This window comes from Nicotiana tabacum, chromosome 3 (assembly GCF_000715075.1).
Source record: "Nicotiana tabacum cultivar K326 chromosome 3, ASM71507v2, whole genome shotgun sequence".
Taxonomy (NCBI): Eukaryota; Viridiplantae; Streptophyta; class Magnoliopsida; order Solanales; family Solanaceae; genus Nicotiana; species Nicotiana tabacum.
In genome coordinates this window covers 194,850,032-194,922,120 of record NC_134082.1, presented here as the reverse complement: position 1 = coordinate 194,922,120, position 72,089 = coordinate 194,850,032, and the positions used below count along the sequence as shown (strand labels likewise).

The 72,089-nt window shown below is 39.1% G+C and overlaps 3 protein-coding genes and 1 long non-coding RNA gene across 4 annotated transcripts; 1 reads left to right on the top strand and 3 right to left on the bottom strand.

The window, feature by feature from the left end:
* The first annotated feature begins 22,423 nt into the window (after nt 1–22,423).
* On the top strand, nt 22,424–23,963 carry LOC142175420 (uncharacterized). The gene is made up of 2 exons (XR_012704448.1): nt 22,424–23,038; nt 23,671–23,963. It is a non-coding gene; the product is annotated as an uncharacterized LOC142175420 (long non-coding RNA).
* A 14,033-nt stretch (nt 23,964–37,996) lies between these two features.
* Nucleotides 37,997–38,419, bottom strand: LOC142178507 (uncharacterized). Its single transcript, XM_075248163.1, has one exon. The coding sequence runs from the start codon at nt 38,417–38,419 to the stop codon at nt 37,997–37,999; it is 423 nt and encodes a 140-aa protein (XP_075104264.1).
* Nucleotides 38,420–38,466: 47 nt separating this feature from the next.
* On the bottom strand, nt 38,467–41,051 carry LOC142178505 (uncharacterized). Its single transcript, XM_075248158.1, has 4 exons — nt 40,581–41,051; nt 40,161–40,275; nt 39,841–40,048; nt 38,467–39,313 (listed from the first exon to the last, which is right to left on the bottom strand). The coding sequence occupies exons 1-4, from the start codon at nt 41,049–41,051 to the stop codon at nt 38,467–38,469; spliced, it is 1,641 nt and encodes a 546-aa protein (XP_075104259.1).
* A 54-nt stretch (nt 41,052–41,105) lies between these two features.
* LOC107798435 (uncharacterized) lies at nt 41,106–42,254 on the bottom strand. Its single transcript, XM_016621429.1, has 2 exons — nt 41,742–42,254; nt 41,106–41,690 (listed from the first exon to the last, which is right to left on the bottom strand). The coding sequence occupies exons 1-2, from the start codon at nt 42,252–42,254 to the stop codon at nt 41,106–41,108; spliced, it is 1,098 nt and encodes a 365-aa protein (XP_016476915.1).
* Between the last annotated feature and the right edge of the window lie 29,835 nt (nt 42,255–72,089).

Genomic DNA, 72,089 nt, shown 5'->3' with positions numbered 1-72,089 from the left:
CTTGTACTTCAGTAGGGGCGACTCCTTATTCGTTGGTGTATGGCACTAAAGCAGTGATACCCGCAGAAGTGGAAATTTCATCCCTTCGAATTGTCGCGGAGGCTGAGATCGATGATGAGGAATAGGTCAAGACCCGCTTAGAACAATTGAGTTTGATCGATGAGAAGAGACTGGCAGCAGTGTGTTATGGCCAGTTGTATCAACAGAGAATGGCAAGAGCATACAATAAGAAGGTGCGTCCAAGAAAGTTTGAAGTGGGGCAGTTAGTATTGAAATGCATTCTTTCTCATCAGGTTGAAGCAAAAGGAAAATTCGCCCCAAATTGGTAGGGGTCGTTCGTTGTGACTAGAGTGTTGTCCAATGGTGCATTGTATTTGACATATATAGAAGGCAAATATAGAGATATTATGTATGATTTCTTTCTTTGATTATACTTGTTTGTATTTGGCATGTCTCGAATATTGAAATGACGAAGGCATTTTGTTCTGCTATCTAAATAGTTTATCCATCGTTACCCCTTTGAGCCTCATTTATTTTCATTCATACCCCTCCTTCGGAATCAATGGCAAATATCGGAAACATAAGCGTAAAGATAAGTAAAGGAAGGAGAGAAAAAGAGAAAGGAAAAAGAAAAGAGAAAGAAAAGAATGGAAGGAGAAAGAAAAGAATGAAAAGAAAAAGAAAAAAGGGAAAAAAAAGAAAACACAACAAAAGGAAAACAAAAGAGGAAAAGAAGAGAAAGAAAAAGAGAAGAAAAATCACAACAAACAAAGTAATTCCTATGTCATGAACTACGTTCGACCTGATTCCTTTTAAGGATACGTAGGCAGCCTCACGGTTTGGTCCCAGCAAAGTAAAAACCCAAAAGTCCCCAAACAAGAAATTGGGGCAGAAGTTGTGGTTGTTATCAGAAATCTGATTCCGAAGGTTGTAAATTTGAACCCAATCAAACAGTTTTGAGCTTTTTATACCCTTCCTTTCTAAACCCATCCAAAAGCCATATTACGGTCCAAAGAAAGACCTTCCGATCAGTCTTCGGGAAATGCCAAGTCAAGCAGGTAGAGGTGATTCATGTCAGGGGCAACGGTTTGGTCCAAACAGGGAAAAGAACTCAAAAATGAGAGAGACTTACTGGTGAAAACCCTCACGGGCACCGTAAGGCGACGAGAGCTGGGAGAAATTAAAATGAGAGAGTCTAATTGGTGAGAATCTTCACGGGCACCGTAAGGCGACGGGAGCTGAGAGAAATCAATATGAGAGTCTTATGGGTGAAAACCCTCACGGGCACCGTAAGGCAAAAGTAAGTTGAGAGACGAACGGATGAGAGGGGTCTGCTGGTAGAAACCTTCCAAGTCACCACATGATGCACAATGTCAGGATTTGGGTGAAGAAATCAGGTTATGAAAATTCCGGGGCAACAACGTATGGCAATCAAAAGTTGATTAGTTGGACAGATTGAGCCGATTAATCCAAAATGCATGTCATGATCATTGGCGCCCGCTGCTCTATCCAGATAAGTCCTTTTCATGTTCCACTTCAGATAGTCTTCCAGTTTTGGATTTCTTATCCTTAGCTCTGAAAGTCATTGCATTTCATTTCTTTTGGGTTTATTTCTCTAAGATGTTCCCAATGTCAGTTCTGTTTAAGCAAATAAGAAGGAATTTCAAAGCTCACTACCATCTTCAGGATTGCAAAGCACAGCGTGGCCAAAGCATACCAAAGATAGCATGATGTAAAATGGGGTAAAGTGCCAGTAAGAGTTCCATCAGCAAAATGATTTAGTAATTTCATGGGAGATACAGGGGTTCAGTTAAAGGGGTCAGAGGGGTGAAACAATGGTTCGGGTATAGAACACTCGGGTCATCCAAAGTCATGGGGTTTTGAAAGTCAGTCGGAAAGTCAAGAGGTTCAGAGCCAGTTCGGGGAAGCCAATCAAAACAAAACAATGCAGCGGAGAGACCATCAACAAAGAATGCCATCAACCAACCACCACATTTTAAATTGACAAAAAATTTCTTCGATTAAAACAGGGGCAGAAAATTTCGGTTGTTTCGGAGAAACCCTCTGTGGAGAAGGGCAATCACCAAACAGGTTTGATTTTTGATTTTCAGGACCCTCCTGAAAAATGAGACCTAGTTTAAAATTCAAAACAATCATGAGTCACATAATTTAGCACAAATGTATCCCTAGAGGAATATAAGTTGGTCTGCATGTTTAAAATAGGATTTAATTAGGAGCTTTCAGGATCCTCCTGAATAATGGGACCTAGTCTTAAAGATTTACATTGGATCACAAGATGTAGCATAAAATCCTGTCATAAGGTAGTACAATTCAGTCATTAAAGTGTCATTTTTAGGACAAGACTCGATTTTGATTTTCATGGCCTTCCTGGATAATAGGATGTAGTTTAAAACCCTCTTAGGTAACAGGACTTAGCGGAAGCAATACCTTTAGAAGATATAGCTTAGATCTATAATTGTCAGTTGGCAGGACCTCCCTGGATAATAGGACTTAGCTTTCAATTTCTTAGTAATACTTGGTTATATAATTCAGTTTAACACTCACATATGTGCCCAGCTACCAAACTAGGACAGAAAATTTCCACTGTTTTTGTCATTTTGTTGAAGTCAAGAGCTCGCCTGGAGAGAAGGGAATACATTCAAGTCATCAGTTAGGAGCCCGCCTGGAAAGCAGGGAATACATTTCAAGTTAGCAGTCAGGAGCCCGCCTGGAGAGCAGGGAACACATTTCAAGTCAGTAGTCAGGATCCCGCCTGGAAAGCAGGGAATACATGTCAAGTTAGAAGTCAGGAGCCCGCCTGGAGAGCAGGGAATACATTCAAGCGCAGTAGTCAGGAGCCCGCCTGGAAAAAAAGGGAGTACAATTTATGTTTCAGCTTTCAAATTCTTTGTTTTGTCTATTTTGAAGTCAGGAGCCCGCCTGGAGAGCAAGGAATACTTTCAAGTTGAAGTCAGGAGCCCGCCTAGAAAGCAGGGAATACATTTCAAGTTAGCAGTCAGGAGCCCGCCTGGAGAGCAGGGAACACATTTCAGGTCAGTAGTCAGGAGCCCGCCTGGAAAGCAGGGAATACATGTCAAGTTGAAGTCAGGAGCCCGCCTGGAAAGCAGGGAATACATTCAAACGCAGTATTCAGGAGCCCGCCTGGAAAACAAGGGAGTACAATTTAAGTTTTAGCTTTCAAATTCTTTGTTTTGTCTATTTTGAAGTCAGGAGCCCGCCTGGAGAGCAGGGAATACTTTCAAGTTGAAGTCAGGAGCCCTCCTGGAAAGCAGGGAATACTTTCAAGTTTAGCAGTCAGGAGCCCGCCTGGAGAACAAGGGAGTACAACTCAAGTTTTGGTTTTCAAAATTCTTTGATATTCGGCAATGTGTTTCGTTTTACACTTACACATGGGCCCACATACCCAAACTGGGGCAGAAAATTTTCTTTGTTTTTGTCTATTTTGCTGAAGTTAGGAGCCCGCCTAGATAACATAGGAATACATTCACGTTTCGAAGTCAGGAGCCCGCCTGGATAGTATGGGAATACATTCACGTTTCGAAGTCAGGAGCCCACCTGGAGATCATAGGAATACATATCAAGTTCAGTAGTCAGACACCCACTTAAAGAAGGGGAAAACATCTCAGCTTACAATTCAAGGTGGCACAAATGGATGCCATCGAGAGAATAGAGGACAACAAGGCAACAAGAAACACAAAAGCAAGTTTGAAGATCTAGATAGGATTTTGGAAAGCGTAGGTCATAGTCTAGTCTAGCTTCTTTTATTTTTGACATGGTGTAATAAGGGGGTTCAGTAAGCAGTAGCAGCAGCAGCAACAGTTAAATCACAGCTTCATGGTAGTCCCAGCTACCAGAACTTCCTGAACTACACTGACCTGATTTCTTTTTAGCCAAGGATATATAGGCAACCTCAGAAGCAAGGTGCGGTCAAATCTTTCAAAAATGCTTCCAACGGAGTATTCAAACGGGCAAAGATTACTCGTATCCGCTCACTTTATCTTTGCACGAAAATTCTTTGTGTTTCTGAGAAAAGAAGGGCAGCTGTGAGCACGTGATTTTTTCCCTATATGAATTACTCCCATAAGTTCAAAACAAAATAATTTTTTTTCCATTGGTTGCAATTTTGTGGATTTTTGTGCCATTTTCTGTCAATTGTTTGCATTTATTTGTGCATGTTTACTTTATTTAATTAATGCAAAATATAAAAAAAATATATGTTGCATTTGCATTAAGGATTTAATTCTACATTTTAGGATTAATCAACAAATTAGTTGTTTTATAAAAATGGGAAAATCACAAAATATTAGTTTAATTTGCGATTTTTAATTTTAATTTTTGAATCTTGGTAATTTTTCTTTCAAGTTGGTTTTAATTAGAGTTAATTAATTTAATGTGTTAGGATTGACTTGATTTAGGAATTATTTTTAGTTTTATTTTTGAGAATTAATCAAAAGAAAAAGTTTGAAAATAAAGGAACTAATTTGAAACAAAAAAGAAATTGAAAAGGAAAAAAAATGAAAAACAGATTCTGGGCTAAATTATTTCCAAATCTTTTAAGCTCATATTCGGTTCCCTTCTTACCCGTTCAAAATCCAGCCCAATTGTCCCAATACCCGGTCCAATTCTGTCATCCAACCAAACGGTGTCGTTTGAGCTCGACAAATCTGGGCCTTTCAATTCGTTTCATCCAAAGGTCTAAGGAATGTCTCACTATATACTTAAGAATGCCTGAAATGTTCAGAGACAACTTAGTTTCTCATATGTCATCTCTCTTGTATCTCTCATCTCTCATAACCCTAGCAGCCTTAAGGGTTCCGCCATTGTTACAGGTGGTTGACCTCCCAAACACCACCAAAATCTAACCATACAACCACTGTTCATCCTTGAGTCCCAATCCACCGCCTCCTCTCCCCAAATCCTCACCAAATCGGGTCAGTCGCAGATCTAAAACAAAGAAAAGGAGGCCTTTCAAGCTTTCACGTTTCCATGAACGATCGAGCCTGGAACTAGCATTGTTCGTTTGTTCTCAAAGAGAACATGCGACTAATACCAGTTTTGGGTCGAATTGGAGGTTGCCGGACATGTCTCTCAAGCCATTGGTCTCCGACCTTAGGTATTCCTTCACCATGTCTTTTTCATATTCTGTTTCTACTCCATCTTCATTCTTTCCTTTTCTTTTCTTGTCCTACTGTTTCTGTTTCTAACTAGTCTTGTTAAGCAGTAGCCATGAGTTAATATTGTTTAAATTTTGTTAGAAGGGTTAGAATTAATTCGGTTGGAATTCATAGTTAGTATTTAAAATCGTTTAAGTTCTTTTGGGGCCAGATGCTGTTAAGTAGCCCGTTTGGTTGTTTTGTTTGAATTCATTTGACTGGTTCATAATTGCTGATAGGTTAATTGAGTTTGTTTTTTGTTTTGTTGGAATCGTTTAAGTTCTTTGGAATCAGTTCTCTGTCTCCCTTGTTTCTTTTTCTTTTCTTTCTTTTGCCCAGACAGCCTTGTTCATCTAGCCTCAATGCTCGATGGCTAATGGCCTGAAGCTGATGGAATTGGGTTATAGTATTCAGGCCCATAGTCTGGATGTGGTCCTATTTAAATTGACCCACGAGCTGAAGGTTAGATAGTTGAGACTAAAGTACAAACGAGGGAATTGGAGGGTAATTTAGGAAATCTAGGTGAAGGGAATATGTAGTAACTGAATAGGAAGCTTCCAGGAAAGGGGGTTTGGGACTATTTTGAAATTCTGAATTTTACATTAGGGGTATATAAGCAAAAACCAAAATATAAAAAGGGTAGAAGTGCAAAACATAGTTCATTTTAAGCTGCCCTAGTGCATTGCCTATAAAGGCACCAAGACTTGCTATTCAAGAAAAGAGAAGAGAAACATTCTGAGAGAACAAAAAAGTTGAAAAATTCTGAAGCTACACTAATTTCCACCAATTTTCTTTGATAAAACGGATCAAATTTTGTATTAGCTAGAGGTCTCTAATCTTCTTCATTAGTTAAAAGCTCTGAAAATTTTCATATCTTGCACCTGGGTTGGTAAGTAGTTTGATTTTGGGTGTAAAGTCAGGGTTTCAAGCTGCTGCAAGGACACTGTTGCATTGATACTACTGTGCTTGTGTTCTACTGTTTACTATCGATCCTTCACTTCTTTTTCCTTTGTAATTTCCAGGTATGCATTTGAGACTGTCATGGAATTGAAGCCTGACTAAATTTGTGTAAAGATCTGGAAACTTGAGTTGCAATTTAAATGAAAACACCATCTCTTTTTGTAATTACTGCTAGATTTGGTTATCTTATGTTAGTAAATTCCCCAATTCTATAGTAACTTAATCTTTTTTGCATATGTTGGTTTGCTTGTTCAGCTATTGGTTTAAGGTTGTGTTGGCTATTTAGAATAGAGGTTTAAATTCAGAATGTCGGCATTATAATAAGGATTGAGATCTATCATATGAGTGGATTGTCAGACATGCTGTAATAGAAAGTTATTTGAGTGTGTTAAGTTAGTGTTCCTATAGTTTGAGGTCTTACTTTGAAATTTGGAAAGTTTTGCAGTATTTTACATAGATAAAATTGCCATTAATATGGTCCGAGTGGCTAAATTTCCTATGTTTTGTTGTGAGAATAATTTAAAAATTAATTACAAGTATGAACCACTGTTGTTTGTTATCAATGCATGAGATGTTAGAAATGTTTGGAGAGCTGATAGCTTGTTGAGGCCTTGGTGTTGGATAGGACTTGATTTCGAGTCTTAATTTCTAATTTTGGGTTTTTGCAAGTCTTTGGTCCATGAAACCTTAGATTTTTGGGCCATTTTCAAGAGAGGATGGCACGTTGGATGCATTGGACTTATCTGCTGAGTCCAATGGCTTGTATGGTTGTTGTTGGACATTTCACATAGCAGACTTGATTCAAACGCATGCTGGAAAAAATGAAATCAGAATTTTAGTTTAATTAATTTGTATCAGTTGTTTAAAATCATAATTCTAACTTGCTAATTCGATTTCACATTTCCTGCGGTATCAGTTGAGTGGCATTCTTGATTGGCATGATAATTTGGAGCTTAGAAGTTGGTCCTAATGCAGGTCCAGCTGAAGAATAATCACAATCAGACCCATGGACGCTTTTTTTCATCTGAAATTGGGCTTGGTTAAGCCCAAAGCTTGAAGACATTTTAAAAGGGTCCGTTCAGTGGTGTTTGAAATAGCTTCCCTTTGGGCCTTTAATTTTCTAATGCACTGCATTTTAGTAAACTTGTAGGGTAGAACCCTTAGTTTAAACAGGTAGAAGTTCCGCAAATTTTCCTTAGTTAATTAATTGGGCTTTTCAAGAATAGATTGGAAGTGTGCTATATTAGGTAATACAAATAGCTTATGACCCTCCAAAGTTTAGTTTGAGTTCTCTTTAAAAAATTGGAATTGGGGCGTGCCATGCCAAACAAAAATCTCAATTGTATGACCCTTGTTTAATTGATCTTGTTTGTCCTTAGAAACCGAGGAGTGCCATTTAGCGGATTTTCATGGCCCTCGCAAGTTGCAAATGCGTAGTTGCTTTAGGCTTGGACTCTCCAAGCGGGGTGAAAGTTTGTTTCCGCTGTTGCCTCTCTCTTCTATACTCTGGCCTTGATCGAAAATTTGAACCAGTGGCGTTTTGATAGGGTTGTGGGGGTGGATAGGTATTTTGTGGAGCTGGGTAGATATTCTGCGGAGTTGGAGCACGCCATTGCGGGTAAGGAGGGGGTTGAGCATATGACTGTGCATGGTGAACAATGTATTGGGATGGCCTGGCTGAGTATTAGGGGTTTTGCGGGGAAAAGTAATGTTGAGGTGGATTATTTGGATCTTGGGCGTAGGTTTGAGGTCGGGGTCGAGGATGGGTGTATTGATGAGGTGAACCCCTCTGGCCATGCCATGATTCGGAGACAACCATAGCGACATCTTCCTTCTTCTTCTTGCCTAGCAAGCCTCTGGAACCACTCTGGATTGCCTGAGTGGTAGCTTTTATAGCAGAATAGCTCATGATCTTACTCGACTTGAGCCCATTTTCCACCATTTCTCCCATCTTCACCACATCATTGAAAGACTTACTAATGGCTGAGATCAAGTGACCATAGTAAGTGGTCTCCAGGGCTTGAAGAAAGTATTTAACCATCTCGTCCTCTTCCATCGGAGGATTGACTCGTGCAGCTTACTCCCTCCATCGGAACCCATATTATCTAAAGCTTTCACTGGGTTTCTTTTCCACCTTGGTCAGAGATAGGCGGTTTGGAACAATGTCTATATTGTACTGAAAGTGCCGGGCGAAGGCCTGAGCCATATCGTCCCAGGTGTACCACCTGCTAGCGTCCTGGCGGGTGCCATTCTAAAGCTGCCCCACTCAGACTTTGGCTGAAGTATGCCATTAGTAATTCGTCTTTTCCCCCAGCGCCTCTCATTTTACTACAATAACCCCTCAGATGAGCTACAGGATCCCCATGGCCGTCATACAAGTCAAACATGGGCATCTTGAACCCGGCAGGCAGTTGGACATCGGGGAACAAACATAAATCCTTATAGGCCACACTCACCTGGTTTCTCAATCCTTGCATATTTCTCAATGATTGCTCCAGACTCTGTACCTTTCTAAACATCTCTTCTTGCTCTGCGTTCTTGGGTGGTTTGTTAGTTTCAACATGAGGCTCAAATTGGGGAGTGTAAGAGTAAGGATCTGGGACTTTGAAGGTGGGCTCTGGTGCATAGTAATGGGCATCTAGAGAGGGGAATGCGGGCTTACTAGAGGATTGGTGGAGGGTAGCTTGTGGAGGGGGTACAAAAATAGGAGCAGATGTCGGAGCAGGGTACGAGGTTGTTTTGGCTGGCGGAGCATGAACAGTTTGGGTTGAAGTGCCGTGGTAGTTGTGGTAAGGGGTAAAGCCAGATGCGTGTTGTGGGGAAAGATCAATGATATTGGGCATCTGGGATTGAGAGAGTGGTGGAATGGAAGCAGGGTTTTCTGTGTAGTTGGTAGGGAACGAGGGTGGAGGGTGTCCCTTAATCCAGGCTTGATACATTTCTGCCATCTGGTGCTTCAACCTCCGGACCTCCTCTTGCAATTCCGATTCCGACTCAACAATCTCCCTTGGTGGGTCTACAACTCCAATGTCTGTTTCCTTGCTAGCCATGACTATTTGACGCTTTGATCGGGTGTTGTATGGATGACTTGCCAGGATGCCAACAAACTAATCACCTTCCTGTTATTAAATAAAGATAACAGAGGACAACAACACAAAACCACCATGTTAGCATTAGGGCATTTATTAAATAATATATCACATTACGTGCAATGCACCTAGCAACAATTAACGGTTCTAAAATGGCTTTGAGCGTCGCAGGGTCATAGGGCATCATCCTGATTTGCCCATTTCGATCCTTCCTTCTCTTTCTTTTCCAACACCTCTTATCACTCTTTTCTTTTTCTTTCTCTTTTTATTTTGAACCAAAAATAATTTGATTGACCCGATGTAGGTTACCTACATATCATATCCCTTATGAATCAGACCGACCATAGTTCTGGAAGAGTGATGGAAAATAAACTAAAAATAAAATCTTTTTTTTGGGATTTTTCATTTAAAACGTTTCGATATTAAAATACAATGGGAATTACGATAATGAAAAACATGACAGACTCGACTACACTATGACAGACTCTGACACTACCTATAGGACTCAGTACTCCTAGACAAGACACTAAAGTAAAGGACATCATAAGACAATCTCAAAACGTCTAAATAGAATGACTTCTCAAACTGCTCCCGAATGCGACGGTCCTGGCTAGGACGGGTCCGATGAAGATTCGGATGGCCCCGTCAATCCTATCAAATCTAAGCTCTATATTATACCCTACAAGGACACCTCGAAGATTGGGAATGAGAATCCTGGAATGCGCGCCTACATCTGGAAGGCTAACTCTAGTAAGGTACTCACGGTGCTATCCCATGTTCTCTACCAACCCTGCCAACTGTGATCTCAGTGACTGAAGTGTGGCTCGAACCCCAACCCTTTCTGCTGCATGGGCCTCTTCTTCCTGGGTAAATCGATCCATCAACTGTCTAAGCAATATCCGTGAGGTGGCCTCCTCGTCAAATACTCCTCTAACACGTCGGGGCAATGGCCTGCTAACCCCCCGCTGAGTAGACGGTAGCCATATGAAGTACTCATGGGTATACCCAGGTTGAATGTGGGTCAGCAACTAAAGTATCCCTACCCATCTTCATTGCATGACGCCAATAGGTCTGGATGTCTACCTCCCTATACAGCATAGTGTCAAATTCCCTAATGAAGTCACGAGAATCAGGAATGTAGGGGACTTCTTGCCGCCTCCCTAACTGACGCATCACTCTAGCAGGGGTATATGGTCTAGTACACCAAAGTCCGATCAGTACCAAGAAGTCTTGCACGCGAGACCCTGATAAGATCACGTCCAAATCAATCCATAGGTTTGACCACAAAGTCTTCTCTTCAGTTAAAGATCCTAAATAATCAACCCAATCCTAAACTCCGAGTGGTAAGGCAAACTTATCGAACGTCATCCTATGCTCGATGCACTTCACTCGATCTCTCAGACAACGGTCAATCACATATTTCTCAAACACGGTGGCGGGATGTAATTGTTCCATCATCCATAGCTGTAGCAACAAGTTGCTTCCCTCAAAGAACCTCCCACCTTCTTGAATCCTGGTCAAAGCATTATAGATCTCTGCCAAAATTGTTGGAACCACGGTGACCTTACTACTATGTTTATCATGAAAGAGTGCAAAGGCTATTGACCCCAGATGCGTGCTAATATGTCTACCCTCCAAAGGAAATACCAGGAGACCCAACAATGCAATAGCGAAGACCATAGGATGCCTCTTCTTCCAAGAATCATATGATATGGAAAATTCATCTACGAAGGTCTCATACCCCGTAGGACGAGCAAACCTCTCGAATAAAAAGTCCAAAGGTACCCAAGATTGATCTAGACATCCCATGTGAGTTGCCAAATTCATACCTATGATCCTAAGGAACTTGGTGCTTGAATGAGCCCTTGTGTAAATTAAATCCTTGTCTAGGTATGGCAAGCAGGTTAACCTGGCTATCTCAGCTAAGGTGGGTGTCATCTCAAGATCCCCAAACTTGAATACCATTCCCTATGGGTCCCAAAATGTCAACATTGCTTCTACAAAGTTGGGACGGGGAGTGATGTCCATCAAAGAAATAAGAGTCCCTAATTTACCCATCAAATTATGTTGCTCAAGTAATGTGAACATGTTCCACCATTTTACTAGCCTTCTAGGGACTTTGACCACCATTGATACTCTAGCATTGGTGAGTGGATCCATACCTGTATGGGAAAAATATGGTTAATGACTCAAGATATTATGTGACACCACGACATTTCCTAGCGGGCGGTTGGGCTATTTCTGCAAAATGGCCTGAGGGGCCAAAAGTGGCTAAAAATGCAAACTCAAGAAAGGTGACCTCAAAGACATGAGAATACCTCACTAAAGCTTATATGAATTCTAACTCTTAATAATCATGGCCCAAAATTAATTTACAGAAATGACCCATTTTGCAAAAACGGCTGATATGGCCAGAAATGGCTAAAGATGCAAACTTGAAAAGGACGGACCTTAAAATAATATGACACCTAGTTGTGGACTCAAGATCCTAAGACATGGGTTATTGAACCACCTTTGCGAAAATGACCCCAATTTGCAAGAATGACCGATGTGGCCGAAAATGGCTAGAAATGCAAGATATGTCTAAGACCCCGCAAAGCCAAGAACCTAAGACACTAGGAGGACCGGACCCTATGTGGGTTGCCTACGTATCACGTCTCGAAAGACGAGAATCAGGTTCACGTAGTTCGGGAAGATTGGACATGGGATAAAGCCTTCAAAAAAAATGCAACTAATTTGGAAAACCATTTTTTTTTGTCTTTTGAGAAATGATGGAAAATGTAAAATATTTTTGGATTTTTTTTTGAATTTTTGGAAAAGGATAAAAGATGTAAAATCTATTTGGGATTTTCTTTTCCTCCCTTTGTTTGAATTTTTTTTGGAAAATAATGGAAAAGTGTAAAATCTTTTGGATTTTCTATTTTCAATTTATATTTTTTGGAAAATAATGGAAAAGTGTAAAATCTTTTGGATTTTCTATTTTCAACTTTTTTTTGTCTTTTTTGGAAAATAATGGAAAAGTGTAAAATCTTTTTTGGATTATCTTTTTCATTTTTTGGAAAATAATGGGAAAGTGTAAAATCACCTACTTCATTTTATATTTCACCCTCAAATATCCTTGGTCCGCCAAATGACCCTTTTACCCTTAAAGAGATGCAACATGTAGCACACAGGGATGATTAAATATCTTTTTGGGCCATGAGTCCATTTTGACATAATTTGGGTAGGCCTCCTACAACGAGACACGGTGCTTGGGACCGAACCCGGCTAGGTTTGAATGATATGATGCACATAAGTATGACCTAAAGGCTGACCTACGGTTGGGGTTCACTAGACAAGGCAATTCGGGGCGGCACGTGGTAGATGGCGGCTGCTCTAGTTGTCCGCCCACTCCACACTCCCACGCCACCCCCCTAAAGACACGAGTGACTTACAAAAAGGCCGTGTACGCTCAAACGTACTCCGGAAGACTTGTTGCAGAAAGAAGACTCACGGTTATGCAAATGATGATAATCTATAAAGCAGTAACACATAAAGGAAAAACTGTAAGCAAATAAGCAACTAGCAAATAAAAACGGCATAAACAAAATAAAAAGCAAACGAAACACATAAAAACTTAACTGAATATCCTAAAAACCAACAAGATCAAGTACTAGCTCAAACCTGCAAGTCCCCAGCAGAGTCGCCAGAGATGTCTCACCCCTTCTTTTTTACAAACTCACCAACCCTCTTAAATAAATAAAAAAATATTTAGTAAAGCTTGAAAAGGGGTTTCCAATTAGAAAGTGACAAAATTGTGTTCAAAATGAAATAACTCAGAGTCGCCACCTGACATTAATTTCGGTGTGTCAGGTCATCGTTTTTATAAAAATGAATTTTCCTTTTTAAACACTTTGGACTCCAAAACTAAGTCTGCACCACAGATTTGGGTAAGGGGGTTAATTTGACTCGAGGAGAAGTTGTTAGGCACTCCCCAAGTCCCGTAACTAGTACGATTCCATGCTCGATCAAGTTGGCTTTCAGAATATTTGAATTGAGGTAAAACGAACACAGAAAAATAAACACACAAAAGAGCTTGAGGTCGTCCCTGCCTAATAAAAGAAAAATAAAAATAAAATACTGCAAGCTCTACTTTTAGCCTCCAAATACAAGTACTACGGGACATTCCCCGGAATAAAATATACACAAGTCCCTCGGGGAATTCCCCGGATAAATTTAACTAAGGGAACAACCTCTCGCCTCAAAATTAACAAAACTCTTAAGGCTTGCCTACCCAAATGATGACGGCCTAACATGCTCCTAGCGGATGCAATATAGCAAATAAAAGAGAACTAAGTAAAAAGGAGATTTCATTCATGCTCAAATTCTTTTAGTCTCTTAAATCCCAACCCTCATAACCCGCATTCATCAATAAAGATATATGCACAATGTGATGTATGGCATTCAAAACAGAAAAAACACAAAAGAAAGAAAGGTGAAAATAAAAGGCATACTTAAACGTAAATCACATCATCTAAATGCAAACAAGGAATTGGCAATGCCAACTGAACAATTTCTCATAGTGACTTGCCAACACAAAGCAAGGAAAATAACTACAACCTTGGCATGGTTAACTACGGAATTTGCATCTTTAAAACTACTCTACAAGAAAGACTCATGACTGAAAATGAATATCAACGTCACTGACATTGTGATTTTATGCTCCAACCCATATGATGTCGAAACCTTAAGATACTACTCTTATGAAAAACACATTTTCCTTTAACAGAGTGTTTCACCATGTTTAAATCCATTTACAAAGGACAGAACACTAAAGTACTTCAAATTTTATACCAAGCCAGAAAAAGCAAACGCCAGAGATGTCACACCCCTTCTTTTTTACAAACTCACCAACCCTCTTAAATAAATAAAAAAAGATTTAGTAAAGCTTGAAAAGGGTTTTCCAATTAGAACGTGACAAAATTGTGTTCAAAAGGAAATAACTCAGAGTCGCCACCTGACATTGGTTTCGGTGTATCCGGTCACCGTTTTTATAAAAATGATTTTCCTTTTTAAACATTTTGGACTCCAAAACTAAGTCTGCACCAGAGATTCGGGTAAGGGGGTTCATTTGACTCGGGGATAAGGTGTTAGGCACTCCCCAAGTCTCGTAACTAGTACGGTTGCGTACTTGATCAAGTTGACTTTCAGAATATTCGAATTGAGGTAAAACGAACACAGAAAAAAAAAACACACAAAAGGGCTCGAGGTCGTCCCCGCCTAATAAAAGAAAAATAAAAATAAAAATAAAATACTACAAGCTCTACTTTTGGCCTCCAAATACAAGTACTATGGGGCACCCGGAATAAAATATACACAAGTCCTTCGGGGCATTCCCAGGATAAATTTAACTAAGGGAACGACCTCTCGCCTCAAAATTAACAGAACTCCTAAGGCTTGCCTACCCAAATGATGACGGCCTAACATGCTCCTAGCGGATGAAATATAGCAAATAAAAGAGAACTAAGTAAAAAGGAGATTCCATTCATGCTCAAATTCTTTTAGTCTCTTAAATCCCAACCCTCATAACCCGTATTCATCAATAAAGATATATGCACAATGTGATGTATGACATTCAAAAAAGAAAAAACACAAAAGAAAGAAAGGTGCAAATAAAAGGCATACTTAAACGTAAATCACATCATCTAAATGCAAACAAGGAATTGGCAATGCCAACTGAACAATTTCTCATAGTGACTTGCCAAAACAAAGCAAGTAAAATAACTACAACCTTGGCAAAGTTAACTACGGAATTTCCATCTTTAAAACTACTCTACAAGAAAGACTCATGACTGAAAATGAATATCAACGTCACTGACATTGTGATTTTAAGCTCCAACCCATATGATGTCGAAACCTTAAGATACTACTCTTATGAAAAACACATTTTCCTTTAACAGAATATTTCACCATGTTTAAATCCATTTACAAAGGACAGAACACTAAAGTACTTCAAATTTTATACCAAGCCAAAAAAAGCAAACGCCAGAGATGTCACACCCTTTTTTTTACAAACTCACCAACCCTCTTAAATAAATAAAAAAAAGATTTAGTAAAGCTTGAAAAGGGTTTTCCAATTAGAACGTGACAAAATTGTGTTCAAAAGGAAATAACTCAGAGTCGCCACCTCACATTGGTTTCGGTGTATCCGGTCACCGTTTTTATCAACATGATAATCCTTTTTAAACACTTTGGACTCCAAAACTAAGTCTGCACCACAGATTTGGGTAAGGAGGTTCATTTGACTCGGGGATAAGGTGTTAGGCACTCCCCAAATCCCGTAACTAGTACGGTTGCGTACTCGATCAAGTTGACTTTCAGAATATTCGAATTGAGGTAAAACGAACACAGAAAAACAAACACACAAAAGGGCTCGAGGTCGTTCCCGCCTAATAAAAGAAAAATAAAAATAAAAATAAAATACTGCAAGCTCTACTTTTGGCCTCCAAATACAAGTACTATGGGGCACCCGAAATAAAATATACACAAGTCCTTTGGGCCATTCCCCGGATAAATTTAACTAAGGGAATGACCTCTCGCCTCAAAATTAACAGAAGTCCTAAGGCTTGCCTACCCAAATGATGACGACCTAATATGCTCCTAGCGGATGAAATATAGCAAATAAAAGAGAACTAAGTAAAAAGGATATTCCATTCATGCTCAAATTCTTTTAGTCTCTTAAATCCCAACCCTCATAACCTGTATTCATCAATAAAGATATATGCACAATGTGATGTATGGCATTCAAAACAAACAAAACACAAAAGAAAGAAAGGTCCAAATAAACGGCATACTTAAATGTAAATCACATCATCTAAATGTAAACAAGAAATTGACAATGCCAACTGAACAATTTCTCATAGTGACCTGCCAACACAAAGCAAGGAAAATAACCACAACCTTGACAAAGTTAACTATAGAATTTCCATCTTTAAAACTACTCTACAAGAAAGGCTCATGATTGAAAATGAATATCAACGTCACTGACATTGCGATTTTAAGCTCCAACCCATATGATGTCGAAACCTTAAGATACTACTCTTATGAAAAACACATTTTCCTTTAACAGAGTGTTTCACCATGTTTAAATCCATTTACAAAGGACAGAACACTAAAGTACTTCAAATTTTATACCAAGCTAGTAAAAGCAAACGCCAGAGATGTCACAACCCTTCTTTTTTATAAACTCACCAACCCTCTTAAATAAATAAAAAAAGATTTAGTAAAGCTTGAAAAGGGTTTTCCAATTAGAACGTGACAAAATTGTATTCAAAAGGAAATAACTCAGAGTCGCCACTTGACATTTGTTTCGGTGTGTCAGGTCACCGTTTTTATAAAAATAATTTTCCTTTTTAAACACTTTGGACTCCAAAACTAAGTCTGCACCAGAGATTTGGGTAAGGGGGTTCATTTGACTCGGGGAGAAGGTGTTAGGCACTTCCCATGTCCCGTAACTAGTATGGTTGCGTACTTGATCAAGTTGACTTTCAGAATATTCGAATTGAGGTAAAACGAACACAGAAAAATAAACACACAAAAGGGCTCAAGGTCGTCCCTGCCTAATAAAAGAAAAATAAAAATAAAAATAAAATACTACAAGCTCTACTTTTGGCCTCCAAATACAAGTACTATGGGGCATTCCCCGGAATAAAATATACACAAGTCCTTCGGGGCATTCCCCGGATAAATTTAACTAAGGGAACAACCTCTCGCCTCAAAATTAACAGAAGTCCTAAGGTTTGTCTACCCAAATGATGACGACCTAACATGCTCCTAGCGAATGAAATATAGCAAATAAAAGAGAACTAAGTATAAAGGAGATTTCATTCATGCTCAAATTCTTTTAGTCTCTTAAATCCCAACCCTTTTAACCCGTATTCATCAATAAAGATATATGCACAATGTGATGTATGGCATTCAAAACAGACAAAACACAAAAGAAAGAAAGGTGAAAATAAAAGGCATACTTAAACGTAAATCACATCATCTAAATGTAAACAAGGAATTGGCAATGCCAACTGAACAATTTCTCATAGTGACCTGCCAACACAAAGCAAGGAAAATAACCACAACCTTGGCAAAGTTAACTACAGAATTTCCATCTTTAAAACTACTCTACAAGAAAGACTCATGATTGAAATGAATATCAACGTCACTGACATTGCGATTTTAAGCTCCAACCCATATGATGTCGAAACCTTAAGATACTACTCTTATGCACATTTTCCTTTAACAGAGTGTTTCACCATGTTTAAATCCATTTACAAAGGACAGAACACTAAAGTACTTCAAATTTTATACCAAGCCAGAAAAAGCAAACGCTAGAGATATCACACCCCTTCTTTTTTTACAAACTCACCAACCCTCTTAAATAAATAAAAAAAAAATATAGTAAAGTTGAAAAGGGTTTTCCAATTAGAACGTGATAAAATTGTGTTCAAAAGGAAATAACTCAGAGTCACCACCTGACATTGGTTTCGGTGTGTCAGGTCACTGTTTTTATAAAAATGATTTTCCTTTTTAAACACTTTGGACTCCAAAACTAAGTTTGCACCAGAGATTCGGGTAAGGGGGTTCATATGACTCGGGGAGAAGGTGTTAGGCACTCCCCAAGTCCCGTAACTAGTACAGTTGCGTACTCGATCAAATTGACTTTCAGAATATTCGAATTTAGGTAAAACGAACAAAGAAAAATAAACACACAAAAGGGCTCGAGGTCGTCCCCGCCTAATAAAAGAAAAATAAAAGTAAAAATAAAATACTACAAGCTCTACTTTTGGCCTCCAAATACAAGTACTATGGGGCATTCCCCGGAATAAAATATACACAAGTCCTTCGAGGCATTCAACGGATAAATTTAACTAAGGGAACGACCTCACGCCTCAAAATTAACAGAAGTCCTATGGCTTGCCTACCCAAATGATGACGACCTAACATGCTCCTAGCGGATGAAATATAGCAAATAAAAGAGAACTAAGTAAAAATGAGATTCCATTCATGCTCAAATTCTTTTAGTCTCTTAAATCCCAACCCTCATAACCTGTATTCATCAATAAAGATATATGCACAATCTGATGTATGGCATTCAAAACAGACAAAACACAAAAGAAAGAAAGGTGCAAATAAAAGGCATACTTAAACGTAAATCACATCATCTAAATGTAAACAAGGAATTGGCAATGCCAACTCAACAATTTCTCATAGTGACCTGCCAACACAAAGCAAGGAAAATAACCACAACCTTGGCAAAGTTAACTACAAAATTTCCATCTTTAAAACTACTCTACAAGAAAGACTCATGACTAAAAATGAATATTAACGTCCCTTGACATTGCGATTTTAAGCTCCAACCCATATGATGTCGAAATCTTAAGATACTACTCTTATGAAAAACATATTTTCCTTTAACAGAGTGTTTCATCATGTTTAAATCCATTTACAAAGGACAGAACACTAAAGTACTTCAAATTTTATACCAAGCCAGAAGAAGCAAACTCCAAGAACGAACCAGATGATATTCCCTCTTCATCAATTTTTTTTCATTTTTTTAATGATAGCTGTAAATCAAATTATTGATGAAGCATATAGCTACAGTATATATGAGAAATAAGAAGGCACCAAAATAACCTAAGCAGGGACCTAATCATCGATGCAGTAAATTTCATACATCACTGATGTTAAACAAGTTCACTTTGACATTGCAGAAAACTAGAGCAACAGTTGATGCGCAGACTACCCCAACAGGTGCGGAGAATCTATGCATGTGATGCAAATATGGTGCGAAAATGTATAAAGAGTGGAGGAAAGACTAACATCAACCTTAACCCTTCAATTCCTAGCTACATGCTCGCCTAAATGGAAGTCCAACAACTATGAGAATGACATTAAAAGGCTCACACATTGTTACTTCAACTGATGCAAGATGAGAGGAATCAAGGAACTATTACCAACTGAATGTATATATATTTTACACTAAATCTCCTAACCAGCAACTACCAACGGGACTCAGCTAACAAGAAAGTTTAGAAAGAAAATTCATGGTGAACTCTCAAAATTTTCAAGCAGCAAAGCCTAAGGACACAACTCAGTTCATACAATCTCCAACAAATAACTCAATTCAATCTACGATTCAATCAAGAAGTTCGACTGAGTCTCTAACAAACAGTTCTGATTTTATGCTCCTAATTCGACTTTCGACAAACAAATATCAAGAGAATTTAGAGCAGAGTTTCAGTTTAAACTCATGGAACTAATCTCATTAAACACGAAACTAGCCAAATTTGCAACAGAGAATGATGAGCTAACGGAACAATCTTAGTTCATTTGTTAATCTCAAAGTAACAGTGGATCAAACAATCTATAAACTGATCAAACCCGGCTCTCATCCTATTTTCAATCAAACACCAAAGATAGATTAAGAAAAGAGAAGGAAATTGAACCTGTTTGATCGAGGCTTTGATTAATTTCGTTTTGAATTGAATATATCGGCAATGAAAATCCGAATGAGACTGCAGCTAGAAGGCGACAGGATGCAAAACCAACGAACTCGAACTCGAACGGCGAACTCGATCTCGGCTCAATCAATCTCCATGTTTAAACATCAATTAAAAGAAGAAACTAAAATATTTTGGGATATTTTCTGATTTTTCAAAATGGAAACCAGTTCGAACAAAAATCTAAACTCACTATTTTTTTTGTATTTCTGTTTTTCTGGAAAAGCAAACCAAACAAAAATCTCAATAAAACTGAAGAGAACCCTAACTTTCTTCCAGTGTTTTTTTCTAAGTCTGTCTCCTAGTCCGAAATTTTTCCAAATTTTCCTCTATTTTCTCTCTCTTATCTTTTTTCTGCCTGAAAATCCTATCCAAGACCCAAATATAGGCAGCCTAGAAGCTTCTACTTCCTTCCTCTCCAAGAAAACCGAAAAATCTCAACGAAATTCCCAGAAAATCAAAACAAAAATCGAAAAATCTCTTCTTTTGGTGAGATAAGGGAAATGGAGGGAGTAGATCGAGTGCAACTCAATCCGACGCACCCCATTTTCCTATTTTCGCCTAAAAGAGTAAATCTGAAGATGAAAAATAGGAAGAAAAGGTGTAGAATCAATTACTAATGATGGGGGGACCATGAGGGGACCAGTGCTTACGTGGAAGGAATTTCCGGTGGGTTTGGGAGGTGTCATAGCGGCAGAGGCGTGTGAAGGGGTGGGGCGCCGATTTGGTGTTCTTTGGTTAAGGATAGGGTTAGTGAAGATTAAGTTTTTATATGGGGGTATGGGGATTAATCGTGGCCATTGGATGAAATTAAATTGATGGCTGAGATTTGAGTGGGGAGATGGGGAGGTTGGACGGGTTTCGCGGGTCGAGCGCACTGGGTAAGGGGTCAGCTGGGTCTTGGCACTGTTGGGCTCAGGTTTGGCTCAATTTGGTCTTTTTTTTAAGACAAGACTAGCCCTAAAATTCATTCTTCTTTTTTCTTTTCTTTCATTTCTCATTTTTTCCTTTTTTTTAAACAAAAGAATAACAAAATACTAATTAATTTTAACTAAACTAAATCTATATTAAATGTGGAATTATATATATATTTTTTGTATTTTTCCAAAGATTATGTTAAAGTAAAAATAGAAAAGATAGAAAAATTAGACTAACGTCACTATAAGAAAGACTAGTGATATTCAATTATATTAAATTATAAAAATATTTGTATAACATGAGAAATATTATAAAAGTGAAACTATTTTTGTGTTTTCAAATTTATGTGCTTTAAAAACTAGAATTAAAATTAACAATAAAGTAAAATCCTATAGAAATAAACCAAATAAATATCCTAAAAATACTAGGACTATTAGAGGTGATTTTAATGCGTGGGTCAAAAATTACATGTCTACAGCTGATATGTGCTTTAATTTCTTGATGCATATGCTTAATGTACACCAGTAGACTTTAATTAAACTCCAAATATAGTAGTAAAAGTTGGTTAGACAGTATTAAGAAAAACAAAGTGTATAGCAGAAATACAACATTGATCTGATATTACATCTCATTAGGGGTGTACAAAAGGAAACTGACAAACCGTACCAATTCGATAATCCGAGTCAAACCGAGAAAAACAAAATCGACTGTGATTTGGTTTGATTTGGTTTGGTGTTGGAAAAAAAACCCGACCATAATTGGTTTGGTTTGGTTTTAACTAAAGAAAGTCAAACTGAAACCAAACCAACCCGACATTACATATATAGAAATTTTAGATATATTTAATATATAAATATACTTATTGTGATGTAATTTATAAATATTTCTTAAATTTTTTCATAATTTTATCTTTTAAAGTATTATTTCAAGGTTGGAGTTAGAACTTTTGAATGTTCCAATAAATTTTATAAACATTAATATTAGTAACTTAAATAATGCTAACAAAAGCCCAAACTAAAATCAAATCAATATTAATGCTAACAAAAAATATTCAATTCAACATGAACTAGCCCAATGTTACACCCCGTAAGTTTAACAACCTTGATACCGTTATATATATATTTGATATGGTATTTTAAGTGAAACATTTTTGTAAAGAAAAAAAATGGTTTGAAGAATCTGATTTTATATAGTTATTAATATTACTACTTTCGAATATGTTTTAAATTGTACACACGATATGGGAAAGTTTATGAGGTTATCTTTATTGTAAAGATAAAAATTATTTTTTCACATGAAAAGAAGGTTATCTTTTTACCATTTCAAAAATTAAACGTACGAAAATTTATACTCTATATATGAGATTAGCAGAATTATAAGTTGAGAAAATATATGCATTTTTACATGGATATTTTACTGAAAAAATAGTGTATGTATTTATTTTATATGGTACCACATGATCATGATAGTAAGTTATATAAAGTGTACTAAAAATAAGTAGAATTTTAAGTAATTTGAGATAATTCTTAATTATACGGGTAATTGGTTAATTTTTTATTAATGAGAGATTAACTAATTAATTAAGAATTAGTGAGTTATTAATTAAGATGTTGGGATAAGGCCTAGGAGGCCCACGACGTGGCAGCCATACAATACCTATAAGATGACTCTTAAATTAATTTGCAAGATGACAATTTTTAAAGAGATAAGTACTTTATCTCATTTGGCTAAAAATTTGTTATCAAGAAAGCCTAAGGTACGCCAAACATTTTTTTTTCCTTTCTTTTAGTAAGTAAATATTCCTTTTCTAAGTAATTACACAAATACTACAACAAGTGTACTTTTTCATTCTTTAATTTTTCACTAAATTCACCTTTTGAAACGGAAACAGTGAAGTTAATAGGCTTCACTTCCAATCTATATGACATCTTTTCTGATTTGTGAAGCCAAAATATTTGACATTGTTACCTGATAATACTATTTATTCTATACAACTTTGAGAGTTTTTAAGAATTCGAAGTTCACTTTACTATGCACATATTAAACTTTAAAGTGATGTTTTACCAATCAACCTAACAACCATCCTTTCCGGTTTTTTTTCACACACAAGTAATTTGGGCACTAAAGCTAAAAGGAATAACTTATGAATACATGGAAGAAGACATGTCCCACAAAAGTCCTTTGCTTTTGAAATACAATCCAATTCACAAGAAAGTTGTTGTGCTAATCCATGGTGAAAAATCAGTCTGTGAATCCCTGGTCATCGTGAATATATCGACAAGACATGGCCACTGAATCCATTGCTTTCGACTGATCCCCATGACAGAGCCGTGGCTCGGTTTTGGGCTAAATATTCGACGATAAGGTATGTTAAGACTATCCCTTCTTTCTTTTGGCATGATCCAAGTAACGATACGGAAACATAATGCTATTCCATAAGTGTTTCTACTCTTAGCAGTTAAGGATATCTATATTATTCATTCCCATAAAGTGATATTCAAGCATGTCTAAGTACGTATCTAGTTCTCTATTGAGGTATTTGATAAATACGTTAATGTTCATAATACTGTAATACGTGTATCTTCATGCATATGCATTTATCACCAAGCTACGGCCGGTTGGGCAGTTACATATTTACCATCGTGCTACGGCCGGTTGGGCAGTTACCATCGCGCTACGGCTGGTCGGGCAGTTACCACTGATTAGTTGGAGAGTTATGTATCATTATTTACCACCGATTGGGCAGTTATACATTTATCACTGTGCTACAGCCGGTTGGGCAGTTACACATTTACCACCGAGTTACGGCCGGTCGGGCAGTCATGCATTTACCACCGTGCTACGGCCGGTCGGGCAGTTACTTCAGAGATTCAGGTTTATTTTTTTATGTCTTTAATTAATGTTGAATCATTGTTATGTTTCAGTTCTGCCTTACGTACTCAGTACATTTTTCATACTGACGTTCTTCTGTTGGAGACGCGGCATTCATGCCTGCAGGTATAGTTAATCAGTTTGATGAGCCCTCGTAGTAGACGAGATTGGCATTTAGCGAAGGATTAATAAGACTCCACCTCATTCGAAGTGCAGCCGAGTCTATGAGTCATCATGTCAGAATTTTGCTACAAGCTTATGGGTAGGCCGGTACCCTATCCGATTTAATGTCAAATAATCTTAGAGGCTTTGCAGACAGAGGTTCATTTTGTACAGTATGTCAGAGGTCTTGACGACCCATGTGTATTCATGTTTTAAGAACGATAGTTTATTGATATAGTATTGCCCACTTATAGTTATACATTACGAGTTGTGGTCATGTTGGCCCATGATAGTTACAAAGAAAAAAATGTTGCAAAGTGGTTCGTTCGGGCTAGTGCGGCACTAGGTGCCAGCCACGCCTCCCCGGGTTTGGGCGTGACAAATGTATTGAATATCTATTTTTTGTTTGGCAATAATTTAGATAAAAATGCATAACCTATTTTTATTTTTTCTTTAGCATTTAGTCATGTAATTAATACTCCCTTATTAGTCTACTTATTTTAGCATGACTTAATACTTTAGATTATGTTTATTTTTATTATGGCTTTTTAGTTAGCAGTATTTATATTACATAATTTTATTGTCTTTATTGTTGAATATTTTAGGATAATGCCATGACACATTTCATATTTTATATTATTTTCTTGAAAAATACCTTATATAGTTGGATCTTACTAGGATTAAAGAAATATTTTGAGCACAAGTTATATGTTTTGTGTTACGAAGATTTTACCAGAAAAAAACCCGAAAATCCCAAATAACCCGAAAATCCGAAAAAACCGAAAACCCCAAATAACCCGAAAATCCGAAAAAAGTCGAGATTGAAAAACCCGAATTTTATTGGTTTGATTTGGTCTTTAAATTTAATAACTCAAAACAATTGGTTTGGTTTGGTAATTACAAAATCTGAATCAACCCGACCTATGTACACCCTATGTCTCATTTCTAACTACACTTATTATCCTTTTTTTAATAATTAAAGTACAAACAACCGTCTAGCTACAATCAGTAACACTCAGTATTTGTCATTTTGTTTGACTAGTGATCTCTTTCCATCGTTTGGATCCGTTCTCACTGTACTGCACCTACTTACCTAATTCCAACATGTTAATCCTAAGAGTTAAATTAATTGGAAAATTGAATAATACTTTTATTTAATTTAACTATAAAAAAATTCCATATGCACAAAAGAGGATAAAGAGAATATCTATAATTGAATCTGAATTTTCAAATCATGCACGTCCAAGCTTACCGTTCAAGTTAGAACTCACTAGTACTTTCAACTTCTTCTATATACTCGTGCAGTCATGTAGTTATGTGTTGAGTAAAATTAAGTCAACTATAGCTTTTGATCAGTCATTATACGACTAAGGAAAATATAATTCATTAGCACTATGGCAACGACTAATTTAGCGGTCTTTCGAAACGGTCCAGAATAGGATTAACATGTATGAAATTTAATTTCTTTCATTAATTCCATTCATTTGATTCATAACTCATGCATAGGGGCGGCAAACGGGCGAGTCGGGTCGGATATGAGCGGGTAGAAAATGGGCAATTCAAGCGGGTCTGTGTTCTCACAACTCTCTCTTCTTCTCAAATATTCTAATTATGCTTCAAGAGGCTGTGTATTTTCTGCTTCTCCTCTTGTGTCACCTGGTTGCAATGTAAAAAAATTGAAGAGTAGAAGTTCACCATTGAAGACCATTCAAAACTTTGTTTTCGAGAATGAATTTTTTTGACTTTGTTAGTTGTTTGGATTAGGTGTTGTTCCAATTGATTGAAAATATCAAAAGGGGTTCAAAATTTAAATTTGAAGTGATTTGGAGTAGATTTGAGCAAGATTTCAGAAAAGACGCAAGGAAGAAGACGAAGTCAGTTTTTTGTATAATTATGTATAATCTTGGATAATAGTGTATATGAGTGTAAAAAACACACCTTATACACCTTTATACAAGCATCTGTAGACGAACTTCTTCCACGATTTTCAGTTGCAATTCTTGTTCAAACCAGTTAAAATCTCGATTAAATAACTTCAAATTTTATATACAACCTCCTTATACTATTTCTAACAAGTCTAACTAACACCCACTCCAAATTTCTCACAAAATCAAATTCGGAATTTAAACCCACATAATTAAGCTTGTTAAAAATCTAATTTTCACCACCCAAATGAATTTGGTTAGTTGAACTAATATTTGAGTTACAGTTACTGATTCGAAAATTAAGTTGAAAGCTTGAGGAATCTTTTTTAAAAATTAAATAGTAATTTTGAGAACTAATTAGAGTTGGATGTTGAATCTTAACCTATTATTTTTGGGCTTGTTGGTTGTAAATTGAAATATGAGCTATAAAATTGAAAAGTAGGGAGCCCAGTTATTCTAATGTGAAAATTTTCCATTTTGCTCGAGCCTCGATCTTATGCCAATGAGTACTCCAATAGATATGAAATTGACAATCACATGCGAGGGAAACCCTTGTTACACAAAATTAAACTTTCATATTCTGGTTAAGTTTAGTAATTAACCTAAAACTACACAGTCCCAAACATCATGCTTGCAAGTTGCAGCAATCTTAGCTAGTAGCTAGGGTAGTTGGCGAGGTGACCTCTTTTTAAATTTGAATTGCCCAAGTGATTTTCAGGTTTTAATTATTGTAGGATTGACTTTCATGTTTAATTAGTGCTTAAGTGGAATTATAAAGTAAAGGAGGGAAGTTCAGTCTTTAACCCTAAAGTTTCAGTTATTATATTTTGGCCCCGAACTATATAATTCTAATATTACCAGATTTTTTAATTAAAAAAATCCCATCCCTTCGCGCCTCATCCGCCGCCCCAATCCCCATTTTCCAGCCGTTCGTTTTGAGAATTAGCGTTCCGATCGGCGGATTAAGATCTCGAGCAGCCTGCATTGTCTGTTATGACTTGCATGTGTGGCAGAGTTCAGTTTTCGGATGATTCGGGGTCAATTTGGGAGAAGGATTCTTGTTTTAGAAGCATAATCGGTAAGAGTTGAACGAAATTTGACATTTGTGTAGATGAATCCGAGTTCAATAGCTTCATATGGTCATTTTGGACTTAGGCGTGCGTCCGGATTTGGATTTTGAAGTCCGTAGAGTAATTTGAAGCATTTCGGTGAAAGTTAAAAATGTTAAAGTTTTAGAAGGTTGGGAGATTTGACCGAGAGTTGACTTTGATGATATCAGTGCCAGAATAGGATTCCAAGAGTTGGATTAGCTCCTTTATATCATTTGGGACTTGTATACAAAATTTATCGTCATTCTGGGCCGATTTGATATGTCTCGACACGAGTTTTAGAAGTTGGAGGATTTGAAAATTCATGAGTTCGATTTGTGGTATGATTCATAGTTTCAACATTGTTTGATGTGGTTTGAGTCCTTGAGCAGGTCCACGTTATATTTTAGGACTTGTTGATATGTTTGATATTTGGACGGAGTCCCAAGTGGTTCGGGTGTGTTTTGAACGAGTTTGGGCATTTCGGCACTTTGATGATATCGTGGAGCAGTTGAAGTGTGGAGGGCACATTTTTGGAGTGCGGATGTGCGGGCCACAAACTCCTGAAGTGCCAAGGCAGTGGAATATGTGCGGACCACAATTGAAAATGTGTGGACCGCAGTTGAAAATATGCGGACAGTTGTTGAAAATGTGCGGACCGCAGAAATTCTATAAAGAATTTGGAGATGATCCATTTATCATTTGGACATTTGTACAGAAAGTTATGGTCAATTTATTAAAGTCTGGTAGTGCAGTCACTATTGAAGTGTGACCGCACAATTTGGAATTGCGGTTGTAGAACCTGGGATGTGCGACCGCACAAAATGTGCGGTTAGCAAAATGGGAGGTCAGATTGTGTACTATATAAACGAGGGTTAGGGCATTATTTCACATTTGGACTTAGGGAGATCGGTTTGTGGCTTTTTTTGTAGGTTTCTCAAGAAAATTATCGGGGTAGGTGATTCTAACTCGGATTTGGAATACATGAATATATCATTGTTTTTATCATTTAATTAGTACTTTGAGATGGGAATTTGAGGAAAATTGTAAAAACTTCTTCGACTAAATTTTGGAGATTTGAAAGGCGATTTAAGGTCGGATTTGAGTAATTCTTGTATGGTTGGACTCGTTCTTGAATGGATGTTCGAATTTTGTGATTTTGGTTAGGTTGGCAGGTGCGGGCCCGAGGGTTGACTTTTTAGTTTTAATTAATAATCGGAGCTTTATTATTCGGAATAGTTTCTTATGAGTTTTATTTGTGCTTTGAAGTTATTTTGACTAGATTTGAACCGTCCAGAGGTTTATTTTACTCGAGAAGTTTATCTTAGAGTAACGGTCTATCTTTTTTGAGGTAAGTATCTTGCCTAACTTCGTGTGGGGGAACTATCCCTTAGGATTTGAGTCTTTATGCTAATTGTGTCATGTGATGTCCATGTACGCGAGGTGACGAGTACGTGCTCGGGCTTATTTGTGGAAGGTTGATCTTTTAGGGCTCTTATGTTCTTAAGTTCATTAGATATAGAGTTGTTTTGCTATGATTAAGTTTTCCATTTAATGTTTTCATCTTTACGTGATTTAATTGGAGTTAATTGCTTCATGATCTACTCTTATTGCCTATTTGACTCTTATGTGCCTTAACTGAAGTTGTTACCTCTTCTATTTGCCATGCTATTCTTCCTTAATTGCTTATCCTTAATTGAAATTATTATTATCTCTTCTATAATTTTATATCCTTAATTGAGGTTATGATTATCTTTTCCGTTGCCTCATCCTTATTTGGAATTATCGACACTTGGTATCTCCCTTTTTGTCGAATTGTACTTTTGTGGAATTATTTGTTACGTACCGTTTCACCCTTGTTGAGCTATTCTTATTGAGACTAGTATTCTCTATTTTGTTTATTCTTTGTGAGCTCGTTCTACTGCTTCTTGTGTTCTAAAGTTCTTGGGTTGATTTACTTGTCGCATTCTTGTGCATTGTTGTGGTTGCTGTTGTTGTACTCAGTTTGTTGAGCGAAGGACTATGCGCGGTTGTGGTATTTAAACTGCTTAGAGGAAATATTGTGTAATATGGGCACATGTTGTGAAGGCCATTCTATTGTGTTGTTGTATTTTTGGCACATGATATTGTTGGGATGATTGTTCGGGTGTTTGCACGAGGTTTCTGTCGTGCCATTGTTACTATTGATATTTGCACATGCGACATGACGAGACTGGCTATATATGTAGGTTGTGCATATGGCAAGACAACGTGGGAATATTATTATGCACGTGTGGCGAGACAAGGTGGGTAAATATTTTATTATTACGCACATGGCGAGACACGGTGGGCTATGTCGGGGAATGATTTGAGGTGACTTGTGATGGCCTTAGGGCATTGTTATTGTTGTTATTTGTGTAGTTGTGTGCCTACCCTGTGTGATCTATACCGTGTACATTTCGTGGTGATCGTTCCTTATGTGTCATTCGTTATCTCTATTCTTATTAGTTGACTTGAATTGTGATAGAACACTTCCACAAGCATACACGTAAACAAATCACCCATATCGGTCTAAGAAGATGAATCCTGATGTTGTTGAACATTTACATGTACTCCCGTGTACTTGTCTTTTGTGTGAGAGTTATCCTGTGGGCACGTGAGTCATCCATACGTTCACAAATCGAAATGTGGGCACCAGATGGCAAGTGATTAGGGTTCAAGAATTGGGATCCATGAGCTGTAATTAGGAGGTTCGTTACCTCGTGGACATGCTCAGACATGCCTGGTATGAAAGCGGTTGTTTTTACTGAGTTGCTGTTGGCTTTCCTTTTACTTGGGTTTTTTCCCGGACTTGGACTGAGATCAGACTCTATATCATTATTACCTGACAACTTCTTGTTGCCTATTGTTGTACTAGTGTATCATTGCCATTACTATTTTGTATTCCTTATCCTGCTTAGCTTTATATTAATATTGTTTCTCTATTAGTTCATCTACACACTTGTTCAGGTTGTTTAGTCTGGTAGGTGTCTTTATTGTCCCTCGTCACTACTCCACCAAGGTTAGTCTTGATACTTATCGGGTACCACTTTGGTGTACTCATACTAGATTTTTGCACATTTTTGTGCAGACGTAGGTGCCACGGTTGTTGTTGATTATTAGCTGGATGGTCGAGCTGTAGAGACTCAAGGTAAACCTGTTGTCGCGTTCGCATGCCTCACCTTTTGATATTGTACTTGTATTATTTTATCTCTACTTCGAAACATTTGTATTTTATAGGTTTTCTAGCAAACTCAGTAGAGCTCATGACTTGTACTATTGGTTTTGGGATTTGTAAGTCTTGTATAGAGATTTCTACTTCGCATTTGTCAGTTGTTATTTAATATTGTTATTATTTCAGTAAATGTTAGGCTTACCTAGTCCCTAAGTGTAGGTGTCATCACGACATCCTACGGAGGGCATTTTGGGTCGTGACTAGCTGATTCCTCTATTGCAGCTAGTTTTTCTTGCATTCATAGTCTCCCTTCTTCCTCATTCCTCTCAAAACATCATTCTTTTGATTTATCATTTATTTTGAAGAAATCAAAAAATTGGGTTTTTTTGGATCTGTCGAATTTGGAAAAGAAATTGGTGGTACATTGGATTGATAATTCATTTCAAGTGGTATATTCTGTACCTCCATCATCTGGAAAGTATTTTCATCTCATCTTCTTCGTCATTGTTAATTTGGGTTTCTGTGAAATAATTCTGCACAGTGCTCGACTTCTAGTGTACAATAGATCACTATTAGAATAGACCACTAGTTCACAATAGACTGGTGGGAGATTATATATTAGTATGCAGTCTATATTATGGTGAGTGGGTTTAGGGGCCAACTGGTTGGAATTGAAATTCATATACAAAGGTTACATTACCTATCCATATACCTAGCAATTATACATTTGACAAATTTGTTGATGTCATCATTAAATGTGGAAAACTAACATGTTTCCTGAGGAATTTGAATATTACATATATGCTTAGCTCTGTATCGACGAGGGACAAGATTCCTCCTTCCTTCATTAAGAATGACAATGATTTGCAATCGTACCTCCTTGATGTTACAATTGATGGTATGAGGCCTTGTTTGAAGATACTTGTGGCTGAAAATGAGTTTGAAGAAGGGGATGAAGTTCATGTTGAAAGGTCTCATCAAGGTTCAAATGTCGCAGCTGCACCACCACCACCACCAACACAACCACCAATTTTAGAAGTAGAGGAGGAAAGAATGGTAAAAGATAGCTTTAAGTTGATTTAGTGATGACTTGAATGACTTTGGTGACAATGAAATGAACTCGTATAGTCTGGAAGATGCAGATGGATCGGAAGATCTCCCAGATATAGTTAGTCGGGCAGCTGGAGATGAAGGCTTGGTGGACTCGTTAGCTACACAACACAGTCACCCTGATGGTACATGTTTTTTCCTTGGGAAATGTTTTAATAACAAATTAGATCTAATGAAACAGTTGAAAATTGCTTATGTGAAAATGCATTTTACGTTTTGTATGAGGAAAAGTAGCAGTAAATTACCTTCAGTGGCATGCCGAAATGTGAGTTGCCCGTGAAAATATTGTTGCAGCAATCTAGCAGCAGGAAAAAAGGCAAAAATAAATGTTCCATTTGCAAATAACTTGGCCACAAGAAAACGACTTGTACAATATTATTGTAGCATTTTTGATCTTTTAGCTACTGGTGTTAAAATAAAGATAATTAACTTTTTAACATTCTAGACTTGTTGTTTCTACCATCAACTGCTGCATTGTACATCATAGACTATTATTTTATGGTCAATCACCAACATTGTCTATTGCAAACCTATGACCTAGAGTCAATCCTCCCTTATTTTAAGAAGCAATCATGTTGATACGCTCAAATTACACTTTAATAAATAATGTAAGGCGGTCGATATCAAATATAATAACCCAACAATGTTGGGGTCGAATCCCACATGGAATAGGTGTGAAAAAGTTACTCAAATAGTGTGTTACTTGACTCAAGTCGTAGTTCTATTCAGTTAATGTTAACAAGAGTATGAAATGATTTTGGTTTGAAGTAATGACTAATTATAATGTTGAGAATGTAAATAATTTTATTAGAGAAACCAAGGTTGTGTCCCCTTTAATGAAGTGTAATGCTATCGGTGTTAATATGATATATTTCTAATGGAAGGTCCCTTTTTGATATGCAAATGATGTCTAAATGACTACCCAATATTTTTTACTAGTTGGATAGTATTTCCTCTTTATGATTTTTTCAAATATATAAGAGTTGCAATTAAGAACAATCAATATATGCCAAATAAAACCCACTTATTCCTAAGCGATTCTATTAAATAAGGTTTAAAGCCTTGAGTCTTTGATATTTACTTCTACCAAATTCTAACCCACTTTCCAAGCAAAGCAAGAATTTACTGGCACTTGTTGATGTTTGCAACCACCAACAATAAATGAAGAATGAGAAGTAAATAAATATCAACCAACCATTATATATATATTCAATGTTAAACACCCATTAACATAACACCCATTTAGGGTCCACAACCTTAGTATTTAAAGTTAACTACTCATACTAAAATACAAAAATAAGAGAATATTAAATGCCATAAAGCTTACAAAGTGAAAGATTCTTGACCCAAAGCTTCCAAAAGAGAGGAATATTAAAGCCTTGTATTGTAATCTCAAAGTAAGACCAGATGAGCCTACAAAACCTCAATAAATCTATTTATAGAGGGCCAAAATTTGGGACAAAAAGCATACAAAAATGCTTTTTCAGGTTAAATATGCGACCGCATATATGTCGCATAACAGACATGCGATCTGCATTCTCTTCATGCCCATCGCATTTCAGAACCCTAGTTTTCAGGCCGTCATCGCATTGTTGATTTGCGGTCCGCATTCTAGATATGTGATCGCAATTTGCGTCGCATTTTCTACCATCATCATTTCTCTCCATGAGTTTGCGGTCCATTATGCGGTCCGCAAACCTGTTATGCGATCGCATTCTGGACATCATTTCTTGCACTGGACTTTGGCCAATATTCTGTTGTGGTTTGCGATCCTTTGCACATTATGCGGTTTGCATGTAGGATTTGCGATCGCATCTTGGACCGCATTTCCACATTTGTGATGCATTTTGCTCTTTTCTAGTCTTTTTGCTTTTATTTCCATGCTCTTAGGTCCTTACACCTCATGTACTGCAAAAACACTAAAATTACATAAGTATAGGAGATAATTGCATTCAAAACAAGCTAAAACAATTTGCCTTGAAATGTGCCGAAATTCTCTGGCACATCAACACCCCCAACTTAGACTCTTGCTTATCCTCAAGCAACTAAAACGACACTATCCTATTCTAGACTCCATCTAACAGATATGAAACAATAGTGACCGTGGACGATGTCCGTTGTACTACAAGCATACATTTCTCAATTGTTTACCCTTCCTGAATCATCAATATATACAAAGAACTAATCAAGTTGTGAAACTTTGAGCCTCGACCAATTTGACAAAATATTACCCTCAGCTGAGTGCACTTGTATTTGATTCCAAAAGCTCAACTTATGTCCAACCTCACAGTTCATGTGCCTTACTAGAAAGAAAGTCTCAAAATCACAATATTTATAATGACAACAAAAAAGGAAGAATTCACAAATACACTCACTCTCAGAAAGAGTTTCAAGTGTTACGACATACCATACCATAGGCTTGCCCTTATTTTAATTCGTCGCTTAATTCTAAGAATGCTCGGTTGGAGATTCCATAAGGACTTTTTAAACTCGTAATGTAGGTTTAGGAAAGGGTCGGATAAGCATTTAGGTACAAGGGACTACACCCTCCTTGAACACTCATCACATTTTTCTTTCTTGTTTCTATTTGCTTCTTTTCAAACCACCTAACCTTTATTAGCATCAACCTTTCCACTATTTAGCCACCTTAACTACCCCTTCAATTCTTTTCATGACTCCATATATATATAGACAAGCAATTCTTTTTTTTTCTTTTTCTTTTCTCTTGCCAATTTATGTCAATTGTTTTTATATTTTGCCTTTAGATCTTGAGTAGTTTCACGCTTTGATGTATACTTTTCTACATTCAATGTACAACCTAGCCCATTTTCGGCTTGACACCACACCCCCAACTTAGGCTTGCTCAAGGAGGGACGGGTTCAAAAGAGAGAATTATTTCACATAAAGGGAAAGGTTTGTAATGAGGCAGTCAAAGAAAAGGTTAAAGGCTCAAATGGGGTAACTAGTGATACTATCTGTACAATGGGTGGCTTGAAAGGCTAACTGGTTTTTCAAAAATCTCAAAGACTACCTAAGGTCATTTCTCCAACCAAATGTAATTATTATAAGCATCGAAAAACTAACCGGACAAGTTCTAGATGGTAGAAGCAAACACAAGAATTATTTACACAAAGAACTCACACACACGACACACGAACTGTTTGGCTTACATAGTTTGAAGCCCTCGAGTCAACACTTGGCAACTCAAAGCTTTCATCATATATACATGTATAACTCTAGGTAGACATAGAGTCACAGAGCGAGCCTCAAGTTCGCATAGTTGATATATCTTTTTTTTATAAATGGAAGGGTATAGGCTATATAAACACACACATGCTTGAAACTAGACACTTACACCAAACCGATCAACATGTTTCATTCTACTGTCCTGGTTCTACTGTTACACCCTTGGAAAAGAACCTGGCGAAGAAAAACCAAGGGCAATTCATTGCTAAGTACTAAAGATGGACAACTATCTACTTGATTTTGTTGTTGTTTTTTAATATACACAAGGATAACATAACTTATGTACCGAAAGCAATATATACAAACTCACGAATTACACAACATAACTTATGTGCGAAAATCACAAAACACTAATATATACAAAATCACAGAATACACATGAGTACATACAAAAGCATAAACATGTACCACAGTTGCCAATGTCACAAAATTATATACAAGGCTACCACCCCCAACCAAAAGGCTTGCATTGTCCCCAATGTATAAGAACATAGAATAGAGTTAAAGGGGATACTTGAGGTGCACTAAGTGCTATGGGAGTCGTCAGCCGGCTAAGTGATGGTGGGGTCGCCCTCTGATGCTGAAGCTGGGACCAATGAGATTTCGGCCTGATGAGGGACCTCGACTGATGGAGGATGGATCTCTGGCTGGCCCAATACTGGAGCTGGGGCCTGTGAGCTACTAGCCTCGCCTGCTGATGGCTGAATGGCCGATGTATCTGTAGGGGCGGCCATATCTACTAGCGAATGTTGTATCGCCATCAGAATTGATGCTTGCTCCTCGTCCTCAGCTGTAGGAGCAGCAATCTGCTTGCCCTTCTCCTGAGGGCCATCATCATCCGTGGACCATGAATCCTCCTCATCCTCGCCCTCATCAGCCTCCTCACCCTCGGACTCAGTAGAGCATCTGGAAACCTCTCAACATGAATATCAATGCGTACAGAAGGAGTTGGAGGATGGGAAACCTCGAAAGTCGGAGGTGCGATATCTGTCATCAAAGTGGTTAAGTTAAGACCCAAATCTGGTACTGCTGTGTCTGCTCCCTACTCACCTTCCTTGGGCAGGAGGGATGATAGATCGAAATCCAAAGTCTGTATCTTGTGGAGCTCAGTATTCATAGTGGCAACCTCCTCCCGGAGCTTAGGCAAGTCACAAACCTCACCTCGCTCTATCTTCTCAACCCTCAACTCAAGTTGTTGCAGGCGATCCCCATAAGTTGTTTGTTGTTGTTGGAGGGCTATCACTGAGGATTGAATCGGAGTCAAGGCCTATTTGATGAGGTTTGGTAAGGTTTTCAGAAGCTGGTCTACCTTAGCATTGGCATGCTGAGCAATGAGACCAAGCCTCGAGACGGCTGGCAGTGCAGCAGAAGGCTGAGCAGTGGTGGACTGAGAGGTGGGCTGTGATAGTGGAAGTGGATGCAACCGGAGCCTGAGGGGACATAGGAGTCTGGGACTCTAAGGGCTCTACATCAACTGGAATCAAAGTCTGAACCTCTGGGGGAGTAACAACATCACTAATGCACGTGATGTCAATATACTTTAGCACCTTCCCTGTCTTGTCAGAGTGTGACATGAGTGGGACATTCACAGCCTTGCAAAGGGTTGTGATCAAACAGGGGAATGGCAGTGAAGTGGCTGTCTGTGTTGCTCGGATCCCTAACTCTTGGAAGATAAGGGCACCCATATCGATCTTAATTCCCGTAATAATGCATACAATGAGAAGAGCCTTCTCAATTCTTATGTCAGTCTCATTTGTGGACGGTATGAGTCGAGAAGTGACAAAACTAAGCCAAAATCGACCCTCTCATGTGAGATCCTCCTTGAATATTTTGTGCACAGGATTGATCCAAGCAGGGGCCCCTTTGCTATCACAGATGCTATCCAACTCCGCTCATTCTACCGGTTTACCCATTTGGCTTGGTACTCAGCTGTGCACGGGCTCTAGTCAAGGATGTAAAATTTATTAATAGTCTTAGCGCTTCAGCTCACATCTTTCCCCCGAACTAATACAGTATGACAGAATATCCTGGTGAGCTTATGGCGAGCAGTCCTGGAAGCTCCGTATGAGGCATAAAACTCACGGACAAGGGTCTCATTGCAGTCATCCGGTAGCTTAGTGAAACACTCCCATTTTCTAGCTTTTATGTTATCCCAAATGTGGGGGTGCTGCTCTTTAAGTCCGTTCATGCTCACTTGTTTCTCGGCAAGGATTTTTCTCTTTGTTAGCCCTTCTCTATAGAGTTCCCTAGAACCATCAATTGCAAAGTGGAGTTGGTAGTCATCGCCCCTTTTTCTTCTCGCCTCTGCCTGTAGGTCTATTGTAGGCAAGGTCTCCTCCTCATCAGACTGGGAGGGACGTGCCGCAGTAGGATCCGGTCGTGGACATTTTGATGGTGTTGCTTGATGAATGGTGAAGGCCCTTTTCTTGGAAGAGGATGTGTGTTTCTTGGGAGCCATACTTGCACAGAAATACCATGTGATCAACTGAGTAGGCAACAATGAAAAACAAAGAAGAAGTTCAGAATGCGACAGGTATGCGGTCGCATAACTACTATGCAGACCGCATAACCATCGCAAACCTGATTGCTCAGAAAACCAAATCATGAAATGCGATCGCAAATTCCACCGCAAATTAGGAAATACAATCGCAAAATGGCCGCAAAAATCATGTTGTGAAACTGGGTATACTGTGTCAGTATGCGATGAGTTTTCGGTCCGCATATCAATTATGCGATCGCATACTCGCCGCATTTCATCATCTTCCTCAGCCAATCTAGGGTTCAGTTATGCGGAAAAATGTGGACCGCATTTTGATTTTGTGAGCCGCAAATATCGTCATTCCCAACGATTGAACTGACCCTCAATAATGGCAGACCTAATTTTCACTACCCAGCACCCCCAAAACACATTATTTACTAAGAGAACACTACAAATAGGTATCTAATTACAAAGCACGAAAGAAAAACACAAAAGAAAAGAAAACATGAAGCAACAATAGGGGGAACAAGAATAGGAACAAATGTGCAACCAAAGCTTGAAATAATGGAATTGGAAAAAGGAAAATATACCAGTGACGTTGTTTATGAGCACACACTTGGGGTATTAGATCACGCACTAGTTGATTTTGCCTTCTCTATTCCTTTTCTCTTCGTTCGTTTTTTTTGTTTCGTTTTTTTTCTTTGTTTTGCTTCTGATAAAATAAAAAAAACTTTCTTTTTGTTTGTTTTGAATGAAGAGATGCAAGGGTGATACCTGCACGATTTGAGGTGGATAAGTCACCGCATAATACACTATGCGACTGCAAAAGTGTTATGCGGTGGGTTCAAGTGAGATGATGAAGGGCTAGAAATGCGGTGCACAATGAGATCGCATAGTTGAAATGTGGTCCGCAAAGTGCACCACCTTGTCGCATTCTTACCACCAATATTAGCCAAACTCATTGTTTTGATTTGCGACCAAAATGCGGTCCGCATAGTGAAAATGCGATCGCATTTTTGTAGCAAACTTCACACAGTGATTTTTCTTCCCTTTCTTATGCAATCTTACCCAGAGTTATGATCTTTTGAATCCCCTGCACTCTAATACACCCTTTAAATTGCTCAATTAAATCTGTCTACCACAAAATTAAAAATTTAAAGAACAAAAAGGGTGTTACCACACATGGGTTACCTCCCATGAAACACTTGATTTAACGTCATGGCATGACGAAGTTGGTGTTTCTTTTGCTTCACTCATTTGTTGGGCATGGACCATCTTGGAGAGCCAACTGTTCCACCAAATATTTTTCTCCATCTGTGCCCAAGTAGTGCTTGATTCGGTGGCCATTGACTTTGAATGTCCGGAGCCCATCTTCCGATGCTAGTTCCACAACTCCAAAAGGAGAGACATTGACCACTTTGAATGGACCGGACCATTTTGATTTGAGCTTGCCCGGAAACAATTTGAGCCTTGAGTTAAAGAGCAAAACCAAGTCACCCGACTTGAACTCTCTTTTCAAGATCTTCTTGTCATGGACGAACTTCATACTTTCTTTGTACACAGCTGCACTTTTATAAGCATGGAAATGGAATTCCTCCATTTCATTGAGTTGTGTTAACCTCAAATTTGCAGCTTCAGCCCAGTCCAAGTTCAACCTCTTTAGAGCCCACATGGCTTTGTGCTCCAATTCCACTAGTAGATGACAAGCTTTGCCAAAGACTAACCGATAAAGAGAAGTACCAATAGGATTTTTGTATGCCATGCGGTATGCCACAATGCGTCATCTAGCTTCCTTGACCAGTCGGTCCTATTTGCATTAACAGTTTTTGCTAGAATGCTCTTGATCTCCCAGTTGGAAACCTCAACTTGACCACTAGATTGGGGATGATAAGGTGTGGCCACCTTGTGCTTGACACCATACTTCTCTAGTAGTCCCGTGAAAGCCTTGTTACAGAAATGAGATCCACCATCACTAAGAATGGCCCTAGGAGTGGCAAACTGAGTGAATATGTTTTTCTTTAAGAATGTGGTCACACTTCTTGCCTCGTTTTTTGGTAAGGCAATTGCTTCAACCCATTTGGACACATAGTCCACATCTACCAAGATATATTTCATCCCACAAGAGCTTACAAAGGAACCAATAAAATCAATTCCCCACACATCGAAGATTTCTATCTCCATCACAAAGTGCATTGGTATTTCATGCCTCTTGGAGATTGATCCTTGCCTTTGGCATTGGTCACAAGCCTTGACCATTTTATTGGCATCATGATAGATTGAAGGCCAATAGTAACCACATTCAAGCACTTTGGCTGCCATTCGATTTCCTCCATGATGACCCCCAACCAGTGAATCATGGCATGCCTTAAGAATTGGCATAATCTCTTCTTCTGGAATGCACCTTCTGATAATATTGTCAGCACAAACACGGAACAAGAATGGTTCCTCCCAATAGTATTGTTGGCAGTCTCTCAAGAACTTCTTCTTTTGATAGGATTCCAATCCGTCCGGAATAAGGTCACTAACCAAATAATTAGCAATATCGGCAAACCAAGGAGCAAAAGTGCTAGATAGTTCCAATATGAGTTCATCTGAGAATGCATATTGATTTCAAGATCTCCCTTTGGTCTCCCTACCTCTTCAAGCCTTGATAAATGATCCGCTACTTGATTTTAAGTTCCCTTGCGATCCTTAACCTCGAAGTCAAATTCTTGAAACAACAAGACCCATCGAATCAACCGAGGCTTTGCATCCTTCTTTGCCATGAGATAGCGAATAGCAGCATGATTTGGGTACACTATCACCTTTGATCCCAACAAATAAGCCTGGAACTTCTAAAAGGCATAGACAATGGCAAGAAGTTCTTGCTCAGTTACCGTGTTATTCATTTGCGCCCCATTGAGTGTCTTGCTTGCATAATAGACTGAGTGGAGAACCTTGTTGTGACATTGTCCAAGCATTGCTTCAATAGCTACACCACTGGCGTCACACATGAGCTCGAAACGAAGAGACCAATCGGGTGTGACAATAATAGGTGTCGTGGTGAGCCTTTGCTTCAATTCCTCAAAAGCTTTGAGGCATTTCTCGTCAAACACAAATTTGGCATCCTTCTCAAGGAGTTTGCACATAGGATTTGCAATCTTGGAGAAATCCTTGATGAAGCGCCTATAAAACCTAGCATGTCCCAAGAATCTTCGAACACCTTTAACGGAAGTAGGTGGAGGAAGCTTAGAAATAATCTCGATTTTTGCCCGGTCAATCTCTATGCCACGTTTTGAAATTTTATGCCCCAACACAATACCTTCATCCACCATGAAGTGACATTTCTCCCAATTGAGCACAAGGTTGGTCTCTTCACATCTCTTAAGCACTTGTCTAAGATTGTTAAGACAATGCTCAAGAGAATTACCTACCACCGAGAAGTCTTCCATAAAGACTTCTAGGAAATCCTTCACCATGTCGGAGAAAATGGACATCATGCATCTTTGAAAAGTAGCCGGAGCATTGCACAAACCAAATGGCATCCGGCTAAAGGCGAAAGTTCCATAAGGGCAAGTGAATGTCATTTTCTCTTGATCCTTCAAGGCTATGTTGATTTGGTTGTAGCCGGAATATCCATCAAGGAAACAATAGAATGGCCTTCCCGCTAGCCGATCAAATATTTGATCAATAAAAGGCATAGGGAAATGGTCTTTGCATGTGGCACTATTGAGCTTCCGATAATCCATACACACCCTCCAATCGGTCACCGTTCTTGTTGGGATGAGCTCATTTTTTTCATTTTCAATTACGGTTATGCCTCCCTTTTTTGGCACACATTGCACCGGGCTCACCCAAGAACTATCGGCAATAGGGTAGACTACCCCAACACCCAACCATTTGATAATTTCTTTCTTTACCACCTCTTGCATTGACGGGTTCAACCGTCGTTGATGTTCCACACTTGGTTTCGTCTCACTCTCCAATTCGATTTTGTGCTTGCAAATTCCTGCGGGAATCCCTCGGATGTCTGCAATTGTCCATCCAATCGCTTGCCTATGCTCCTTGAAGACTTCCAACAATTTTTCTACCCGCACATCATTCAACAAAGAAGAAACAATTATCGTTAAAGTATCATTTGATCCAAGAAATTTATACCTCAAGTGTGGTGGAAGTGGTTTGAGCTCTAGTTGCGGTGGTTCGATAATAGAAGGCTTTGTGGGTGGAGTGGCCCTATTCTCCAAGTCGATAGAGATCTTTACCGAAGCATAAGTGTAGGACCCAAGCCCCTCCAATGCATTTACTGATTCCATATACCCCTCCATATCTTCACCATCAAAGTTCACCAAAATAGTCGCCAATGCCTCACCGAGGCATTTTTATTCCATTTTCATTTCAACCGTATCCTCTACTTTATCAACAACATCGATCACCGAGATGATTTCATACTCATGCGGTAGTTTCATACCCTTGCTTGCTTGGAATGTAACCTCTTCATCATTCACACGGAATCTGATCTCATTCCGTTCCGAATCCATTAGTGCTCTTCCCGTGGCAAGGAATGGTCTCCCCAAGATGATAGGAATCTCTTTGTCAACTGCACAATCAAGGATTACGAAGTCGGCGGGTAAATGAAATTTTCCCACCTTCACAAGTACATTATCAACAATTCTCACCGATCGTTTGATGGAACGATCGACCATTTGCAATCTCATACTTGTGGGCCTTCGCATACCTAATCCTGCTTTCTTGTAAATGGAAAGAGGCATCAAGTTGATGCTAGCTCCATTATCGCAAAGCGCTCTTGCAAAATCATGTACCCCAATGGTACAAGGAATGGTGAAAGCTCCCGGGTCTTCTTTCTTTTGAACGGTGGATGTTGCAATGATAGAGCTAATCCGGTGAGTCACATTCACCACATCATTTTTGGTGGTTTTCTTCTTGGTGATCAAATCTTTCAAATACTTAGCAAAACCCGACATCTCTTGAAATGCTTCCACAAATGGAATATTCACTGATAATTGCTTGAGAATGTCGTAGAACTTTTCGAGTTTGCTATCATCAGCCTTCTTAGTGAGTCTTTGAGGGAATGGAGGAAGAGGTCTAGGAATAGGTGGAAGAGTTTTTGGTGTCTCTTTTACCTTTTCCTTTACCCCTTCCCGATTCTCTTTTTGCACTTGCACATCTTCCGGAATCTTCTCAATTTCAACAACACTTGGCTCTTCAACCTCAACCCCTTGTTCGGACTCTTTTACTTCAACCACTTGTTCACCCCCTCCTTGTAGTACCTTCCCACTTCGAGTAGTAATCGCCATGACATGAGAAGTTAGACCACTCCCTCTACCCTTGGGGTTCGCAATTGTGTCACTTGGAAGTGTCCCTTTTTGCTTTGGATTTTGCTCCCTAGAAATATCTCTCATTTGCATCTCTAATTTTTGTATGGATGCGGTATGAGAATCAACAATCTCGGTTATATTCCTCATAGAAGTGTCAGACTTCTCTTGATTTTGCAACACACGTTCAAGCATGCTTTCCAACTTAGACTCACTTGAGGAACCTTGATGTGAATATTGACCCTTTGGGGGAAGATAAGGGTTTGAACTCTGATTTGGGAAGTTGTTGTTGTTGTTCCAAATACCTTGATTTGATCCGACTTGGTCATTTATCCACTATTGGTTGCCTTGCCCTTGCAGGTGAGGCCTCCATTGATTCTGTTGTCCTTGACCTCGGTAATATTGCCTTTGATATCCATCTTGGGAGTTGTTGACATAGTTTGCTTCCTCAAAATCCTCATTTGATATGGGTTGCACATCCTCAACCACATTTACCTTCTTTGTTTGGCTTTCGGTGAACATCTTTGTCAACACATTGACATTTGTAGTAAGTATGCAATCACTTGATCTCTCTCTTGATTTTCCTTGATCATGTTGCTCAAGGAAGGAGAACCATATGTAATTCCACTTGTGGTGTCCTCAGAATGCCATGCCTGATTATGCTTTGCCATTTCGTCGTGTATTTGTGTCACCCTTGGGAATGATTTGTCCATGAAAGATCCGTCAGCTGTATCCTTAGCTATAGATTGGTTCATCGGATCCAAGCCCATGTAGAATTTTTCCAACAAGATAGAATCCGAAAAATCATGATTGGGAGACCTCACCAAATATAATTTGAATCGATCTCATGCCTCGTGTAGTTGTTCCCCCGGTACTTGCTTGAAAAAGAAGATTTTATCCCGGAGCTCAGATTTCTTACTTTGCGGGAACTATTTAGCTAAGAATGCTCGGACAAGTTCGGGCCAAGAATGAATAGAGTTTGATGGCAAATTCTGAAGTCATTTCCTTGCGTCCCCAGCTAGTGAGTACTTGAAGCACCTCAACCTTAGAGCATCATCCGAGACATTGTTCAGCTTATACATCGCACACACACCCAAGAAGTTTCTAAGATGTTGTGTCAGATCATCATCGGTGGAATTTCTGAAAAACCCCTCCGCTTTGAGAATATGGATTAGACCATGTTCCACCTTGAAAGTTGCAGCGCCAACGGCCGGAGGTACAATAGCATTTGTATCCTCAATATACTTCTCTATGTCCGCAAAAGGATTTTCTTCCATTTCCACCTCCATTTGTTCTTCATATTCGGCCCTGTTTTCCTATTAACACCAAGCAAAACAAGCAAAGTGTGATGGAATAGACTAAGACGTAAAGTAAAGCACACACTAATTAGTAATTTCAAAACCGTATTCCCCGGCAGCGGCGCCAAAATTTGATACGCTCAAATTACACTTTAATAAATAGTATAAGGAGGTCGATGTCAAATATAATAACGAACAAGTTTGGGGTCGAATTCCACAGGGAATAGGTGTGAAAAGGTTACTCAAATAGCGTGTTACTTGACTCAAGTCGTAGTTCTATTCAGTTAATGGTAACAAGAGTATGAAATGATTTTGATTTGAAGTAATGACTAATTGTAATGTTAAGAATGTAAATAATTTGATTAGAGAAACCAAGGTTGTCTCCCCATTAATGAAGTGTAATGCTATCGGTGTTAATATGATATATTTCAAATGGAAGGTCCCTTTTTGATATGCAAATGATGTCTAAATGACTACCCAATATTTTCCAATAGTTGGATAGTATTTCCTCTTTATGATTTTTCCAAATATAAAAGAGTTGCAATTAAAAACAATCAATATATGCCAAATAAAATTCATTTATTCCTAAGCGATTCTATTAAATAAGGTTTAAAGCCTTGAGTCTTTGATATTTACTTCTACGAAATTTTAACCCACTTTCCAAGCAAAGCAAGAATTTAATGGCACTTGTTGATGTTTGCAACCACCAACAATAAATGAAGAATGAGAAGTAAATAAATATCAACCAACCATTATATATATATATATATATTCAATGTTAAACACCCATTAACATAACACCCATTTAGGGTCCACAGCCTTAGTATTTAAAGTTAGCTACTCATACTAAAATACAAAAAATAAGAGAATATTAAATGCCATAAAGCTTACAAAGTGAAAGATTCTTGACCCAAAAGCTTCCAAAAGAGAGGAATATTAAAGCCTTGTATTGTAGTCTCAAAGTCAGACCAGATGAGCCCACAAAACCTCAATAAATCTATTTATAGAGGGCCAAAAAGAGGACAAAAATGCCCTTTCAGGTTAAATATGCGACCGCATACCTGTCGCATAACAGACATGCGGTCCGCATTCTCTTCATGCCCAACGCATTTCAGAACCCTAGTTTTCAGGCCGTCATCGCATTGTTGATTTACTGTCCGCATTCCAGATATGCGATCGCAATTTGCGTTGGATTTTCTACCATCAGCATTTCTCTCCATGAGTTTGCAGTCCATTATGCGGTTAGCAAACCTGTTATGCGATCGCATTTTGGACCGCATTTCTTGCACTGGACTTTGGCCAACATTCTGCTGTGGTTTGCGGTCCTTTGCACATTATGTGGTTCGCATGTAGGATTTGCGATCGCATTTTGGACCGCATTTCCACATTTGTGCTGCATTTTGCTCTTTTTCTTGTCTTTTTGTGGCCTTTTGCTTTCATTTCCATGCTCTTAGGTCCTTAAACCTCATGTACTGCAAAAACACTAAAATTACATAAGTATTGGAGATAATTGCATTCAAAACAAGCTAAAATCTAAGAAATTTGCATTGAAATGTGCCGAAATTCTCCGACACATCAACACCCCCAACTTAGACTCTTGCTTGTCCTCAAGCAACTAAAATGACACTATCCTATTCTAGACTCCATCTAACAAATATGAAACAATAGTGACCGTGGACGGTGTCCTTGTCAGTACTACAAGCATGCATTTCTCAATTGTTTACCCTTCCTGAATCATCAATATTTATAAAGAACTAATCAACTTGTGAAACTTTGAGCCTCGACCAATTTGACAAAATGTTACCCTCAGCTGAGTGCACTTGTATTTGATTCCAAAAGCTTAACTTCTGTCCAACCTCATAGTTCATGTGTCCTCACTAGAAAGAAAGTCCCAAAATCACAATATTTATAATGACAACAAAAAGGGACGAATTCACAAATACACTCACTCTCAGAAAGAGTTTCAAGTGTTACGACATACCATACCACAGGCTTGCCCTTATTTTAATCAGTCGCTTAATTCTAAGAACACTCGGTTGGATATCCCATAAGGACTTTTTAATATCGTAATGTAGGTTTAGGGAAGTAGGTTTTCTTATCGGGCGGATTGGGCGGTTATTTACTCTTAACAGTTTGGCTTATCGGTTATCGACTTTTAAATGTATTAATCCACTAGCCATCCGATAAGATATCAGGCAGATTGGTATCGATTTAGCTTTTATCGGGCGGTTATTGGGCGGTTTATCAGCCTAATTCAATCAAAATAAAATAAAATTTTCTATAGTGGGAAAGTAAACGTCAAAAGTTCCAAACCAAACACCGAAACGCATGTTTTGAGTTCTTGTGACAACCCGACCAGTCATCTCATGAGTTACCGCTCCGTTTTCCCCATTTTCTGCTGCTTTATGCTTCATTTTCTGTATTTGGTGTGATCGAGTTGATTTGGATTATTTTGGGTAGGAAATGAGACTCTTAGTCTCTTTAAGGAAAGCCTAGTTTGGAAAAGTCAACCGGATGTTGACTTATGCGTTAGAGGGCTCGGATGTGATTTCTGGTGGTTCAGTTAGCTTCAGGGGATGATTTGTGACTTAGGAGTGTTATCGGAAGTGGTTTTGGAGGTCCGGAGTAGAAATAGGCTTGAATTGGCGAAGTTAGTATTTTGGCGATTTCCGGTTGGTAGGAGAGATTTTGATCCGAGGGTTGGAATGGAATTTCAATAGTTGCAGTAGCTTCGTTAGGTGATTTGGGATGTGTGTGCAAAATTTTAGGTCATTCGGAGGTGATTTGGTTGGGTTTTTTGATCAAATGTGTGTTTCGGAAGTTTTAGAAGAACTTAGGCTTGAACTCGATGTAATTCGATGGTTTTGGTGTTGTTTGAGGTGTTGTGGTGATTGGAACGAGTTTGGATGATGTTTTAGGAGGTGTTGGTGCTTTTGGTTGAGGTCCCGGGGGCCTCAGAGTGATTTCGGATGGCTAAGCGGGAATAATCTGGACTTGTGATGTTGCAGATTGTTGCTGTTCTGGTATTTTCACACCTGCGGTTTGGAAGCCACAGGTGCGGTGTCACATATGCGGGCTGGAGGTCACAGAAGCGGAAAGGCAAGGCAAAGGCTGGGATCGCAGATGCGGATAGGGGAGTGCACCTGCGGAACCGCAGATGCGGTCAGGCTAGACTTAAAGAATTCTGCAGAAGCAGGGGTAGGACCACAGAAACGGTACCGTAGAAGCGGTTTTTGACCGCAGAAGCAGTTATGACTGGGCAGAAGGCATTTAAGTTCTCCTTCGCGAATTTTGTAGAGTTTGCCATTTTTTACTTCGGGCTTGGAGAATTGTGGGCGATTTTGAAGAGGGGTTTCAAGGAGCTTCGATAAGGTAAGGATTCTTGGACCTAAAACACACTTCTATAGTGGTATTTCATGAATTATGACTGAAATTTAAGGAATTGATGGACTAAAATGGAGGTTTAGGGCTTGAGTTTAAGAGAGCTTAAATTAAGGATTTTAGGGGTCAATTGAACTCCGATTCTGGTGTTTTTGATATGTATGAACTTGTGGGGAGATAAGGAATCTACTGATGTGAAAATTTTTGAGTTTCGAGAAGTGGGCCCGGGGCTTGGGTTTTGCTAATTTAGAGAGTTTTGATATTTTTCGATTGTTTTCACTTGGGTTATGTTCCCTTAGCATATTGTGATGTATTCGTTCTAGTTTTGGTCAGATTCGATGCGCGAGGAGGCTGATTTGAGAGGCAAAGGCGTTGCGAGCTAGAGCTTTTGCCGGTTCGAGGTGAGTAATGAATGTAAATGATGTCCTAAGGGTTTGAAATCCCGGATTTTCACACCGTAGTGCTATATTGAGGTGAGACACGTGCTTAATGATGAGCGTGGGGTTGTTTACTATTGGGGATTGTGACTTGGTCCGTCCCGATTGATGCTTTTATCGCGTATTTGATTGAAGCTTATTTGTTATCATCATTATTTGGACTGATTGCCGTATTTGGGCTTCGTGCCAACTATTTGAACCCTTCGGGGAGTTTTATCATTACTTCCTCACTGTTTTGACTTACTACTTGAACTCAGTCATATCATTTTTCCACTATTCTATAACTCAGCCACGTTTTACTCGTTTTTGAAACTAAAATGATATATTACATGATGTTTTGGGCTGAGAACTACTGTTTTACTAATGCTCGAGGGGCTTATATGATTTCTGGACTGAGTACGGCCAAGGGCCAGATGTGAGGATACCATTGGATCGGGCTGCGCGCCGCAGCAGTGTTATACTGATATTGATATGAGGCCGAGGGCCTAGATTTGATGCCACAAGATGGCTTGATATTGCGCTTGGTCCGTAAGGGACCCCTCCCGAAGTCTGCACACCCCTAGTGAGCACCGTCGACGATAAATAAATGGATCGGGCTGCGCGCCGCAGCGGGTACTGTAGGGTACCGTATTATGTGTTGCATTTCTTTATTTGATTGTCACTTATCTGCTTATTTGTTGTAGTATCTTCCATATTTCGATTACATTGGTCTATCGCTTCCATATTACTTGTTTTAAACTGCCGGATTATACTCTGTGTTCTTCCATGATTTCTTATTCTCAGCCATTTTTTATATTTATTACTCACTGGGTCGGAGTACTCACATTACTTCCTGCATCTTGCATGCAGATCCAGGTGTTCCAGAGGCTGAGTGAGGATATTCAGTCGATCAGTTCATATCCGGGAGCATCGAGGTAGCTGCACAACATCCGCAGCCCTTCTCTCCCTTCTATCCTTTCGTTTTATCCGCATTTCCTAAACTGATTATGTATTAGGCTGTTAAACTTGTGCTAGAGGCTCGAGACTTGTGACACTAGATCTGTATGGGTTATGTAGTGGTATTATCATTTGAATTTCTGCATATTTGACTCGTTGTCCTAAACTTTTATTATGATAAATTGGCAATTTAACCGTGTTAGCTAATAATGAATTTTATAAGAAATGGGTCGAGGTTGTTAGTTGGTCAGGCTTGCCTAGCAGTGTGTTGGGCGCTATCACGACCGGGGTTGGGGTCGTGACAGTTCTGGAAATGAAAAAACTCATAATCAAACCAACCAGAGAAAGATGCAAATACTATTTTGGTCTCTCGTGAATATCTCAAAGGCTTTTGTCTGAATGCATAGGTACAAATGAAGAAAAAGACAAACCCATTAGTATTTTCTTTTACTTCAAATGGGGATTTTTTACCTTTTATAATTAACACTAATAGTAAATGGACATTGGACTTAGTCCATGTGAAAGATTTCCAATTGGCCGTTGTTAAAACAAATGTTTGTCATGCTTAGAATTCTAGGATGCCTCAAAACCCAAGCAAAGTTGATGAAGCAGTAGTGTAACTGGTGTTGTTATCTGTTTCAGATAGCAAATTCTGTCTTTTGTCACAGTTAGATGACTCCTTTTATTTGGCTTTCTTTTATTCTAATTCACTTTGATAGATTACTGGAGGAAGAAGGGTTTTTGATTATTTAATATATATATGGATAAAAATAAATTTTATATGTGTGTATGTATATATATATATATATTCTTAATGGGTTAACAGATTATCCGTTAAGAAAATTGAATAATCCGCCCCAAACCGATAAGCCGTTAATAAAAAAATTTCAATCTGTTCCTCGTCCGTTAAACTGTTAACCCGATACCAATAAGCCATTAAGCTTCGGTTTGGGTACGGTTTTCGGTTTCGGTTTGGTTTTGAACACCCCTATAGGGAAGGGTCGGATAAGCATTTAGGCACAGTGGCTACACCCTCCTTGAACACTCATCACCTTTTTCTTTCTTGTTGCTATTTGCTTCTTTTCAAACCACCTAACCTTTATTAGCATCAACGTTTCCACCATTTAGCCACCTTAGCTACTCCTTCAATTTTTTTCACGACTCCATATATATATATACAAGCAATTCAAAATTTGATACACTCAAATTACACTTTAATAAATAGTGTAAGATGGTCGATGTCAAATATAATAACCCAACAAGGTTGGGGTCGAATCCCACAGGGAATAAGTGTGAAAAGGTTACTCAAATAGTGTGTTACTTGACTCAAGTCGTAGTTCTATTCAGTTAATGGTAACAAGAGTATGAAATGATTTTGGTTTGAAGTAATGACTAATTGTAATGTTGAGAATGTAAATAATTTTCTTAGAGAAACCAAGGTTGTGTCCCCTTTAATGAAGTGTAATGCTATCGGTGTTAATATGATATATTTCTAATGGAAGGTCCCTTTTTGATATGCAAATGATATCTAAATGATTACCCAATATTTTTCAATAGTTGGATAGTATTTCCTCTTTATGATTTTTCCAAATATAAAAGAGTTGCAATTAAGAACAATCAATATATGCCAATAAAACTCACTTATTCCTAAGCGATTCTATTAAACAAGGTTTAAAGCCTTGAGTCTTTGATATTTACTTCTACCAAATTCTAACCCACTTTCCAAGCAAAGCAAGAATTTAATGACACTTGTTGATGTTTGCAACCACCAACAATAAATGAAGAATGAGAAGTAAATAAATATCAACCAACCATTATATATATATTCAATGTTAAACACCCATTTAGGGTCCACAACCTTAGTATTTAAAATTAGCTACTCATACTAAAATACAAAAAGAAGAGAATATTAAATGTCATAAAGCTTACAAAGTGAAAGATTCTTGACCCAAAAGCTTCCAAAAGAGAGGAATATTAAAGCCTTGTATTGTAGTATCAAAGTCAGACCAGATGAGCCCATAAAACCTCAATAAATCTATATATAGAGGGCCAAAATTTGGGATAAAAAGCGGATAAAAATGCCCTTTCAGGTTAAATATGCGACCGTATATCTGTCGCATAACAGACATGCGGTCTGCATTCTCTTCATGCCCATCGCTTTTCAGAACCCTAGTTTCCAGGCCGTCATTGCATTGTTGATTTGCGGTCCGCATTCCAGATATGCGATTGCAATTTGCATCGCATTTTCTACCATCATCATTTCTCTCCATGAGTTTGCGGTCCATTATGCAGTCCACAAACCTGTTATGCGATCGCATTCTGCACCGCATTTCTTGCACTAGACTTTGGCCAACATTCTGTTGTGGTTTGCGATCCTTTGCACATTATGCAGTTTGCATGTAGGATTTGCGATCGCATCTTGGACCGCATTTCCACATTTGTGCTGCATTTTGCTCTTTTCTAATCTTTTCACTTTTATTTCCCTGCTCTTAGGTCCTTAAACCTCATGTACTGCAAAAATACTAAAATTACATAAGTATAGGAGATAAAATCATTCAAAACAAGCTAAAATCTAAGCAATTTGCATTGAAATGTGCTGAAATTCTCTGACACATCACATGTGACCTAGTTATCTCATAAAATACTCTTTTATGGTCAACCTCTCACATTGTCTATTGCAGACCTATGATCTATAATCAACCCCCATATTTTAAGAAGGAGTCATGTGACCTTCTGTCGTAGACTACTATTTTAGAGTACTATTTAGAATCAACCACCTGTAATCAACCAATGTTCTATTATCAACCCCTATCGATATTTTTAATTTTAACCAAGACTTATTACGCTGATTTAAATAGTCTATTGACATCCACTGGTTAAGGTAGTTAAGTTAATGTCTAATGTTAATAAGCACTAGTAGCCAATATGAAAAGGACTTGTTTAATTAATTGAAATACATCGAACATGTCGATTCAAAACATCATTTCGTTTCTCAAAACTCTCAACAGTCACGTCATTTATGAGAAGTCATATTTAAATGCACCACTTAGTGTCAAATTCTGCCTATAAATACGCTAGATCTGATGGAAATACTTATTCTATCATTCTTCCAAATAGCCCAATCACTTAACAGAGAAATGCCTCTGAGGCTAAGGCCAAACGTGGACACCATTTTCATTAGGGAATCACTGGATAGGCTCATCTGAGAGATCCAAGAAGACAGGGTGAGGTTAGAGAGGAACATTTGTCGTATCACATGCATGTTGCAGACTCTCTTTCATTGGGCTGGTGCAAATATTCACCATTATGTTAGCTTAGCAAATTCCTCTCCCCATAATCCTTCTCCCCCGTAGTTTAATTTTTTTCTTTAGTTAATGGGAAAAAAATATATGCTGTTGTGAGGGGAGTTATTTAATAAAAATATTTAACTTGAGGTTTTGTCTATTTAATTTTCTTCCTTATTTTTTGAATGATGTTACCCTATTTTTTTATTTTTATGCTTTGGTTATTTTTTTCCATTTGACAACACTTAAGTGCAAAAAGTCTCCAAAACGAAATAACAAGGTTCCAATAAAAACGTACAACTCATGGGATGTAAATTTCAATCTTCCAAATATTTGAATTTCCCGCCAATGAATTAAAAATTTTACAAGAGTTGTTGAATAAACCTACGGTATATAGCCTACCACACTGCTGGTTTATAGATCCATTGTAAGTGTAAATCAATAGAATTTCGTAGTAAAAAAATTAAGAACGGTATATCAATCATAAATTGGATAGAGGTAGGTCCTCGATTATTAGTTGTTCATTAGTGTAAAGTATTAATTTAGTTACTTTAAATCAAAAAATGATAATTATTTGTGAATAACTTAAAGTTGTAAACATCTAATATTCTATTCAACAAATTGCAAACTTTGAATTGGATAAAATGGATTACTATGACATATCAGTTATATTGGTATCAACCGAAGCCTATAATTGGTGAAAATAACTTTCATTATATAGTCAACAAATATTATTACAACATAATGTCAAGGCAATGTATGCGATTTGAAGAGTAATTATCTATTATAATCGATCACAACATTACTTAATATCAACACTGTTGATATTACATCCTAATATTCAATATACAACATTCATACTTAGAGACATTACTTGTTGACAACACTTCACTAGAAAACACTCTTATACTTAGAGGTCTTGCTTCTTGAGTTGTTACATATTCTAGAATGACCAACTCTTAATGATAAGAAATATACCGCCATGTATAATAACATTAGATGTTCCATAAAGTTTAATACGATGTTTAAACGTTATAAAATAAAAAAACAAGGTCGAACATAGTGTAATCCTTATTTTAGTGAATTCTCGACCTTTAGTTTACTCTCGACCGCAATAAGAGTTGAAGACGAAACCTCAAGTTGACACTCGCCCATTAAGGAAGTCTATTGATTTATGCTGAATGTTCAGTGTTGGGTTCAGGTTTTATAGCTTAAAGTAGTTTATCATCGACTAGTGGTTGATGGAAGTCAGCTCGTGTTGTTAAATAAATTAAAATATGTCCATGTGGACTACCCCTAACCATATTTTTTTGACCCGTTGAAATTACCCATTTGACCTATTTAAGATTACCCATTTGACCGGCCACATAATCGAAATAAAATTAATCACATTTCAACCATATTTTTTTGACCCATTCAAATTAACCCATTTGACCTATTTCAAATTACCCATTTCATCTACTGTCTCAAAATAAAATTGATCACATTTCAATCCCAATTATTACTTCCAAAAAATATTACTCAAACAATTGAAGAAAAATGAGTCAAGGGTCGAGTGCATCATTTGGGTCGAGAAAGAATTATCACTGCGGCATCGCTGCCAGTCAATTACAGTTACAACTCCGGTGAATGCTGGTCGGCATTTCTCAAAATATTCCAAAACTAAAGTAAGATAAATTCGACAAATTTGCCTCTTCTTAATTTTAGGGATTTAATTTTATAAATAAATTATTTTTTCTATTTGATTTGATAGGGTAAAAGATGTCAATCTTGGGAATGAGATAATGATCTGTTAGATCTAAGGATTGTTGACCTTATCAGTAGTTTGAAGTGTCAAGATGATGCTCTTAAGCATGAAAAGATCGTTCTGCAAATGAAATTGGATGAACCTGAAAATATATTAGCAATGGATGTTCATGAGGAAGACTATAATGATGATGGAGGGAGGGCATATTCCTGTAAATTGTACAGTTGGAGCGATAGTTAAGATGATTAAAATGAGGTTTAATAAGTGAGTTATGCTCTTGTGCGCTGTTGTCGGATTTGTGTTAGCTTGGATGATAAAGTGAGAAGGAACATTGGTTTGTTATTGGTAGGTATAGTTTAATTAATGTAAGTTTATTTTGTTGGAAGTATTTTGGATAATGTAATGTTGTACTAATTTAATTTTAAATTTGTTGAAGTTATTAGATGCGACTTTGAGTCTATTACTCAACCAATTAGCTAGTTTATTGATGGACCAGTGTCTATTACGCAACATCTGGGTTATGCCTGATGCAATGTTATATTTGATAAAATTATTAGTACTAGACACATTGTCTACTTTGCAACATGTCACACCCCTTTTTACCCCAAAAGATATATGTATTATGGATTGTGGGTTAAAGAGTTTTTCCAATTAAACTGACAAACTTGAGTATGGATTATTTTATGTATAGAGTCGCCACTTGGAATTGATTTTTTGGGTGTTCAAAGTCACCTTTTATTTGAATCCCTAGTCAAAGAAAAGTTTGACTCTATTATTTTTTATCCGCAAAAACAAAGTCCCGATAAGAAATTATAACGACCCGACCTGTCATTTCATGAGTTACCGCTCCATTTTTCCCGTTGTTGCTTCCTTATGTGTTGTTCAGCTGTATTTCATCATATCGTATTGGTTGTTCTGTGTTCGGAGTGTTCATGGAGTGAAATGAGATAATGAGTCTCTTATTTGTTTAAGTTGAAAAAGACAACCGGATGTTGACTTATGTGTAAAAGTTCTCGGATGTGAATTCTGATGATTTAGATAGCTTTGTTAGGTGATTTTGACTTAGGAGCATGTTTGGAATGTAATTTGGAGGTCCGTGGTAGATTTATGCTTGAATTGGCAAAATTAAAAATTTGGCATTTTGCGATCGGCAATGGAAATCTTGATATCGGGGTCAGAATAGAATTCCGGAAATTAGAGTAGGTCCGTTGTATCATTTGTGATGTGTGTGCAAAATTTCAGGTCATTCGGATGAGGTTTGACAGGTTTTTGGATTGGTTGCGGAATTCGGAAATTTTGAAATCCTTAGGCTTGAATCCGAGGGTGATTTGGTGTTTCGATGTTGTTTTGAGTGTTCCAAAGGATTGGTATTAGTTTGAATGATGATATGTGACTTGTTCGTAATTTTGGTTGAGGTCCCGAGGGCCTCGGGTTGATTTCGGGAGGTTGGCGGATCAAGGAATTGATTTGAGGAAGTGCTGAAGAATTTTTTCAGCTGTTATAACCGCACCTGCGGAGTGGGAACCACAGGTGCGACGTCCGCAGGAGCGAGGAAGTAGCCGCAGATACGGCCATAAGTGAGAAGGCCAGGAGCCGCAAGTGTAGAAGAGGGAACACACATGCCTGACCACATGTGCGGGTAGGTGTAACGACCCGACCGGTTATTTTGAGCTTTTGCATTTCGCTCGCCAATTCTCGGGAATGACCTGCCCCGTGTGATGCAATACGACTTATGTAAATCGTTGGTGTTGGGTTTTAGGTTAATCAGAATTTAATTTGGAAGAACAGTCTCAGTTGAAAGCTTAAAATTTGAAAGGTTTGACCAATAATTGACTTGTTTGTATATGATCTCGGATCGGAATTTTTATAATTTGGTTAGCTCCGTATGGTAATTCTGGATTTAGGATCGTGACCGGAAAATTATTTGGAATTTTGTAGTTTAATTAGGCTTGAAATGGCGAAAATGAGAAGCTGAAGTTTGAAAAATTTGACAGAGGGGTTGACTTTTTAATATCGAGATCAAAATCTAACTCAAGAAGTTGGAATAGCTCCATTATGTCATTTATGACTTGTGCGCAAAATTTGGGGTCAATCGGACCTGATTTGATAGGTTTCAGCGTTGTTTGTGGAATTTGAAATTTCTAAGTTCTTAAGCTTGAATCCGAAGTTGATTTGGTGTTTTGATGTTGTTTTGAGTGATTCGAAAGCTCGACTAGGTGTTAATGATGTTATGGGAGGTGTTGGTATGTTTGGGTTGAGGTATGAGGGCCTCGGGTGTGTTTCGGGTGAGTTTCGAGCGAGTCCGGACATTCCTGAACTTAGAAAATGGATGGGGACAGAAGTTTTAGTGCTGAGCGGGGTGGATTTAGTGCTGGGCACGGAAAATGGTCCGCGGTCCGCGGTCATGAAGACCCGCAGGTCGTCGGTCCAACTTCGAAAGCTCATATCATTTGATCTACAAGGAATTTTGAGATGATTCAAAACTAAAAGTTGTAGCCCTTTGTGTCTAGTTTCCAGAAAGGTAAAGATACCAATATTTGGACATGTGTAGCGAAAGTTATGGCGATAATACTAAAGCCTATTACTGCAGAGAAAACCTGTGTGGCTGCGGTCATTTTGGTGCGGACCGCACTGGTTTCGCGGACCGCGGCCGATTTTGTGCAGCCCGTGGAAGTGGAAATCTGGGTGTTACTCTATAAATATGAGGTTTTGAGTTTTATTTTATATTTTGACCTAGAGAGCTCGGATTTTGGCAATTTTTCGAAGGTTTTTCAAGAAATTCATCGGGGTAAGTGATTCCAACTCAGATTTGGCTAGAGTACATGAATCTATCACTGAATTCATCATTTAATTCGTGATTTGGGATGGAATTTGGGAAGAAATTGTAAAATCTTTCAAAAATGTAAAATGATGATTTGAAGGACCAAATGGTATTGGAATTGGATAATTTTCATATGGTTAGACTCGTGAAAGTATAAGGATTCTAGTTTTGTAAATTTTGTCAAATTCCGAGATGTGGGCCCGGGGGTCGGGTTTAACCAATTTCGTGAGGTGGCTGCCGGCGTTCACAGCACCGCTTTTCTCCCTTTTGTTCATTATTCCTGTTTTGTATAATTTAGACCTTGTAGTTGTATTTACACCCTAATAGATGCTTGTGACTTGTGACACCCCAGTTTGGGCTGTGTTTGGGTTGTATTCCGCACATCATAAAGATCTTTTGCTTAGTTTGTGGTTATCTATTCATACTTAGACTGTTTATTAATATTTAACTATTTTTAAAAAGGGCGAGATGGGTTAGTTTGCTGGCCTTGTCTTCACGAGAGGCGCCATCATGACCGGATTGGGGTTTGGGTCGTGACATGTTTGTATCAGAGCCTAGGTTACATAGGTCTTACGAGTCATGAGTAGGTTTAGTAGAGTCTCGCAGATCGGTACGGAGACGTCTATATTTATCCTCGAGAGGCTGCAGAACCTTTAGGAAAAACTTCACACTCTTGAATTCTTATCGTGTGTCCTTGATTCAGCTTGGAAAGTAACTTTTGAAATGCCTTCCACGCGTTCGTATGCACGCATGAGCGCTCAGTATCAGATGTGAATCAATGGCTTGTAATTCCCTGATCGAGGGGTGAGATATGATCTCGGTGAGTTGATGTTGGGCCAGTCTGGAGGACTTGAGGCCGAATTTTTGCCTATAGCTTGAGCACCGAGATGCTGCTTGTGTGAGTAAGTGCTTTTGAATTTATATTGTTCGGTATTTTTCCCTGTTAGTGGAAGTGACGGCTGGATGGCTATGTAATAAGAATGTTAGTGTTGCGAGATGTATTTGTATGATTTTGCAGTGACGAGAAACGTCTGCTGGAGGATAGAAGAACTATTAGGTGCTTGATTTCCATCTTGATTCAAGTTATAGCTCGAGTTATGGGCGTGTGAAGAATCTTTTCATGTCTCCTAGTTAGGAGTGGAGTAGATTTCATGTTACGGTATGAGTTTAGACTCAGGAAGACTAAGTGAGTGTGTAATGGTTATGATGGTGGAAGGTATACATAAATGTTAGTTTAAGGCGAAGCAGGTGGGTTATCTCCTTCGAAGTGTTCTGGAGTTGTGCAATCTCTATGTTGTCTGTTAGAAGATCCCATTTACAAGTGAAATATATGTGCGAATTTAATTTGGGTCACTTAAGAGAGTGGGTTTAATTGTTATGAGAGTAAATGCGAAATTTGTAAAAGATATGAAGTACTAGATGGTCTGTATGCCACGAGCTTATGAAGGGTTGAGTTTAATCTCACTATGGTATTATGGCAGCAATAAAGTGTATGCTTTGTGATTTATGGTGAGTGTTTTGAGCTATGGCTTTGAGCCAAGTAGGGGAGTCCGCTATTGAATAGTTGATTGCACGATTATATGCTCTAATGGTTCTAGTTCGAGGCGTATTTGTAAATCAGTTGTGGCTCGAGTAAAGGAAATTTCAATAAAGGCTATGTTATGCTTTATAGGTGTACGAGAATCGGGGAATGACTTGAGTTGTGGTTGGTTAGGAATGATCGGTGCATAGGGCAGGAAGTTGCTTGGTTATATTGGAATGAGGTCACATTTTACAGTGTCGGAGTGCAAATGAAGCGAATTGTTCAGTTCGTTTAATCAATCTAGCTACGGTTTGAGTAGAGTAGATTCCTCTAGAGAATGGTCCTATTGTGTTCAAAATTTTACATGCACTAATTGGAGGCTTTCAAGTTGTACTTATGGATAGAAACTGAATTTTTCAGTGGAAGATGGCAAGACTTGTGGTATTTTCTATGCTAATTATGGGATTCCATATATCAGTATCCGAAAGGTGAAGGTAATGGCTTCGAATTCGCAGTAAGTCCTTTTAGAGTCGGTATCTTGAAAATGGTGCTTTGGGGAAACATTAAAAAGAGTATTCAGCGGGTGATGAGCCTCTGGCTGTGTGGTATTATGCTTGGGTCTCGTGTGGTAAGTTTGGGTTGAGGAAATGTGATGTTATAGCAAGAAGGAGTATCAAGTGAAGGTAAATCAGAAGGGAGCTCGGATAGATGGGATAGCTTGGTAGTGGCCATATCGGTATGGTAAGGATATGAATAGTTCTTTGGGTGTTTACAAGGTAATGAGTTTCCATATATGTTTCGTGGCAATGCTCTTAGGTTTTGGATGGCTTGTGTATCTTGGTTAAGTTAAAATAAGTCAGTATTGATAGTTTGGTTTTATGGAAAGAGGGATTTGTAGAATTCATAATAATTTCTACCACGATAGAGATCTATAATTTCTGTTGGCATAAGGAGCATGTAATGTATAGTGATTTTCTCCTAGAGGGATCAAATGGAAAAATTTTGACTAGTTAAGTATGTAGTTGATTGTGGCTCGGAAAGGGATAATGAAGTTCTCATATTTATCATAGGATGGCTGGCTATATATGGTATGTTGTGTAGGGTGGAGATTGGCATATGTAAGGTCGCAATTGAGTTTTGAAAGGAAGGTCATAAATTCTTAGATAGCATAAGCAGTTTTAGATGACTAGGTAAATGATATTACCAAATGGTGTGTCTTGATAACGGTATGCACTTTAGAAAGAGGGAAATGTGATTGAGTTAATAATACATCATAGGTATTGCGGCGCTCTCTTATTTGATCGACTGCTGCTATTCAAGTTTTCTTGGTGGCACAGGAGAATTATAGGAGTACCTCTCATGGTATGATTGGGTATTTGAGACATGGTATGCATTCAGACGATGGGATTGGGATCAGGTGTGTTGAGTTATGTACCATATGGACTTAGAGTCAGGGAAGTTCTCACATTTAGGCTATATTGTAATTGTGAGTCGTGTGTATCGTCACTATTTAGTGACTATCGGGGTTTGGAGACCCGAGCAGATTTTTCGCTGCTTGGTATGTTAGATTTTAGATGTGATATTGGGTTCAGAATGGTTGTCTCCGTGTTGTGTTATTTTGGACTATTGCACTAAGGCGGCGTTGTTGGCTATGCCGAAAATGCCACGGATTGAGTGGCGAGGTTCAACGGATTATATCCTAGTAGAGTGGTTTTATATTTAGAAGACCCAGCGGATGGCTGGGAAGGATTGTCTTTCTTATTTGGGCTTCTATGATGGATGTCAGTGAAGAGGCTCCTACCATTGATTTAGCTCCGGTGATGAGGGACTTTTCGGATATGTTTCTTGTGGCCGGGAATGTTGTCGGTCAAGGTTGTTGATTTCGATATTGATTTGATGTCGGGCACCGTATCGTATGGCACCGGTAGAGTTAAAGGAGTTGAAGAGCATCTCCAGGATTTTTGTGATAAGGAGTTCATTGGCAGGCCAATATGGATGCATGTTCTAATTTAAGCCGGCTTGGTTGGCTCTGGATTATACTGTTGAGGGGTGTGTTTTGAGCTTATTAGTAATTTGAGGAGATCCATGAGTTACCTTTTGGTGTTGCGAGATGTTATGATTTGTTGGTCATGGGCACATATGGTGCAGTTCTATTGGGGTTTCATAGTGGAAGTCGAGCGGGAAGAGTGATTGGGTATTGCTCGGTGAATGACGTATCGGTTACGTCCTTTCGGGTTATTGTGGTGTATGATGATTTGCTTTGGTTCCAGACATCGAATTGTGCGTGGTTGTTGATTTCGAGCATAGTGACTTAAGGTGGTTCATATGGAGCAATGTTGGATAGGATCGCACATCGCAGCGAAATTATGTAGAGGTATGACCTTGCGGGTTAGATTCGTGTGTTCTGTTCCTATGATGTGAGACGGGTTCTCATCCTTGTGTTGTGGTGGTACTGGTGAGCTTGAGGTACAACTCTTTCATTTGAGCCATTCTCATGATATGAGTATGTTAGGATCGTTGCTTATTAGTGCGCGTATTAGGCAAGTTGTGGCTTAGGCCTATATTGATGTGCCATGTCACCAGAGTGGTGTGTTGGATTAGAAGAGATTGTTGGGATCATTAATGAATACGAACGGATTCGATTTCAGCATGTTGGAAGGATAGTATCGAGCTTTGGTTCAGAAATTTGTTGTGGTATTTGCCAAGGAAGAAGTGGCTTCATGAACGGTCGATCTAGGAAATGTTTATGGCTTACCGTGTGTCTTAGTGATCATTGGCAGTATATGAAAGTGTTGGAATGAGACTTTAGTTGATAAGAGTTTTTCCATCAGTATATGGATGTTGTGTACAGCTGCTGTGATTAGAAGTTATCACTAGAAGTGTTGAGTTATGTGGTATATCATGTGATTGCACCGGAGATAGCATAGATGGGTGATTACAGCTTGTTCGGGCTTATTCGGAAAATAGATGTGAGATTTTGATCTTGTGAATGATTTCAGAAGAGGAAATGTGGTTCTATGGTTTATGGACTAGGATGAATTGTGAAAATTCAGTTATATTGTGTTATCGAACCTATGTGAGATGGGGTGACGTGGGATCACCCCCGGGTATATGCATGGTAAGGTTATTCAGCGATTGGTTGGCTTTTAGATAAACTCTGGGCATGTTCGCGGACGAACGTATGTTTAAGTGGGGGAGGATGTAACGATCCAACCGGTCGTTTTAAGCTTTTACATTTCGCTCGCCAGTTCTCGGGAAAGACTTGCCCCGTGTGATGCAATATGACTTATGTAAATCATTGGTGTGGGTTTTAGGTTAATTAGAATTTAATTTGGAAGAACAGTCTCACTTGATAGCTTAAAATTTGAAAGCTTTGACCAATAATTGACTTGTTTGTATATGATCTCGGATCGAAATTTTTATGATTTGGTTAGCTCCGTATGGTAATTTTGGATTTAGGATCGTGCCCGGAAAATTATTTGGAAGTTTGTAGTTTAATTAGGCTTGAAATGACGAAAATGAGAAGCCGAAGTTTGAAAAATTTGACCGAGGGGTTGACTTTTTAATATCGAGATCAAAATCTGACTCAAGAAGTTGGAATAGCTCCATTATGTCATTTATGACTTGTGCGCAAAATTTGGGGTCAATCGGACCTGATTTGATAGGTTTCGGCGTTGTTTGTGGAATTTGAAATTTCTAAGTTCTTAAGCTTGAATTCGAAGTTGATTTGGTGTTTTGATGTTGTTTTGAGTGATTCGAAAGCTCGACTAGGTGTTAATGATGTTATGGGAGGTGTTGGTATGTTTGGGTTGAGGTTTGAGGGCCTCGGGTGAGTTTCGAGCGAGTCCAGACATTCCTGAACTTAGAAAATGGATGGGGGAAGAAGTTTTAGTGCTGGGCATGGTGGATTTAGAGCTAGGCGCGGAAAATGGTCCGCGGTCATGAAGACCCGCAGGTCGTCGGTCCAACTTCAGAAGCTCATATCTTTTGATCTACAAAGAATTGTGCAATGATTTGAAAACGAAAGTTGTAGCCCTTTGTGTTTAGTTTCCAGAAAGGTAAAGATATTGAAATTTGGACATCTGTAGCGAAGGTTATGGCCAAAATACTAAAGTCTGTCACTGCAGAGAAAACTTGTGTGGCCGCGGTCGTTTTGGTGCGGACCGCACTGGTTTGTGTGGACCGCGGTTGATTTTGTGCTGCCTGCGGAAGTGGAAATCTGGGGGTTACTCTGTAAATACAAGATTTTGGGTTTTATTTAATATTTTGACCTAGAGAGCTCGAATTTTAGCGATATTTCGAAGGTTTTTCAAGAAATTCATCGGGGTAAGTGATTCTAACTCGGATTTGGCTAGAATACATGAATCTATGACTGAATTCATCATTTAATTCGTGATTTGGGATGGAATTTGGGAAGAAATTGTAAAATCTTTCAAAAATGTAAAATGATGATTTGAAGGACCAAATGGTATCGGAATTGGATAATTTTCGTATGGTTAGACTCGTGAAAGTATTAGGATTCTAATTTTGTGAATTTTGTCAAATTCCGAGACGTGGGCCCGGGGCTCAGCTTTTGCTAATTTTGGGGTTTTTGATATTTTTCGAATGTTTTCGCTTGGGCTTTGTTCCCTTGGCATATTTTGACGTATTCGTTCTGATTTTGGATAGATTCGACGCGCGTGGAGGCCAATTCGAGGGGCAAAGGCATCGCGAGCTAGAGAATTATCCAGTTTGAGGTGAGTAATGATTGTAAATGATGTCCTGAGGGTTTGAAATCCTGGATTGCACATCGTAGTGCTATATTGAGGTGAGACACGCGCTGGATGATGAGCGTGGGGTCCTTTACTACTAGGGATCGAGACTTGGTCTGTCCCGACTGATGACTTTACCGCATATTTGACTGAAACTTGTTTGTTATCATCATGATTTGGGGCTAATTGCCATATTTGGGCTTCGTGCCAACTATTTGAACCCTTCAGGGATTTTGACTGATTTTCCTCACTATACTTGTTAAAAATCGTATCCTCGATCATGTTTCTCTCTGTTTTAAATGATTCGAGCCGGTTTTGTCATACTATTCCTAAATGAGAGGAATTTGTGGGCTGAGATCCCTATCTTCTATTATTGTGCCCGAGAGGCTATAAGGTTAATGACTGAGAGGGGTTGAGAACCCAATGGTGAGGATATTATATATGTTATGGATCGGGTTGCACGCCGCAGCAATACTTATATGGATCGGGCTGCACGCCACAACAACATAGCGCTTGGGCTGTAGGAGCCCCTCCGGAGTCTGCACACCCCCGGTGAGCGCAGTCGACTATCTTTATGGATCGGGCTGCACGCCGCAGCGGTTATTCTGATTTCTCTTATTATGAGAGATATATAGATCGGACTGCACGCTGCAGCGGTGCTGGTACTGTTCTATGTGTTTACTTTATTTCATTTGTCTGCCATTATCTGTTATTTGTGCTACTTCATGAGATATATACCTAATTGCCTGGCATTATCTGTTAATTGAATGTTATGCCCGAGGGGCGGATTACTGTGCTTACCTGCACTATTTGTTTGCATTCATTTGCACAACCGTTGAGAAAGTCATTTTTCAAAAGAGGTTTAAACTGAGCTAAGATGTTTTTCTAAAGATTTCACAGTTTCACTGCTTTTCTCAAAGGGTTTTGCACTGCTCTATATAGCATGATGGTTTGTTTTACATGATTTCTTACTGCTCAGTTATTATTTACCCTTATTACTCACTGAGTTGGAGTACTCACACAACTCTCTGCACCTTGTGTGCAGATGCAGGTATTTATACACCTGGTAGCGGGTTTTTGGCTGATCAGAGGTAGAGTTATCGGAGTTTAACGAGGTGGCTACCGGCGTTCGCAGCACCGCTTTTCTCCCTTTTGTTCATTATTCTTGTTTTGTATAATTTAGACTTGTAGTTGTATTTACACCTTAATAGATGCTCGTGACTTGTGACACCCCAGTATCGGGCTGTGTTTGGGCTGTATTCCGCACATCATAATGATCTTTTGCTTAGTTTGTGGTTATTTATTCATACTTAGACTGTTTACTAATATTTAACTATTTTTAAAAAGGGCGAGATGAGTTAGTTGGCTGGCCTTGTCTTCACGAGAGTTGCCATCACGACCGGATTGGCGTTTGGGTCGTGACAGTAGGGAGTCGCCGATGCAGTTAAGGGAAAATAAGTGAAAACCACAGAAGCGGTTGGCTGGAACGCAAAAGCGGTCCTGCAGGTGTGGAAAATGGATTGCAGGTGCGAAAATCACTAGGCAGAAACTATATAAACCTCACTTCGCGAATTTCAGCCTTTTATCCACCATTTTTGGCTGAGTTGGAGCTTGGGGATTTCGATTTCAAGGAGGAATTTAAGTGTTTTCAGTGGGGTAAGCTACTTGGACCTTGTATCTTATGTTTGTGGCAATTATTCCATGGTATAATCATGAAATTAATGGAAAATTTAGAGAAGAAATTGGGAGATTAGGGCTTTAAATTAGAGAGTTTTCATTAGGGATTTGAAGGGTCATTTGAGGTCTGATTTTGATGTTCTTGGTATGTATAGACTCGTGGGAGGATAAGGATTCGAGTGATGTAATTAATAGAATTCCGAGATATGGGCCCGGGGGTCAGGTTTGGCCAATTTCGGGATTTTTGAGTTAATTTGATAATCTTCGTATGGGTTGCATTCCTTTAGCATATATTGATGATAATACACTAATTTTGGTTAGATTTGAGGCATTTGGAGGCAAAATCGAGAGGCAATGGCGTCGCGAGCTAGAGTTTTGGCTTGGCTTGAAGTAAGTAATGCTTCCAAACTTGGTTATAAGGGTTCGAAACCCCAAACTATGTGTTCTATGATTACTATTGAGGTGACGCAAAATGCCAAGTGATAGGCATGTGGGTGTGCACCGTGAGAATTGCGGCTTGGATCATTCCATGGAACCGCTTACTAACTCTTTCTTGCTGATATTTGTGTTGTGATTATATGATTAAGTTAATGAGTTGTAAATCATGCTAATTATCATGTTAAGGCTTCACGCCGATATTGTTGAGACCCGAGAGGTTGTTTCTTACTGTCATATTATTAGCTTCATTGATATTCTGTACTCAATCTTGTTCATGCGTATTATATCATGTCTCAGTTTCAATTATTATTATTTGGCACATCATATCATTGTTCAAGCTAGTATCATGACATTTTGAGTCCGTGTGTGTGAGACTGGAGAGTGATGACTGACTATGGCCGAGAGCCTGATATTGAGTGATAGTATGGGATCGGGTTGCACACCACAACGGGATATTGATTATACCTTCGTTGGCTTGTATAGCGCTTGGGCTGAAAGGAGCTCTTCCGGAGTCTTTACACCCCTAGTGAGCGCAGTTGATGATATTGATGGATGGATCTTCCCTGGACATGGATCTTGTCCGCACTATTTATACCCGGAGATAGATCTTCTCCATAGGGATGGAATGGCCTTCCTTGGTACTGGATGACTGCGGTCAGTGATGTGTATATATTTCGGGATGGATCTTCCCTGGGCCGGATGGCCATATACAGTACCGAGTGGTTGAGCACTTGTGAGTGGAGGTACACGGAACATTGTTCATTCTATATGTACATTGGTACATAGAGATTCCTAAGCTTTATACTCTGTACTGTTCAGATTGTATTTATTTACTACTGAGTTTTTACTTGAATTGCAAGCATGTCTACTTTTCTGTACAGCTTAATTGTATTACCTGTTGAGATTTGGTTTATCACTACCTGTCAGTCCATAGTTTGGACTTGTTACTTACTGAGTTGGTGTACTCACGTTACCCCCTACACCTTGTGTGCAGATCCAGGTATCTCAGGGCATGAAAATGGGTGTTGACTATTCTGGTCGCGGACTTTACGGAGATAGCGAGGTTGCTGCCTGGCGATTCGCAATTCCGTTTTTCTCGTTCTCTATCTTCCTATTAGTATTTTGTTGCTATTTTCAGACTATTTGGTCCTCTCTTGTTTCTAAACTATTGTAGCATGGTGCATGACTTAGTGACACCCAAGGTCGAGCTTGTATTTTCCGCTTTGTTAAATTTTGATTTTATATCTTTATTGGATTTCGGTTAAAAAATGGTTTTACTTAAGTTTTAAATGAAATATGGATTATTTTGGAAATGAGTTGGCGGGACTAGTTTCACGATAGGTGCCATCATGATCGGGTCGATTTTGGGGTCATGACAAGTTGGCATCAGAGCCTAGGTTACATAGGTCTCACGGGTCATGAGCCGGTTTAGTAGAGTCTCGCGGATCGGTACAGAGACGCCTATTCTTATCCTCGGGAGGCTGCAGAACCTTTAGGAAAAATTTCACATCTTGAGTTCTTGTCGTGCGAATCTATTGACCCTGGTAACTAAACTTCTGTTATTCTATTGTCACAGATGGTGAGGACAAGTGTTATCGGTCAGGGCGGACGACCACCAGTACCACCAGTTGAGGCCCCGAGAGACTAAGGACGCGGTCAAGGTCATGGTAGGGACAGGGGTGTAGCTCGCACAGATGCTAGGGCAGCACCTACAGATCCACCAGCCGCCCAGTTCATAATCAAGTCTAGTTGTGGATGCTCCAGCAGGACCAGCTCAGGCACCGACTGTGCCTATTGTTATTCCGGGACTTCAAGAGACCTTGGCTTAGATCTTGACCATGTGCACTAGACTTGCTTAGGTGGTCGCAATTTCTACTACAACAGCTACTTCTCAGGCCGGGAGAGGCATTCAGACGCCTACCACCCGTATACTCGAGCAGGTTGTTCAGGGACTGCAGACATCGGAGGCACCACCAGCCCATCCGGTTGCACCTGCTCAGGATTATGTGGTTCCAGTTATGCTCGATGATGAGCAGCGTCGATTGGAGAGGTTTGATAGACTTCAGCCTCTGACTTTCAGTGGTGCAGAGGGTGAGGGTGCCTAGGGTTTCTTGGACAAGTGTTAGAGGATGTTACGTACAACGGGTATTCTGGAGACTAGTGGGATCTCATTTACTACTTTTCAGTTTTTTGGAGTTGCCTTCACTTGGTGGGAGGCTTATGAAAGGTGTAGGCATATTGGTGAAGCGCCCCTTACATGGCATCGGTTCTCTATTCTCTTCTTAGAGAAGTATGTACCACATTCCCATAGAGAGGAGCTGCGCAGGCAGTTCGAGCAGCTGCGTCAGAGGGATATGACCGTGATGCAGTATGAGAGGAGATTCTCTGAGTTGAACCGTCATGTTATCTGGCTAGTTCCCACGGATAGGGAGAGGATTAGGAGGTTCGTTGATGGCCTCACTTATCAGCTTCGGATTTTTCTGACCAGAGAGAGAGTATCTGGCGCTTCTTTTGAGGAGGTGGTTGACATTACCAGAGAGATAGAGTCAGTTCACCGCCAAAAGCGAGATGAGAGAGAGGCCAAGAGGCCTCAAGGATCCAATAGTTTTGGTGGTGTTCCTTCGGGAGGTTAGTTTCAGCACGACAGAGGCAGTCCATTCAGATATGCTCAGCCAAGCCGTTCGGGTCACCGTGGTGGATCATCTGGCCATGGTTCTCATAGTTCACATCAGGGTCACTCATCTCTCAGTGCCCTTCCAGCTCAGAGTTTGACCAGGCACCCTCAGTTTAGGGCTCATCTATGCCTGGTTCTTCTAGTGGGTATCTCGATGCTCGGGGCTCCCTTCAGTCCCCACCGCTATTTGTCGGGAGAGGTTGCTTCGAGTGTGGAGATTTGGGTCATATCAAGAGGTTATGTCCCTGTCTTATGGGAGGTTCATCCCAGCAGAGGAGTCAGCCTTCAGCTTCCACACCAGTTACTTCCCCACCCGCCCAGCCAACTCGGGGTGGAGTTCAGTCAGCTAGGGGTCGCCTTAGAGGGGGAGGTCGATTAGGTGGTGGCCAGGCCCGTTTCTATGCACTCCTAGCTAGACCAGATGTTATTGCTTCAGATGTCGTGATTACAGGTATTGTCTTAGTTTTCCATAGAGATGCATTGATAACTAGGGATTATGTTGCATTGTACACTCCTTCTTGCTTAAGTTTTGAATAGAAATGTGTACAAAATAGTCCTAAAGGCTCACAAGTTGCGCTTGATTGCAGGTTTCATCAACAAGGTGACAACGTGTCAAAATCTAGCTCAAAAAAGAAGTGAAACTTGCACAAGTACCAAGATAAGTTCAAGCTCAGTCAAACAGGGACAGTGCGAACGCACACCATTCTGTGTGGTCCGCAAAGATGAAGTTCAAAGACTATGCTTCTCAGTCAGCCAGGCAATGCGGCCGCAAAGGACTTTGTGCAGTCCAAATTAATTCCACTACGGCCGCACTCGATTTCGTGCGGTCCACAGAGCAAAGGTTCAGAGAGGTGACATTTTGGAGGATGAAGCCCAATATGGTCCGCGGTCCATTTTATGTGGACCGCTATAGAAGCCACCGCTACCGCACTTGATTTCGTGCGATCCACAAAGCCCAACTTCATAGAGAAGAAAAGTCAAGCCAAGAGCCATAGTGTAGCCGCACTGCATTTTGTGCAGTCCGCACTAGCCCCGCAGGGGTATTTTTGTCCAGAATTTTCAGCCTAGTATAAATAGATTCTTTTCCCATTTTTAGGTTATCAGATAATTTTGTACGTAGAGCTGCGCTCGTGACTGCTTCTCTTTTACCATTTTGAGTAATTTTAGCTTAATTTCAACATTGAATCTTCAAGTTTTAATTAGCAATTAATTATTATGAGTGTTTCTTCATCTATTGCTTTGTTTTCTTCTCTAATTATGAGTAGCTAAACCCATTAACTAGGATTGTGGCTCAACCCTAGTGTGGGTAATTGATGGGTCTTGTATTTTGATACTTGATTGTCTATGGGTGTTTGATATTTGGGCTAATTTAGAGTTTTAATGTTGAATTAGTGGTTGCAAACACTAGTTTATGTCTAGTAGACTTCGACTCTTCTTAAGAAAGAGAGCCTAAGTCCATGAAATTAGTCCAACACGGAATTAGGGCGTATTCAAGAGATTGATATCCCCAATTAAAGGGTTAAACCTAGAGATAGTAATACCCGACTTGAACCTTGATTGCTTGCAAAAATTTGCATATCCAATTGGTCTTGAGAAAGTCAATTCGGGCAAAATCACTCGAACTACTGAGAGGTATAGAGTGAGTAAAATCGTGCAATGGTTATATGATACTCCCCAAATGTGACAATCTAGCTCTGGACTCAAGAATCCGTCAATTGACCACCTAGGAGAAAGTCACTACCCTAGTGTCTTTTTATCTATTTTAACAACTTGCAATAGTTTAATCTTAGCTTTACTTGGTCAAATTTAGCATTGTAGTATTATAAAATTCGAATTAAATTCAAAACCAAAAATGTTTAGAAGTGCAATTAGGAACAAATACACAACTCCATTTTACATAGAAACTCAACTCCAATATCTAGCTCCCTGTGAAAATCGATCCCGAATTTAATCGGATAAAAGCTATTTCGACCACTCTCGCTACTCTATAGTAGTGCAGGGTTGGCCTCGATCACTTTTTGGCACCGTTGCTGGGGAGTTAACGGTTTTGGCTATCTATGTAAATCGTTTTGTGTATTGTTCGTCTTTCCTTCTTTGTTACTAATTTGTGTGTGTCACAACTTCATGTATTAAATGGCAACAAACTTAAACAATGCACCTCTTGGAGATCTTCCGTCGGGGGAGGAAGTAGATGACAATATTGAAGATGAGGTCACTATTGTGCCTCAAGGACAAAGGAGAGGCCATCGGGCCAATGATAATATTCCAGACCCTCCCCCACCTCCAAGAGTGGCTCCTCGAGTGCTTCCAAACCAAGTCTATGCAAGTGCAATTGTCCCGCCCCGGATCCGGGCAGGCAATTTTCAAATTACCAATGCGATGGTGACATTGCTAGAGCAACGTGGGTATTTCACGAGCGCTTCCAATCAAAATGCTTACAAACCTCTCAAAGGGTTCGTGGATACCTGTTGGGGAAGCAAGCAAACTAATGTGTCTAAGGATGCACTTTGGTTGAGACTCTTCCCATTCTCACTTAGAGGGAAGGAATTGGATTGGCTCGAGCGACTTCCCAACCATTCCATCACTACTTGGGATGAGTTGGCGGACAAGTTCATTTCAGAAATTTTCTCACCGGGGCATATGGAAGCATTGGGAGATGAGATTTTGGATTTCAAGCAGAAACCCACCGAACCTTTGCATGAGATTTGGGAGCGTTATAGAACAATGGTAAAGGAATGCCCCAACAATGATATGACTGAGGTGATAATCCAACAGACCTTCTACCGGGGCATTAATACAACAAACCAGTGCATAGCGAACCAACTTGTTAGGGGCAACTTTATGAAGCTGTCTTTTGATGAGGCTTGTGAAATTCTTGACAAGATGGCTGACACTTCTTTCGCTTGGCAAAGTAGAGCCAATGTGCCCCAGAGTGACCCCACGGTCACTCATTTGCACAAGGAGTTACATGATCATGGGCAGGCTATAGCCGAGTTAATAACTACTATGAACCAACTAGAAAAGGCATAGTTGCAACAAGTTCAAAATCCTCGCCAAGTGAATACTATAGAGGGTGTCAACATGCTAGTCAACAAAAAAAGACAAAAAGGTCAACAGAATCAAGGGAATTCGGAGCAATTTGACAATGATTGTGGTGGATTTCAAGATGATGGTTATGAGGGACAGAATGAAGAGGTGAAATACGTGAATAATTATCAAGGCCAAAGGGGCAATCCTTCAAACCAACAACAATGAAGACCCCAAGGCAATTGGGGCAATCAACAACAACAAGGCAATGGTAATTGGGGGAACAACAACCAAAACTCCAACTTGGGGAATCAGAACAACAATCAAAACAATCAGGGCAATTGGAATGGGAACAACAACAACTGGGGTGGTAACAACAATCAAGGTGGGTGGAATAATAAAAACCAAGGAAACCGGGGGGAAAGGCTTTCAAAGGCCCCCAATGTACCAACAACCGAACAATTTGCCCCCATTTCTATCCCAAGGTCCTAGTTCTTCCAACAATGACATAGGGAGAATTGAAATGATATTTGAACAGATGATGAAAAAGAGTACGGATTCTGATGCTCAGTTGTCTTCCCACAACACTTCCATTAGAAATTTGGAGGTTCAGTTAGGCCAAATCTCTCAGTCCTTGAATACTCACCCTAAAAGTGCTCTACCAAGTGATACGGTAGTAAATCCAAAGGGTGGGAACAATCATGTTATGACGGTAACTACAAGGAGTGGATAAGGCGTAATGTGAATGTCTCCAAACAAAAGCAAATTTTGAGTGATGATGTTGAGTTGCAAGAAGATGAAGTTCCTTTGGTAGTTGAAAATGTGATTGATGATAATGTGAATGAAGAAGTGAGGATTGATATTCAAGATGCCGAGGTGGAAACTCAAAATGACGTGAACCCGTCTAGGGAACACGTAATAGACATGCCGGAGTCGGTTTTGCCTAAAGCCAAGGCTCCTTTGCCAAGGCCACCTCCACCTTATCCTCAAAGGATCGCGAATCAGAAAAATGAAAATCGGTTTAAAAAGTTCACTGACATGATAAAGAGCTTATCCATTAATGTGCCTTTGGTGGAGGCTCTTGAACAAATACCGGGCTATACTAAATTCATAAATGACTTGGTAACAAAGAAGCGATCTATGGATTGTGAAACTATAAAGATAACCCACCAAGTTAGTGCAATAGTGCATTCAATGGCCCCAAAGCTTGAAGATCTCGGTGCTTTCACCATTCCTTGCACCCTTGGGAGTGCGAACTTTGCTATGGCTCTATGTAATTTGGGGGCTAGTATCAACTTGATGCCCTACTTAGTTTTCAAGACTTTGGGTATTGGGCAACCAAGGTCGACTTCCATGAGATTACAAATGGCGGATAGAACGATGAAGAGACTATTGGGTATTATTGATGATGTGCTTGTCTGGGTGGACAAATTTATCTTGCCAGCTGACTTTGTGATCTTGGATTGTGAGGCGGATTATGAAGTTCCTATCATTGGGGAGACCTTTCCTTACTACTAGGAAGGTCTTAGTTGATGGGGAAGCAGGGGAACACACTTTCTGGGTGGGTGATGAAAAAGTGGTCTTTCATGTGTGCAAGTCAATGAAGCAGTCCAACAGTTTCGAGGTGTGCTCTTTTGTGGACCTTGTTACGGCAGTGATAGTTGATGATACCAGTGCAATGATCAATGTGGAGGACCCTCTGGAGGCCGTATTGTTAAATCTTGATGTCAATGATGATGAGGGCCGAGTGGAGTGTGTGAATGCTTTACATGGGATGGGCTCTTACTCTTATGAGCCTAGAAAACTATCTTTGGAACTTGAGAATATGAAGACTCCACCAACAAAACCTTCAATTGAGGAGCCTCCGGTATTGGATTTGAAACTGTTGCCTCCACACCTCAGGTATGAGTTCTTAGACCCTAGTTCTATTTTTCTAGTTATTCTTTCCTCTTATCTTACTAACATGTAGGTTGATGCTACATTGGCGGTGCTTCAAAAGCGGAAAAAGGCAATTGGATGGACTTTAGCTGATATTCG

Excerpts from the sequence above, each read along its gene's own strand:
- LOC142178507 (XM_075248163.1), bottom strand. The coding sequence starts at position 38,419 with ATGTGGGCTCTAAAGAGGTTGAACTTGGACTGGGCTGAAGCTGCAAAT.
- LOC142178505 (XM_075248158.1), bottom strand. The coding sequence starts at position 41,051 with ATGGAGGGGTATATGGAATCAGTAAATGCATTGGAGGGGCTTGGGTCC. Across the intron at positions 40,276-40,580 it reads CTATTGCCGATAGTTCTTGG|CCGGATGCCATTTGGTTTGT; the intron begins GTGAGCCCGGTG and ends TTTCGCCTTTAG. Across the intron at positions 40,049-40,160 it reads TTATGGAAGACTTCTCGGTG|GTATTGTGTTGGGGCATAAA; the intron begins GTAGGTAATTCT and ends TGGTGGATGAAG.
- LOC107798435 (XM_016621429.1), bottom strand. The coding sequence starts at position 42,254 with ATGCTTGAACGTGTGTTGCAAAATCAAGAGAAGTCTGACACTTCTATG. Across the intron at positions 41,691-41,741 it reads ACATTCTCAAGCAATTATCA|TATTTGAAAGATTTGATCAC; the intron begins GTGAATATTCCA and ends GGTTTTGCTAAG.